Source organism: Amaranthus tricolor, chromosome 11, assembly GCF_026212465.1.
Source record: "Amaranthus tricolor cultivar Red isolate AtriRed21 chromosome 11, ASM2621246v1, whole genome shotgun sequence".
NCBI classification, from domain to species: Eukaryota; Viridiplantae; Streptophyta; class Magnoliopsida; order Caryophyllales; family Amaranthaceae; genus Amaranthus; species Amaranthus tricolor.
The window spans coordinates 26,554,862-26,620,068 of NC_080057.1; the positions used below are offsets into that span (position 1 = coordinate 26,554,862).

Consider the following 65,207-nt stretch of genomic DNA (forward strand, 5'->3'; position numbering starts at 1 on the left):
CTGGCAACATTTATCTGGGAGTATTGAAGGAGCATTGAACATATATCAGTAATATTAGTACATGGGAAGGTCATGTGCGGTTGAAAGACACTTGTTAATTATAGAAGATCATTATAAGTTAGTGGGACATGTGTTAATAGGAGAAGCAAAGAGCGCCTTGAAAAATAAAGGAAAAATCACCAAAGTAAAGTGGAACTTGACACGTCCAAGACAACTACAGTGACATGCAAAAGAATTTTGGGGATTGTTAAAATAACAGAGGAATGTTCTACATGCACGAATATAGACTATAAATACACATCAAGGAGCTCATTAGTAAGGTAATTAATTTTTAAGTAACAACTACTACTAGGAGAGAAACAAAGAACTCCAAGTAATTTATTGTGAAGGAGTTATTACATCTGATTTTCAATAACTCACATTGATTTTTTTTAGAGAAGCATTATAATTGCACAATCATAAATTAAAGAGGGTAATTACTATTGACATAAATAATCTTCAAAAGTACATTTGCCAAATATTAATCACAAAAGACCTCACGTCAAAATAAGTCCTAAGTAATAATCCACCTTGTAGCCACAGGGCTTCTAGAAGGACCTATTAGGCAATCTGTCTCAGACTGTTACTGATTTGGGCGTCGGAGTGGGTCCTTGAAAAACATTCCGGACCCTAGTAACCCCTTGTTGCATTTTACAGGAACAACCATCTTCTCAAACGATCATACTGCATAGCTTGGCAAGATAGCAAAGACAGGCTTCTACTAGCACTTAATTTCTGATTAAATTACAAATCGAGGGATTAAGTTCTTAATTAATTGTCCTACAAAAACATACAAGAACATCTTGACTTGCATATTTTCAACTTGATTAAATTACAAATTAGGGATTAAGTTCTTAATTAAATTTTTCACATAGTCAATTCTCAATTTGATCTCGTTTAATTTGATTCATTCGGATGGTTTCAGAGTCTCAAGTCAACAACATAATTTTTTTACTATTATACGAATCTCAAATCAAGTATTTTTCTTAGGATTGTTTAATCATCGTGCAATATCTAGATGCATGACGCCACTTAAAATGCTTCCTTAATTGAATGATACTTATGTTATTTGAAATTACTAATAATAATAATATTTTACTGATAAAATATTGTTATTATGAATAATAACGTTGTAAATTACAAACAAGCAAGTTTTAAATAATATGGGGATGAATCGATGAAGTACTGAGACATCAAGAAAGACAAAATTTACATAACTCAAGGAAAAGGTCATCAAAAGGGCTTTCACTACATTTTGTATCCCACTCTTTGTCTCCCTCATACTTAATTAATTAGTTGGACATAAAAAAAAGTTTGCTACTAAGAATTTGGAATAGTTTTTCATAATCCCTTGATTGACAATTATATGGAAGTCTACTAAGAAAAGTTGTTCACTAGCAATTTCGCTCCACCTAAAAATAAATAAATAAGTAAACAAAAATTAAGTTTACAACTTAAAATTGGCCTCATCTTTCATGACCTTGCAAGAAAGACGACAAATTTTTACCTTATTAATTATTTTCGACCTTGACCCATGATTAAATTAAATTAAAAAAAGAAAAATGAATGAAATTTGTTAGCTCAGCTTCAAAACCCTAAACATCGAAATCCTAAATAATTATACTGGCTTTACTATTAAGTTTTGATCGAGAACGTTAAGGATAATACCACCAAAATAACCGAGAGCTTCTAGTGCTTAAGGGTTTAGTCCTTTAACCACACACAAAAAGACATTTTCAGTACTTGAATTTGAATTACTTGATTAGCTTCTAGTTAAAATACATTCAACTTTGTAACTTACAAATTCAATAGAGTGAACATTTTATAAGAGTTGTCCAAATCAAAAATTTGTAACATACTACGCTTAAAATTCATAATGGGATATAGAAATAGGACAATACCTTAGACTGATTATGACATCATATTCGCATGTTCTGTGGCAAGCAAGCAACCTATGGAAGAATATTGCTTGTTAGAAGGGAGCCAATAGTGGTATCACTTTCAACATTTTATAATCTTCCAAAAATATTTAATGTAAGCAAAAGATTAAAATTTTTCGGTTGTTAAATGATAGAGCATAAAACATATAACGGTGCTTAAATTATTAGATTTAGGTTTTAATTAAATTGATTTCTTTAGTACATGATATTAGAAAACTAACATGATCGATAACGGATTTGAATCTCATCCACCATTCCACGTGAATTCTCTTTTTTCATTTATTATTATCATCTACAGTCAATATATAAATTAGTTTATTCATTGTTATCTTTATTTTTTTTCTTTCTCTTTTTAAATTCACAAACTTCAACTTTTTATCTTCTATCATCATTTTCCCACAAATGAACAAATCTAACAAATAGTAGCAAATGGCTACCATTAATTAGTTTGGTAGTACTTCAGCATCTAAGGTTAGTCCACATATTGACATATTGTACTACCCCTAAAACCTAATAATGCAAAAAATTTAGAAGCACCCTCTCATAATCTCATGTTCACTTTAATTTGATGTTTTGATAAAAATATATCCATGAAATTAATTAAAGACAAATATAGGATCCAAAAACATTAATACTATCATGTCTTAGCTAATACTTCTATCATGCACTTTAATGGATAACCATTTCACCTAGAAAAATAAGCTATAGGCAAAAATTTAAAAAGTTTAAAATGTGAAAAATTGTTGAAAAATGATGTCATTTTATCCAATAAAGCCTTCAAGTTGACATTTTGTACGGTTTACATATATATATATACAAAAATTTCATGCAATTAATACATGTACACAACAACATTATCTTCGAATAGCTTGTAATATTTGTTAAAATTTATAATATGGTTAAATTTGAGATTGAAAAACATGAAAAGGATTTTTTAAAATAAATATATTTCAATGATAAAATTACTAATTTAATACTCCCTCCTATTCAGCCCAACTGTTCCATTTGACTTTTCACACTTGTCGAGGCAATATTTTAACTCTTAATATCTCAAATTATTCTTAATTAAAAATTATAAAAAGTTGATATTAATAATCCTTGTATTGAGATGAATCAAACAAAATCGCACATGACTATGTTTTAACTTATAGATTATGAGTAAAATACAAATTAAGAGTGATAAGTGAATAGTGCTAAAAAAAGACAATTAGGCTGAATAGAAGATATTACTTAGCAATAAATGGAGCAAAATCAGATTGATGGAAGAGCATATACTTTACACAATTCTTTAGACTTCTAAACTACACTAGTCAATAGTAATTGATCATCCTCCTACTTCTACTTAGATGATGGGACCTTGCTAGTTGTGTGAAATTGAGTTTTAACAAGATGTTTGGTGGGGTGGATTTTTTTTTTTTTTTTTTTTGTATTTTAAAGAAAAAACCCATAAATGGGGGAGGTGATATTTAATTCATATATATGAAAATACCCCACTTAGCCAAATAAGCTTTTCAAATCCATTTTCCCCTTTTCTCTTTGTTCTTCCTTTTACACTAAACAACTCACATTCAAACAAACAAATTCCTTCACTTAACCAACCAAATATCAAAATTAATGTCCCAAATTCTCAATCTCTCTATTAATACTAATCTCATTCTCTCTATATACTTGTTAGAGTCTTAAAAGAAGACTATATACTGATCATAAAAGTTATGATCAGAGTTTTGAAAAAATTAAATAACAACAAATCATATTTTTATCAAAAGAGATAAGAAGTTAACGCCAATAAAAGCTAATGAAGTGGAATACAAAGGTCGAGATGTTGAGCAAGATGGAGAAGCAGGGCACGTGCATTACTAACTCATGCAAAATCTTTTATAAAAATATACACAAATACATAAAATTATGTGTTTAATATATTTGCCGATATAAAATATAGATATAGACATCGAAAAATATATTTCATACGTTAACTTTCTTCTTCATATAGAAGTATCTTTAAGAAATTGGTGAGTTAGTCCTTTCATGTGCCCCTCTTCACCATCATGCCCATCTTGACCTACTAAACAAGTCTTGCTTCCTCAATACCAATCCTTTCTCAATTAGGGTAATTCATTGATACTCTCAAGCTTCATTATTTGATCTTGTTTCAGGTTTTATCCTCCATTTACTTAATTCTAGTTTGGTAAGATTTTTCTCCTTTTATTTATTTTTTTATTGAATGGAGTTAACTAGTTTATTAATTGTTATTATAAATATAAGGAAAATTGATTTAAAAATAAATAATTTAATTTTTTGTCCATCATCTCAAGAAACCCCAATTGTTAACTCGATATAATACATACTAAAATAGTAACTTTTTTAAATATTTATTTTATTAATAAAAAAAACAAGATTATTTTGAGAAGAAAACAAAAATATGCATTATTAATTAAGAGAATGTTACCCTAACGCTAATAGTATGGATTATATTGAGTTATTCAATACTATTATTATTCTAAGATGTTGGAAAAAATTTTGGATTATTATAGATTTTTCATTATATTATTGCTTTTATTATTATTATTATTATTATTATTATTATTATTATTATTATTATTATTATTATTATTATTATTATTATTATTATTATTCTAACCAAATAAATAGAATATGTTAATCCTAGATTTTAGTGAATAAGAGTGGGATTTGATAATAAGTAATTAAGTACAGTGCTATTCATTTTATTTTAACAAAGAGGATACTATTCTTAACACAAATTCTTTTTTATGAGAGTTTTGCTTGTGAAATAATCTCAAATTGTGCTAAATAGCTAATTTAATTAATTAAAATATTAACATTTTTTTATGCTTTGAATACTTTTATGAATTTTGTTTCGAAGAATACTTATTTGATTGTTTAAAATATTTATAATTAAAATGTTAAAATTAACACTTCAAATAATAAAATATTTATTTTTTAAAACTTAATTAGTTCATACAAAAGTTACAATATCTTAAATTAATACTACATTATAGTGAAATCACCTTCAATCCATTATTTGATAGAAATAATATCATTATCCTATTTTTTGACATTTGTGCAATAAACTTTAATACCAAATTTATTAATAGACCATGATGGGCGTGAATAACATTTATTGGTGATTACATATAAATTTTCGAACATGTGAATATTAAAAAAAGCAACATTGCTGGGTCACTTTCTGCTGCAGACATTAAATCTTATTGTTCAAGATTCCTTCTCCCCACCTCCTATATGTTAGAATGCACATCCTGATGACATTCATTTCAATTTTCAGGCAATCAAGTCATGATTTAAATGATTTGTATATCTTATTTTTTTATAGTTGCAGATCATATTTATTATTTAGGATCGTCAATTGAAAATAATCTTGAATATTCTTTTTATATCAGTAACAAGTGTATAATAAGATTAAGGTCGAATACATCCATTCGATGTCTAAGTCATTTAATAACGTTGCGTCAATGAAATATTGTGTATCTTTTTCTATGTTATCGTTTTCTATCTAAGTAACGTCGAGCTTAACTATAATAAATTTGGTAGGTCATTTTATTACTATTAAGGAAAACGATTTAATAGTTATGTATAAGAAGATATAAATAGAAATGTTAAATAATTTTACATCACTTCATATATTATAATTAATGCCTATATATGTGATCCTTGGAGTTACATATATCATAATATTCATTACCACTATGAATACGCATACGTACTTGATTTTGTAATCATCAAATATATATGTTGAAATTAAAAATCAAATATAATTGATTGAAAGATGATGTGTTTGAGCCTTCGGTAGGGCAAGCAATGACTTGAGTTGATGATGTGCATTTTTGAACAAACTATGGCTCACATAATAAGCCAAGGGTTATATGTGAAGAAGAGTGAAAAAGTAAAGAAGCAGTGCTGCTCGATCGAGCCATAAGTTGCTCGATCGATCCAAGTAACATCATGAGGCAAATGGTTTTATGATGTTCTACTCTCGATTGAGCAGGTGGGTTCCTCAGTCAATTAGAACTCTTAGAACCTTGATGTTTATGTTTGCATGTGTAAAGCTTTTGAAGAGCCCTAAGTTGGACTTCTTTGACCTTGTAGGCTTATAAAAAAGGGAGTTACTAAATTTCGCCACCCCTTTTCATTTTATCGTCACCCTCTGAAATTACGTATTTGCCCCTAAAGTTTAAAAAATTACAAAGTTGCCACTGGACTTAAAACTTAATTAATACATGTAAATCACACTTAATAACACTATTAACACTTTAATCTGGAAGATTTGTCTATGTATATCGAATTCTCAGACGCGTATGAAGTACGAATTCAAACACGGTACTATCTCTCTAAAAACTCTTAAACAAGCTGTTACCTGTAATCGGTTAACTATGGCTAACGAAAGCAACTATGAATCGGATGTGGTACGTAAATTTTTCGATTTGAATCGTTGGAAATTAAAAAAAAAGAAAAAATTAAATCGCACAAAATTGTGTGACTGAACCATGGTCCAGTTGGCCAGTTTTGTGCGACTGAACCATGGTTCAATCGCCCAGTTTTGTGCGATTTAATTTTTTTTAATTATTTTTTTATTCATTTACGTAATTTATTATTATTATTATTATTATTATTATTATTGTTGCTGTTGTTGTTGTTGTTGTTGTTGTTGTTATTGTTGTTGTTGTTGTTGTTGTTGTTAATTTTACTTTTCGTAATTTTTTTATTATTCTTATTATTATTATTATTATTATTATTGTTGTTGTTGTCATTATTATTATTATTATTATTATTATTATTATTATTATTATTATTATTATTATTATTTTTATTAATTCTTTTTTTAGTATTAGTATTTTTATTAATTTTTTTTTATAATTATTATTTAAATTTTCGTCATTAATGTAATTAATTTATATTATTTTTATTTCAAATTTGCAGGAGTTTGAAAACTTTGGAGACAACGTAGATTACTCCGGTAGCTTTGTTACGGATAAGAAATTTATTTCCATAGATGAGTTACATAGTTGGGTCGATGCGATAGCAATAACAATTGGTTTTCAATTTACACGTGCTTCTTATAAAAAGAAAGAAGGACGTTCTAGAGTTAGTGTCTATTTAAGATGTCACAGCTATGGTAATGTTAGGGGTGATGTACATAATTTAGATAATACTGCTCGACCTGGTTCTAAAAGTAGAAGTTGCGGGTGTAAATTTTTGATTGTAGGAAGTAGTCGTAAACCAGGAGAAAGACCTTGGACGGTAAGGGTGTGTCCTGGTGAAAAAGGAAAAAACATAACCATACGACAACTTAGTGCAATCGGAATGCAACCGGCCTTTATTATGAATTCTATTAGAGATAATTTTCCTGGTTTTTATGCTAGTATGAATCAGATATATAATATTAGGCAATCAATAAGGAGAGAAGAGATGGAGGGTAGGACCCCCTTCAACACTGTCTTCATATGGCCATAGAACTTAATTACGTGGTCTGGACAGACTTGGATAGCGAAGGGCAATTGAGCAAACTATTAATTGCAAATCCTACCTCTATCCAAATGATGCGTACATGGCCGTATGTTGTGCTGATAGATACAACGTACAAAACGAACAAACAAAAGTGCGGCCACTATGTGAAATGATCGGAATGACGCCAACCAATCACAACTTCTTGGTTGCGTTTTGTTTGATTCGAGATGAGGCGGCTGTGTCGTATTCGTGGGTGTTGCAGGGATTGAGAGATAATTTTGGCACTGCTCAGACTCCTAGCGCCATTGTAACCGATCGAGACGAAGGTTTATCTGCAGCTATTTGTAAACTCTTTCCAGGTAAAAAGTTTTTCTTGATTAATAATGTCGTTGTATCTATTGAATATGTCTTAATTACGTTCAATGTTTTGTTTAATGTAGATGTGCGACATTTGTTATGCATCTGGCATATTGCCAACGACGTTGAGAACATGGTGGACAAGTTGTGTGGCGGGAAAAAAATCAACAAGGCCAAATATTCAGACAGGGTAGATTGGTGATACCAAACTGCCACTCCGCCTAAGAAGGCTCAGCCGGCAGAGAGCCTTCAATAGAAATGCCCAGTATGCGTTGCACGTCGTGCAACATAATCGTCATTTCCCCAATGGCATGTGGAAGGTGTTCGTATTCGGCTGTCACCTCTCCACGAACGCCGATATCAAAGCACAATCGATGTGCTGGTGCATAATGTCCAGTAGTCGGTCGAGGGAAGTGGCAGGTAGAACATCGTTTAGCACATCGGACATATCCCTCAGTCGGATGATGGACTCCACCGGCCTCTTCCTAATACGGAAATCCAGAATCGGAGGCGTACGCTCGGAGCCGTCGAAAATAAGTTTAGTTATGTGCCCGCCATAGCTAGGGATCAGTCGCGTATCTGTCGGCCCTCCGGGCTGGGGTGATGTGACTAACCAGTCCGTGTTAGCGGACTGTGAGGGCCTGCTCTCTCGTGGCGGCTCATTATCGACGAAACTACGTCCTGCGCTCTCAGATGCGGCAGAAGAACTAGGGCCGCCACGTGCGAATCTCCTATCGAGCCCCCGAACAACAGTCCAGTTCAATGGGCGAGAATCAGGAGCTTCGTATTGAACATCATCAGCATCATTATCATCATCACTAGAAACCCCGCAACTACTCTGGATGCTGCTAGACTGGTCATCAAGAGGGGTTCGGATTAGGTCTAGTGCACTCGACCTTTGGGCAATACTGTGTTTGGCAGCCTCTTCCTGCCTAGCCCTCCTAGCAGAACCCGTTACCCCCCTCTCATGCGGGTCCCCTCTGAGTAAGGTAGGCCTAGAACTATTACCTCTCAACAATTGTGTAAAAAATCCTTTTCTTTTCCTTGATTACCAGCCATTTACTACAATTTTTGAAAATTTCATTAAATATTAATAATAAATGAACATAATCAAACATTACGTTACATTAACCACATGAACAAAAAACAATATTAATTTTCTAAATTGACAATAATCATAAAAATAATAACAACATTAACAAAAATAATAACATTAATTATAATCATAACAACAATAACACAAATAATAACAATAATCATAACAGTAATAACAAAAAAATAATTATAAATAAAATTAAAGGATAATATAATAACAATAATAATAATAACAACCACTATAATAATAATATAATAGTAAAAATAATTAGAATAACAGTAATAATAATAATAATAATAATAATAATAATAATAATAATAATAATAATAATAATACAAATAAAAATAATAATAATTATTCTAAAAAACAAAAAATGGAAAAAAAAGAAAAAAAAACCAAACACCAATAATAAAAATAATTTTCTAAGACAACATACAAAGTTTATTAATAATAATAATATTAATTATAATAAACATATTTAAAATAATAAATTAATAATTAAAAGAAAAATAATAATTTAATAATAAAAATAATAAAAATCACAAAAATAATAAAAACAATTAATAATAATAACAGTAATAATAATAATAATAATAATAATAATAATAATAATAATAATAATAATAATAATAACAACAATAATAAAATTAAAAAAAAATAAGAATTATTATCAAAAAGAACAAAAAAAATAAATAAATAAAATGAATCGCCCAGGATCTGGGCTATTCATTTTAATATTTTTTTTAAATTTAAATAATTTACATTTGAAAAAAAACCAACAATAATAAAAATAATAATAAAAATAATATAAAAAAGTTATTAAAAATAAAAATAATAATAATAATTATAACAAACATATTTACATTAATAAATTAAAAATCAAAACATAAATATATATTTAATAATAAAAATAATAACAATCAAAACAATAATGACAATAATAATAAAATTAATAATAATAATAATAATAATAATAATAATAATAATAATATAATTAAAAATTATAATAATTATGCAAAAACAAACGAAAAAAAAAATTTTAATTTAATCGCCCAGATCTAGGCGGTTCAATTTAAATATATTTTTTTTTCATTTGTAAATTTAAATTAATTACATTCGAAAAAAAAATTACCTCGATTAATTGTTTGCGGATTGAACTTAGTTTTTTCTCCAACAATTTGCTTTTGTAAGTTGGTTTTAAAGTGTGGTAAGAAAAATTTTAGTGAGATTGTGGTATATATAGAAAATTTTAAGTTCAATGGCAAAATCGTAATTTTTTAAAAATCCAGGGGCAACATAATTTTTTCAGGGGGTGGCGATAAAATGAAAAGGGTGGCGAAAATTTAAGGATTGGGTATAAAAAAAAAGGTTTAAAAGTCAAAGTAAGTGCGTTAAGTGCAAGCAACCTTGAGACTTGAGAGAGAAGCCGTTTGTATTTTGTGAGGAAAATTCTTTAGGAGTGCAAACCAAACTATAAAAGGTGAGTCAAAGGGAATGTAAACTTGATGTAATCGTTGAATTAGTACTGACTAATATGAATCTTTTGATTAGGGGAATGTACCTTAAAAGTACCCATCAAACACTTATGCTCTTGCTATCTTAGCATAGTTTGTGTGTGTGCTTGTATTGGATATGTTTTCCAATCTTTTTTTTCATCTTCTTTATTTGTGTGCGTCTATATTCACAACAAAACACCATTATTTTATCGTAAAAATACAATTTTTAATACAGATATTGGTAATTAGAGTTTTAAATTATAGTAAAATTAAATAGATGTACAGGTTCAAAAAATCATTATTGGCTAAAAAAAATATCTTTTTACAAATTGATGGGCCTAATACAAATTTATTTGACTATGAATGAAATTAATTTGAAAATTATCAATACACGTATGCTTGCCAATTCAAACTTGTTTATCATATCGTCAAAAAGTGAGACTCAAATTGGTTGAATGACACATGAAAATTACTCAATTGTTTGTATTACATGAATAATGATATGTAATCTATGAATTAAACACAATTGGAACACTCGTCTATAACACTTGTATTTGAGATGACATTTTCACAACGCTTTTTTTTAGTGGAGGAAAGAGAAGAGTTTGGGAAAATGTAGAGATTTGAATTTAGGTTCTTTTAACTCGACTAATAATTTTTAGTTTTTAAGGGGGAAAAGTGATACATACTCTAATTGAGACGATTTAATTTTCTTCGCAATACTTCTTTAAAAAAGTACATATTTACAATGACACTTTTTTAAATATAAATAAATAAGAATTCTCAACCAGAAAGAGAGAGAGGGAAATTGATCAAATCAGTTTAACTAGATCAATAACGTATAAGTTATTTGTAAGGTTCTAGTCGTGATATTTAAAAAAAAACCCCGCATTTTACCTATTATATTAACAATTATTGCACTATGTACTATCCAGAATATAAAAAAAAAATTGGTCTTTCTCTGCAATATAGGTATAGTTAATACATTTTGATAAACCACGTAAAATAATCTCAAATTCTCAATAGAATATATAATAAAACTCTCCAAATTACTAGACACGCACATTGATTTCACGTTTACATTATGTTAAGATAGTAGTGTTACATTGTTTTTTCGGAGACATCTGATAAAATTAAAAGGATTCAGAAGATAGATAGACAGTGAAAAGAATTAATTCTAATATCAAATAATTGCTGTCATGGTTGCCATGAAGAAAGGGAGCAAGAGTATTAATTGATTGTACAAGTATATCGTTACTTAATTTGGTGGTTCCCTCCTCTTGAAGTATCATTGAAAATGATATGTTAACTACCGTTTATGGCTTTTTATAGAAACCCAAAATTGTATATTTATAAATCATCCAAGTGTAGGGGGTTGTATTGGATGTAACTTCAAAGGAAGATTCTTTTTTCTTCTTGGGAATCTTTGCTTTCAAATGCTAAGTTATAGAAGTATGATCATATCAAACAAATATAGTCATTTTTTTTTTTTTTGAATTTGCTTACAAGTGACGTTTCTTCTCATATTTTGTTATTTTTAATGGTTGATTTAAAGGGACAGAAGAATATATATAATTGAAAATATCTTGTAGTAAAGCAGTTTCGTATATATAATTAATGGTCATTATTCATAATGCTCTATTTTAAGGTTTATTGCTTATGCTTACCGTATTTTGCTGATTTTAAGAGTATTTATACATATTGTCAATTTATGACATCATCAAAAGAAATTTAGGTTTATCTCTATGGGCTAGACCCAAAATGCATAAAGATTTCACAACTTGTTAAGATTTTTTATTTTGAAACCGTATCACTAAAAAAGAGACTCTCAAAACAATAATTGTTAAGATTTTGATTTCTAGATGGTTGGAGCTTTATATTGCTCATGGACTTTGCCCAATAGAAAGAGGTTCCTAGGCCCAAAACAATAGTTTATAACTTTTACAACAAGTCTAGTGTAAAATCATCTCACTATGAAATAGACTCAATCAATTAGCTTATTTCTTTTATTGATCACTTTAAGATATTATTTTAAAATTATAAACGATCACTTTAACTAGTCACTTCAAGACTATATATATAAATTTAACCATCCTAATTGGGATCCTTTCAAAATCAAGACTATGAACTAAAATCTCAACTTAAATCAAAACAAAATGACCAAATCAACTAGAAGATAAGCAACAATTTAAAGAAAAGAAGTGTTATATACAAAATAAATTGCCCAAGACTTATTTATAAGTCAAAAATGGACAAAATTTATAGGTAGATCATAATAACATTAATATATAATTGTATATGGCCTAAAGAAGGAACTTTTGATGAGAACCAATCATGAAGAATTATAATGGCAACTAAATGAAAAATAGAAAATTACATTGTGTTTTTCTATCTTCTCATATGAGAAAGACTTATAATGGCATTAACCTTTTGTACCTAAAGAACAATACAAATGCACCAAATATACAGAGACCGATAATGCCCGTAATGTAGAGAACCCATTGGAACGCGTTAGGGTAATTGAAAAACTCGATTTCGAAATTCATGCCAAATATTCCTGCTACCACTCCGAATATGGCAACCACGAAAGTTGCCGTTGTTAGCAGTAGCTCAAACTGAATCAATTGGTTTCGAACGTTATCCTGCATATAAAGTTCCAGTGGTTTAGTTAAACCTTACAGTATATGATCTCTTATCAAGATATGAATTACCGACTGCTGACAATAGACCACAACCATGGCCACCACCACCCCAGGAATACGCATGTACCCGTGTCGAGCCCTCGACACTCGGACATGAATATCACAGTTGGACACTTCAAATTTTAATTCAAAATATTGCAAATTTTTTTTGTAAAATAGCCAATTTGGACACTTTGACACGTATCTAAGTTGGACATGGATATAACACCAAGGTTTGTAAGGGAGTTCACATAAACGTGCCATGAGAAATTTCAAAAAATTTGAAAAATAAAATCACCGTAAAATTTAGACGAGCGAATTTTGTGTGCTTCAAACATAGAGCTCAAATGAGCTCCTCCTCTCGTGTAAAATACTTTCACAATCCGAGCACGATCAGTTGCAAGAAGGTTAACATTAATTAAACATAAGAGCTTTAAACACAAAGGTAGAGCAACTGAGAAAACGAGCTAGGACTCGACGCATTTTAAATCTTCTTTTTGAGAGCTCTAGAGGATCAATCCCATTAATCGCGAAGAGCAGCTCTTAAGGGTTATCCCTAGTGCCGTAAACTTTTCCTTTTACCCTTTTCCCGGCTTCAACTATGTTAAATCTTTAATGAAAATCATAACCAATAACAACACGTACCAGTTGAATATTGATGAAATCTTCGGTGTCCTCGATGTATTCCTTCAGCTGCGATAAAATGAGTAATGAAAAATGTCGGTAAATTTCCTAACATAAGAATTTGAGAGACAAGTTGTGAGTTCAACATACTGAGGTAAGCTTGTTAAGGGTGCTATCAATGACGACAAAGTATGCTTCCAACAACATTTCAAGCTCCTCAATACTCTCCGTCCCACTTTCGGAGCTCCTCATGCTGCCATGCCGGCTTCTGGTGATGCTAAAGCTTTTCTCTAATTTTCTCGAATCAAAGGCAGATGAGATCGGAGAAACTGGAGCAGAGAGGGAAACTCCACCATCATTTGATCTCAACCCCAACAGGGATTGTTCGCCATAAAGTGACATTTCTGTTCGTGCTTTCTTCTCCGTAAGATACATCTCTGCCATATCTCCATCATCATCCATTAGCTGCTCTATCTCGTCCCTAACCTATAAGAACATGCAAAGAATGTCAAATAAAAGGTTAATATCAGGCTTAGAATTCAGGCTTTTTTTACAAGAAAGCATGGTTATTAGAATCTCGATCCTGATCTACGATTTTACAATCCTAAGAATCAAAATAGGCAATTGATCCGGATTATAGGTAGGATCTTAATGTTGGTTGAATCGTGTGATGATCCTACTTAGCTTAAGAATTTAAGTGGTAGGTTCAAAACATGATTCTACGATCTTACGGTCTAAGGATCTGATTCTACAAGGCCAGAAAGTAAGCCAAGTGTCTAGCTTTCAGGGGAGGGAGATACTGCAGCGTTCGCTACATAAACATTTCAATGGTGATCCAGTGAGTTCATTGTCGGAGTGCTCTAAGTTTGATAAACCTAAAGAAAATGTTACCGTTACAGTTCAATATAGTTTTGAGTTTGTATTTTGGTTTAAAACTCTCATGGCCAACAAAAATCAACCCATTTATTATATGTAGTTATTTCGACAACTACCCGATTTGAAAAAAAAAAGTAATCTTTTTGCTTGGCAAGTACATTTGAAACTAATTATGACAATTGCTTTCACAATAGAATTATTCCCACAAATGTACAGTACCTTCTGAACTTTTCGAGTCAATGCGACAAGCCTGCTTTTTAGTCGACGTACCCGTTCCAAGTTCAAAGTACTAATCTTTGATGTCAGTTCATCAAGCAATGGATACGCTTCAATCTCCAATTCCGAAGCCTGGAAAATTCAAAAAATGTCAAAAGTAAAAATCAGGAGTACCCATTGAAAGGAAAACTAAAACAACTAAAGCTTTCCAATCATTACAAACTTCACCCCGAGAAAAAGTTTTACGGCTTCCCTCATCTGAAACCGCAAAACAGAAAACATCAGCCTTGAGTTATTTTCTGCTAAACCAGCATGATTTGGAGATGCCAACATATTGGTATGATTGTGTGAACATTAGATAACCAACCAATATATGGCCAGCAACTTGCAAAGACACAATGACTCAAGACATATTGTAACCATAACCACTCACCTAAACCCCAAAAAATTAGAAGAAAATTATAAATGTGGATACACCTCAATAATGAAAATATTGGTCGAACACATTTCTTAAGGGTCCAACCTATGTTACTCGGATTCTTCATTTTGCTTCACGTACCCGTGTCTGATCCTTGATGCTCGGACATTGGTGTGGCACTTAGACACTTCATTTTAGGCGTAAAACTGAATATTTAGACGTATCCGACACATGGAAACATACTAGTATCCGACATCAGTACCCGAGTCCAAGTAACATAGGATCCAACAAACAATAATACGGGACAACAATGTCTCTCAGACTCTGAATCTCCGAAACCCAAGACTTCGTCTGAGTAGGATTGTTGGAGTAACACAAAAGGATATATAAATCATCAATAGCTTTTCTGAAATGCCTTGAAAGTATCTAAACCATCTCAAAAACCTCCCATACCAAATACTGTTTTCGGCTTTTCGCCAAGGATAAGTTCAACTTAATCCAAGTACTTTAAACGGAATATATATATTTAGCTTGCACAAACCAAAGCAGTGAAATGACTATTGCAGAATCCAACAGCAGACATAAATATATAAATAAACTTGAGCCAGGCTTAGACAACTTCATTGATGGAAAATAGACTTGTTCAAAAAAGAGCAATTGACATCATTATCTAAATGTATTCAATGACTATCTTAATGACATCACTATAAGTAATTCTAAGCCACAAGGCACAACTACTCTTATTGTTATAATGAATAAAAATTTGTACAAAGCAACACAATACAACATTTCTCAAAAAGGTGAAAATATAATGCAGTCCAAAAACCACTATAGAGTCACGGAAAAGCTCTCTCGCATATGCAAGGGGGTCTTAAATGAAAAAAAGTTATGTTATAAATTGGTTTTAGTATCATGTTTCATGCACAAACAAGACAACAACGGCAATCTCAAAGTCTAAATCTCAAAAGATTGAGGACAGCTACATGAACCAATAGATCGCTATCAGTGGTCATCCACATGAATTCTTCTCAACAGTACATTTTAATTTTCTACCATCTCAACCTGTGGCTATAAGTCTAAATCCTTCGTTTTGACCTACACTAAGAAGTTGCTTTTTTAATAAAACTTAGAAAGGGGACATGGAATTGGGAAGGGGAGACTAAATTGTTATGTTTGTTTTTGGGTAATGGGCATTGAGAGGGGAAGAGACTTGGGTATTTTTTGTGAAATGTCCATGAAACATATCTTGAGGGAGGGAGGGAAGGAAGGGAATTGAGAGGAAAACCTGAGAGTCAAGAAATGAGCAGGCAGCCTCCAAAGCAACTTCCAATGCTTTAAACTCGAAGGGCAAATAATCAGGTGATGAACTATCAAAGTTTCGACTGCCTCTCCTTCGGATCATAGCATCTTCCGATTGCCAAGCCTCGCTAACACCAGAGGTCCTTAGTCGTCTTTGAAGCTCTACAACATACTGTAATACATAGCTATCAAGGGAATTCAAAAGAAGAACCTCATCAGCTGTGATTATACATCGAATCTGCTCTAGATTCACAACAATGGCCTTCTCTCTACCGAGGATAGTAGACGGATACACAAACAATGGATCGAGCAATCGTAGATCACGGGCAGGAAGATCACAGCGACGCATCATAGTGAATTTGTCGACTTCTATAACCCCCGAGTTCCCTGAAGTATCAACCCGGATCCATGAACGAATGCTCTGGCCTCGTTTCTTCAAGCCCAAGACATCCATTACTTGAAACGGTGGGCGCCCAGACCCAGATGGAATATTAAAAATCTCTCTAAGGTTTGCAGCTGAGGCAGGTTTCCTTGCAAGCAGGGGTTCTTTTAGCTCCGCCATCAGCAAAAAGCTTCACAGCCTGCCACTTGCAAACAATAAAATATTAACTACGCGAGCCAATGGAGCAGGGTGACCCCTAATTCGCTATATTGTGAACAGAAACATGCAAATTTCGGCAATTTTGGGTTAGTTTAACAAATCTAAGAAGGAAATTGCAAAATCATACAGGAAATCAAGTAGAAAACTAGAAAAAAACTGTTGGTCAAAAAATTATATGCTAAAAAATAATCATCCGAATACAACATTGGAAAAAACGAGGTAATACACCCAAAGCCATTAACGGGCTCCCGGGTATGGAAGGATTAATGATAATCAACATTTACCTTGTAATAACAAAGAGTTAATTTTTGATTGACCCTTAATTGCAAAATTATCTACGACTTTACATAAACATGAAATGCACATGATTAGTATTGTCATATCTCTACACGCTATGGAATGCTGGGAAAATAGCGAAAATAATCATTAACAACATGACATTAGTAAGCAATAACTACTCCAATTATAGTAAAACCCAACAACATAATAGAAATTCAGAACCCTAAAGATAAAATTTTCCAAAAAACTCATTTTATCTAAACTAACTTCCAATTCACAAGTAAAACTAACAATATGTTTACCAATAATAGACAATAATATTACACCCCACTTTCATAGAATATTTCTCCATTAAAACTATAAAATATAATTGAGATATAACAAATATATAATCATAGCAACATCAAAAAAAGCAGAAAATAGGTCATTTAACAAATTGGCAATCTTCCATCCAACTCTTATAAGTTCATGAATAATCAATCATTGGTCATAATGACCTAATAATCACAAAATTTTTGAAAATTGCACTAAAATGTGACAATTAATTACATATCAAGGGAGTAAAAATCCTATAAAACCCATCATCAATATAATTAACATTACAATTACCATAAATATTCCACCTTTAACCACCATTCAATATTCAAATTTCCCACAGAAATAACAAAATTCCCAATCCCTACAAACCCTATTTTCTCTTTCTTAATCATCCCAAAAATATTTGATTGAATAATTGAATTCTAACATATCAAATTTCAGATCAAAAACAACCCATACAAGGAAAAAAAACAAATTGAAACATCCAATAAAACAGAATTGAAAAAAGAAGGATTGAAGAAACAAAATACCTGAGCCAACAGTAGGATCTTACTAGAAATACCCACCAAGAGAAAAGGATGAAAAAAGGGAAAGAAGAGTAATCAGTGCAAGTCGATGAAGAAAAGGCTTTCGAGTTTGTTTGGAGGACAACAAAAGTAGCAAAAGCCAAACTTCCAAAGTCCAATCCTTGATCCTTCAAATAAAAAACAATTTTATTTTATCAAATGTAAATAATAGAGTGTTAGTACGATAAAATAGAATAATTGATTTGAGTATTTAATTTTAGTATATGATATATAGAGCCTAAGAGTTCTATATAAGAAAGAATTGTATTTTAATATTATTTTTACTTTGAAAATATTTTAATTAATTATATTTGGAGTATTAGTTTAGCATTTATTCTTTATTAGGAAGTTAAAATAATTATACAAAATAATAATTATTTTTCATTTTGTAGATTAGATTCTCTTGAAAAATTAAAATTATTAATAAGATTGAATACTCATCAATCTTTATGTGTAAATATTATTACCTTTAATTTTATCAAAGGTTTTGATTATCTTATTTTTTTTAACAAATGTTTTAATAAGACTCTCTCAGTGTGAGATGGTTTTATATGGATTGACGACTGATCCAATTTTTATTTTCTTAAAAATTAATGAAAAAATATTTTTTATTTAGTTATCTGCTATGTAAATATAACTCCTTTGATTTTATTTTAAATATAAATAATTTGTGCTGCGTATATAGGACTATTTTTCGATAGGACAATATCATACAAAACTTGTTATATCTTTTTAAGCCCATTATTAAAAGTATTTTTATCAACTATTGTTAATTCATTACGACAAACTTTTTTTAACCAATTAATTCACCATACACGTAATAATTATACCTAAAGTGATCAATTAAATGATCAATTATAACTTTTAAAAGAAATCAATAAAAAATTTAATTTGACATAAAAGTGATAAATTTTGACATTAAAAGTGATTAATTTCTATTTACAAGTTTAAAACTTTAAATGAATTAGTTTGTTTTAAAGTCTTCAATTATAACATTAAAATGATCAATTCACAACTTAAAGTAATTAATTATACATAAAATAATTAATTAAATAATCATAATAACTTATAAGAAAATCAATTTTAACATTATAAATATCAATTATAACCTTAGATACATCAATTACTTATTACATATTTAAAAAATCGGGGTTATCTATCTTATATTAAAGGTGATCAGTCGCTCGCAAGATTAGCTTGTAGGTCTATTATTATATCAATTTTTTCCCAGGTTTTAACCGTTTTATAATGTAACTTCTTTATATTTTCAATTCAACTATAACTCTCATCTCCTTTCTCTCTCTTCCACTTTTTCACAGCAACAAACAACAAAAATTTGTTGAAGAAAAAGCAGGGAAAGATGTTATCGTCGTTGTCATTAATGTCGCGTCTTCTTCCGTTTCTGCTACAGTTCGTGTTGATAAGGCTACTAGCGAACTTCTTGTTGGTCCTGATTGGAGTTTGAATATCGATATTTGCGATTTATGCGATTCTAATCACTGGTAAAATTTTGTTGTTTTCGTTTTCATTGAATTCTATTTCTCGATTTTTGAATTTAATCGTCTTTTGTGATTATCTAGTTAAATTTTGGTCTAATTGTGAGTGGATTGATTATCGACGTAATATTTAAAGTATTGTCAATGTTTCTGCTAAGGTTCGTTTTGATAAGGCTACTAGTGAGCTTCTTGTTGCTCCAGATTGGAGTATGAATATTGACATTTGCGAATTTTGCGATCTAATCACTGGTTACATTTTGTTGTTTTGTCTTATAGATTGAATTCTGTTTTTCCGAGTTTGACATCTTTTTTTGAATTTGTAAGTCTTTTTTTTTTTTTTTGAATATCTATTCAAATGTTAGTCGAATTTGGAGTTGTTTGATTATTGGAATAATATTAAAATATTGTTTTTTGGATTTGGACGGTTCGTGTAATCGTGTTGATAAGGCTACTAGCGAGCTTCTTGTTGCTCTTGATTGGAGTATGAATATCGATTTCTGTGAATTTTGCGATTCTAATTACTGGTAAAATTTTGCTATTTCTGTGTTTTTTTTGGAGCGGTCTGATAATCCACTTAATTTTTATAATATTGTTATTTCTGCTGCGGCTCGTGTTAATAAGGATACTAGCCAGCTTCTTGTTGGTCCTGATTACAGTATGAATAGTGATATTTGCGATTCTAATCACTGGTAACATATTTTTGCCTTTTTATTTCCTTAATTGAGTTGTTTTTCAAGTTTGTCTTTTCTTTCCAGATTATGATTTTTAAAGTTTTTTTTTTTTAAATTTTTTTTTAATGAGTATCTAGTTAGCTTCAGTATGATTTGTAGCGATTTGATATGGACGTAAATTTTTTTGACGAGTTCTGGTAAATATGCTGTTATATAGAAGTATTTTCTTTGGAAGTGATTGGTGTTATTTTTTAGAATTTTAAATCTAAGTTGAAAATGTGTTGTTAAGATGAAGAAGTGCTGAATAACGGTTGTTATCCATTCTTTTATGATTATGTATGAATTGTTGGAGTTATCTAGTGTGATGAATTAAAAAACTTCTATTATGATAGTTTTAAAATTGGTTTTGGATGATTTTGATAAAATTTTACATTTAGGATTTATAATTCATGAATTTTGTTGTTGAATTGATAGGTTGGCAAAAGATGTGGTGAAAGAAGTAAAAAGAAGGTTGCAACATAAGAATCCTAAAGTTCAATTGCTTTCTTTAACGGTATGCTTTGTTAATTTACATGTGCATGAACTGAGATTTTTCAAATATTATTGAACTGATTTTTTAGTTGCGTTTTGCAGCTTTTAGAGACGATGGTAAAGAATTGTTGTGAATACATTCATTACCATATATCTGAACGCAAAATATTGGATTAAATGATCAAACTTGTTAAGAAAAAGGTAAGTGTTTATGATTCTGCTGAACTTTTCATTTGTGTCATGAAATTCAACTTTGTTTATGTGTGGATAATAAGATGAATATATGTTATTGGTAAATCTAGAGAGAAAATGTGTAGGTTAGTGGCACTTTTGTGTGGTTGCGCCTATTACTGGGAATGTAAGTTGTGCAACATCTAGCTGAGCTTGCTAAAAAACGTGGCTTTTCTTCTTGTAAACTAAGACAAGCTTGCATTTCTGAGTGTTGTGTTTCAGATAAACCCTGCTGATGAAGTTACCTTGTGGAAGGGGAGACATATTCTGACATTTCTTTATTATGACTCCCATTTCTTTGTTTCTCACGGGTAATGTAAGGTAGCAATCTATGAATCCGATTGTCGTGGTTGATTACTAAATCCTGTTGCCTTTGCTTTTTATGGTCAAATTGAGTAATGTGTTGGCTCTAGCATTGTGTGATTTTTATGAAGAGTTGATTGGTTTCTGTTATCAAGTGAATACTTGTTGATTTTTATGCCATGGTAGCTTGTTTACTTTTTCATGTCAATGATGATTGGGGATTATTATTTCAGTGTGCTAGTTTTATTCAGGCATGTAGAGTTATGTGACAAGTTTATCTAGAAAATATTGCTGACACTATATGGAACTTTAGGATTAGTTTCTAATGCTCGGCCTTTTGTATGTAAATTTGTGGAGTACATAACAACTGAATATCATTGTGACTGAAGTGTCAAAAGCAGCAACTTTCGACAGGTGTATGTCTGTATGATAAGTAATGCATTTTCTGTCTCTCCATGATTTGCTTTTAATGGAGTAATTTAGCGATGTACTTTCTTTATTGGCAAACTAATTCCTGTTAAAATCATTTGCTTCATTGCTGACACCTGCACAGTTCTGAATTTTTATATGATCTGTGCATTGAATACTTTCTCTTTCTAATAACTTGAACTTGTGAATTGATTCCAGGCAGACATGCATGTAAAAGAAAAAATTTTGGTACTTCTGGATTCGTGGCAAGAAGCATTTGGTGGTCCTAATGGAAGATATTCGCAATATTTTTGGGCTTGTGATGAACTGAGGGTAAGTACTTGTCTGTTTATTTTTGGAGTGCTATGAACCGTTGACTTTCCTCGGTGTCTGAACTAATTTTACTATTTTTGTATCTTGAGGGTTGTTTGAATACTTTATTGCTCCTATTGACATGGGTGCAAGTGTACTTTTATTATAGGGTGTTATAGGATCCCACTGCTTATCTAATTTGTTGTTAGTTGGCCAGCTTCAAAAATCAAGCTACAATATCATCCATAGACCATACTCATTTACATTGCTGAATTAGTTGCTGGAAATTTTATTTAAGTAAATTGCACCAATAGATGCAAAAAACACTTATTGCGAAGTCCTGATTTTGATTTTGTACCTCGTACTCATTTCGTCTCCGAATTAGTGCAGAATTGTTAAGTGGTACTGCTGTACTGGTGCCCTTCCTGTTTAGTAATATAGTCACATATAAAATTTTGGGTCTTCTGGAAAGGAATCCTTGAATAATATTTCATGTTAACTTTTGATATAGAAAATAAGACTAAGTTGGATTTTAAAACATTCCCTCACTTGAATGGTGGAGAGGTTACAAGGAGACTATCTGGCATATAGCTTATCTTAGTTAAATCATAATGATTCCGTTATCAGGGAGGGGTTTAGATAATGTGACAATCAATTTCCCTCGGAGGGAATATATTTTGGGTACTGATCGCCTTTTATGACATATATGAGCTTCAGCTTCTGGGAGATGTACTGCAACCTGGCTGTGATTGTTGTTATGAACAGTTTGATTTTTCTTGTAAGTTGTTATGTGCTTGATTTTCACAATATGTCTCTCTTGTTTTGCTTGGAACTTTTAACCATATGGTGTGAACGTTCATGTTGTCTATTCATCTAAGTTACAGTAATTACTTCACTGTACTGACCTTGTGTCTCTTACCTTGGCAAGGGATGGGGATGTGAATTTGACATCTTAGTCCATTGGCATCGTATTAGTGTAATTATGGCACACTTGGCTCTTGTGAAGTGAAGATGTTGAATTTAGACAAAGGCTGATAAAGGCTGTGCTGCTACATGTTATCTCAAGGCTCCACCAGCACTTCTCTCTCTCTCTCTCTCTCTCTCTCTCTCTTCCCTGTTTTGTCTTTGATTCTCTTGCTGTCCTCCTTGCTTTTCCTCTTTCTTTCTTTTTTTACTATCTTTTCCTCCTAGCACTTCTCAACCTCTTTGTTGATAACAAGAGTAAGTTTTTGTACATCCGATAAGTGATCAGTGACCATCAATCGAAGTAGAAGCTGAGGAAAATAAATGAATGAAGGCCATGATGAATACCATACATCTTTTACTGTTATGCCTCCTCTCAGGGAAGCTCAGTAGCTGTTCAGCAGCTCATTTAACTCATCATTATTAATTGTTAGATCTGAGTTTAGAAACAGCAATCAACGGTTGCAGAGGAGAAAGGAAAAGGCTAGTCCGTTTGAGTGGGACGGATGTGAATTGTGATACTTAGAGATAGAAATGGAGAGATGGCGAGGTGGGTGATACAGAGACACCGACATATAGAGAGATGGTAGGAACAGGGGTGGCTTAGATATAGAGATAGAGTTAGGATCTAATGTTTTTGGCGGGAAAAGTAATTGTAGTTTTCTTTGAATCTGAATATGACTCTTCTGAAGTTGGGATAGTTTTTATGAATTCAATGACGAAACTAAACAAAGATATTCATGTTAGTTTTTCCAAAATTCAATCATAGATATTCTTTGTCTGGAAGATTTTATGAGTGCACGCTGTCTGAGTGTCTGTAGATCTGGGTATGTTGCAATATGATACCCTAATTGTTAATGATAATTTTGGCAGCGTTATGGTGTCCATTTCCCTCAGCACTCTACACCTTCAGCTCCAGTGATTACACCACCTGCCTCGCATCCATCAAGAGTTTCTCAAGTTGGCTTTGGCATGCCAGCCAATTCTTCTCAGAGGCTGGACGAAGCAATGAGCTCTGAGGTTGAGAACTTGAGATACCGTTTTAAATTTGACAATCTGCTCTTGTTCTCAGTGTATTCATAGATTTCAGTAAGTTATGTAATACTTCTGCCCTAGAATTATCCTGAAGATACTTTTATGCTTTGGCCAGCACTTCTAAATTGGAATCTATGCGAAATGTGTTGGTGCTCCTGGACGACATGCTCCAAGCAGTTGACCCTAATGACCGCATGGTACGGAAGCATCTCTGATTACATGAAAGTGTCGACCAAGTATCTTAGTGTTTGTCTCATGATTCTTTATTTTGATGCAGTCTGTGAAAGAAGTGATTGTTGATCTTGCTGATCGTTGTCGTTCCAATCAGAAAAAGTTGATGCAAATGATCATGACTACCACGTTAGTACAATTAAAATGACCTTTTTGTTTCTGTTATTGATCTTTCATGTTTTGAAAAAACTTGGAAATGGTCAATTTGTTGTTTTCTTCATGTTAGTGGTTGTGCTGTTTTTTGAGGGCTTATTTCGGCTGCTTGGCAGGGATGAGGAGCTTCTTATTCTGGGTCTAGTGATGAATGATTTATTGCAAGGCGTGCTCACAAGGCATGATGGAATGGCCTCTGGTGCCCCTCTACCAAATCTTAAAAAGAATGTTAGTGTCCAACAAACTGAAACACCAGATGCCAATGCTAAAGCTGAGGCAACAGACAGTAGTACTCCTGCCGAGAATGGCATTGGAAAATGTCCCAGCATCTGACCCACCTGTTTCGAAAGCTCTGAATGAAGAGGAAGAAGAGGAAGATGAGTTCGCTTTGCTTGCTCGAAGGTACTCTTCCAGAATAACTTATTTCTGTTTCTTGTTACAATAGGTTTACCTTATGTGTTCATAAATCTAGATACTCTAAGAGGTCACTTGTGCTCAACATGTTTAATAAAGCAGCATTACGGAATTTTGCTGTCTACATAATATACATATGAGCATATCCATGATACTTGTCTGTCACAAGTCATCTAGCTGTTACTCTGTTTCAGTAAATATTAATACAAACAATGGTTCCCCTCCCTCCACCCACACATTTTTTCAGTGCTTCAAATCTATCTGTCTAGTCTGTTTTGCTTAATTTTGATGTGACTATGTAAAACACGGTTATATACTTCTATTGCAGGCACTCAATAACACAACCTGCGCCTTCACAATGTGCTGCAACAGGTTCTACAGAAGATGGAGCCTCTTCCAGTGGAAGCAATAATGCATTAGTTTTGTTTGACGCACCTTCACCTGCAACAACGATGACAACTAATAACACAAAAGAACAAGATATTATTGACCTTTTGAACATTGTTCTCACCACAAATCCAACCCCCTCAGAAACCTCACCTGCTGTGGACTCAGCTTCTGCTAAGAACACATTTGAGGTAACACTGATTTTCGTGGAAAATGTCACAATACTTGTATGCTATGTTACTCAAACGTCCAATTGTTATATTCGGAAATTTTGGTTTACTATAAAACATAAAGTGCCAGTACCCTTGCTGATATCAAATATCTAAAATGGGTATCGGAGATGAAATGAAGAGTCCGAGTGACAGTGTTATGGTAATTTTGTCGAGTGTGGTGATATGCTTTTCTGTCATCATATTTCATGGTACCTTTTCTTTTAGAAAAATCATGATATTTGATTGACCTCTTATCTTCACGGTTTCTTAGACACCTTTCAACAGTTATGTTGTGCCATGGGCTCAACCTCAACCACAGCAAGTGACACAATCTACGCCTCAGCAGCTACAACCACAATACCAGCCAATGCAAACTCAGATGCCAACACAATCTACGCAGGGTTATGCGCAACATTCTACCGCTTACCCACCACCTCCTTGGGGGGCAACCTCCAGCTACGGCATCAATCAAATTCTTCTATGTCAATGCAAGGCGCTTGGCCTTCACAAAATGTATATTCACGATACGGAAATCAGCCAGTGTATTCCACTCAATCTTCTAGTAATTTTTCTTCATTGCAAGGTAACCGTACACTACATCAATCAAATTCCTTCCACAATCCGCCATCTGCAAATGATGACCTTAACTCAATTCCACCAGCCATAACGAATGGTTCATCTTCATCACTGATTAACATGGGCCGAAAGCTCCAACAAGTTAACTCATTTCCCTCAAGGATGGGCAACAGGATAGCCATGAACGGGAGTACAACAGTGTTAAATAATGGCTCTGCCGGTATCCCTTCTTCAGGGCAGAAATCTTATATTCCATCTTACCGACTATTTTGAAGATCTCAATGTCTTGGGTGGCTCCGAAGCCAAGCTCAAGAGTGGTCCATATCTGAGCGCATTGAGGACTCGTATATGGTCATTGGAACGAGGTAAGTTATGTTTACTTTGCAAGTGCCCTTTTATTGGATGACTCTTCCTTACATGTAAATAGATTCGTATACTTTTACACAATGAGTTTTGTAATTATGCATACATCTTGCAGTGTTGTCTTGAACGTGTTGCATTGGTACTTCCAAGTTCCATTTATTGATAATAATAGTATCTAATATCTTATCAGGAATTTTTTTTTTTTCTGTAAGAATTCATGTTTTTTTTGTTTTATTTTATTATCCTTAATAGTAATACAACAATTCAACTTCATTGATTTCTCATAAAATTTGCACTTTCTGTAACTAGAAAAAACAATAAATAAATAGATGTCCTTCTCATAACAGCCTTTACATCCATGAGTTGTATTTCTCTGGCATTTATAATTTACACATGCACCTTTTAAGAGTACATGGGTGGAAAGCTGAAAGCTAATACTCCTTTCTTTTCCTCTTAAATTGAGTGCTAGAACTACAACCATATTTGCCATACATACCTACTCCAATTAAATGATAGGTTGAAGATCGCAACATAATGCATGTGTAAATTGTAATATTGTCAAATTCTTAGAATGTTACCACTATTTCTCTTATTGTGATATTATTACCTTTATTTGATTGATAATTTTAAATAGTTCTTCATTATTGAGTACTTATTTTGTTATTATAAATTTACTACTGATAACAGTATATACTAGAAGAGAAAATAGCATTATTACTAACAAATTTAAAGTTAGAAAAATATTAAAATATTATTGAGTCGAATTGTGAAATTTTTGTAGTGCTATTTCATATAGACATATAGATATGAGACGAAACATGTTTATTACAAATTTTTGTCGATGACAAACCATGGGCCAACTTGATAAGTGAGTTATTTCTTTTACACCCTTTATTAGAGGGGTCTTCATTCTTATGGCCTACAAAAAAATGCATTTCATCTTGTGTAAAGTTTCTCTAGCATACCCCAAATAAATAAATAAGAATTCATTAACCTTTTTTATTACAGTTGTCTTTGGAGAGACCGTCTCTTTGAGAGACGAATTTTAAGTCCAGCCCATTAAAAATTTAATGCTTACTATATTTTTAATGTCTACTTATATTATTTTTGATGCTATTTACGTATCCTTAATACCTATTTTTAATATCTTAAATGTCTACTTACATCATTCTTAATGTATATTTACAATATTTTATAAAAACATATAATGAGCTAATCCAATTAAAAATGGTCTCTCAAAGAGACCGTATCTCACGAGAATTTGTATTTTTAATATAAGACGATAATAAGTCAAACTATAAAAAGACAATCTTTAAAATTAACTTGATTTAATTCAAGTAAATATCTCTCCCTAAAAATACCCTAAACAAGGTAACCATTAACCGCAACGGCGCAACCATTAATATGATGGTGACCTATATATAATTTCGTAAAACCATTTAAAAGTTTTTATTAATAAATTTGATGAAAATGTATGACTCATTGTTTCACGTCACTCACATCAAAACTTATTACCATTATAATATTTATTTCTCAAGTGTGAACGAATATATAAACTATAGGATAAAGAGTCGCCATCTCCCAATAGTCGACACGCAATTCCATTCTACGAGCAATCACAGGTTATTTTATGCATCAGATAAATAATCTCCATTTATTATAAGAATATATACTTTTTATTTAAGGATGTTTTATTGAAAGACTTTTTATTAAAAAATAAAAATTTAAAATTGAAAATTTTAAAGAAACAAGAAAAACTTAACATTAATAAGCGACAAAAATAGAAAAAGATGAAGATTCTTTACTTTTTGAGACGATAGATAATTGAGATGAACAAATATAGAGATTAAAATATTAATACATTGAGTTGACGTAATATTTTAAGATTAAGGCTTTGCACTATTATTATTTAATATTATTCGTAAAGAACATGTATAAAGTTACAAATTGCATTAAATCAGGTAAAAACAGAAATTTACTTACAATGAAAAAAATATTTTTCGATTAGTGCTATTTTCTTCATAGATGCATTTGATTCATCGCACTTCTGACTATCATTTAAAATCGAACCTTAATTTAGTGGTGTTTTCAAACATCTTGGCCAACTAGATCCAATATGGTTGCAAGCTTCTTGCACTCCATCTCCATACTTATTTGACTTGAAATATTTTTGTATTGAATTGGTGGTCAAATGATGGAGACCCAATCCTACTGACATTCCCATGCTTACTTGTTAAGTACTCTTCCATGAAATTGTAGGTAAGGTATCCATGTGTATAAGCCAATGTAAATGATGGTCAGGTTGATTGCATCTTCTTATTACATACCTTTGGGACCATGCAAATAGATTACTAATTAAGGTCAACATCCCCAATAATGTGAACATACATGATCTAAGATACAAGAGTCGGAAAACAATCTTATTTAGATAAAAAAAAAACCGTCTACAATCAAGTGTCCAAGAAGATTTATGACTGTAAGTTTTTAGACGCTTTTTAGACTGGTGAAAAAAATTCTAGACACACATAAGCTTAAAAAAACTATATGATTTTCTATTTAAGAATTATGTGTTTTGTTGTTGGGAATTATTTTGTTATTGTAATAATTTTATTTTTCTCTCTCTCAAAGGTCAACCTATAATGCTTTTATTAAACATTAAAACATGATTTATTTTGTCCTGAATGAGATTGAATTGAATTGAAATAGTTTCAAAAATGTAGGAGTTAAATAGATGTATTAGGGTAAATTTATCTAAATTAGACTATATATAAGTCGAAAAGAATAAACCCTGAATCTACAGTGTATATATTATATGGTACTTTTAATCTATTTGTACAAGGCTAGTCATATCACATGGAATTAAATAAAGCTAGCCCAAATGAACTAATTGCGTACTAGTTACCCTAATGACTAAATTAATACAAACTTCTTAAATTATGCTATTTGTTCTAACAATCATTAATGTCTTTTAACAAGCTTTTGTTATTAATATTACATGATAGGTCGACTGAGATAAGAGGGCTAAGTAAAAAGCGAACTCAGTTTCTAATCTGAAAAAAGTGAAAGTTGCTCTCTAACTGAGACAAAACTTATCTTCATTGTGTTTAAGAAGTTATGTGTTCCATCTAATTAAATGTGTACTCGCAAGTTACTCCCAATAGCTTGGATAGATTAATCATGTAAGATTAGAATAATTCGACCTTACCTAATATGTGGGGAAATATTGTATTTTTCACGAAATTTCTCTCTAGAGAAAAGGTATCCAAGAAGAAGAAATCGGTGAAACTAAGAGATTTAATATAAATTCAATTTTCTATTTTAAGTGCTCCCAAAGCAATAGAATTGAATTTATAAATTTTTTATTTGAAGGTTTAGATGTTTATACTTTTAATACTAAGTACTATTTAATCAATATTATCATACTCGATTTATTTTGGCTCATGTATGAAAGTTAGAGTGAAATTAAATTATGTCATATTATATCCTTATCAAATAAAATAAAAGGTTGTGACCAGATTAACCAGTATTTAATTCATAAATAAATTATTTAATTCAAACTAACTTTGAATCGACTTGATTTAAAATTAACATCACCAGACAATCTACATATTTGGTCTTGAATTTTGTCAAAATAAATCAAACTCAGATCAAAAATTAAAATTAAACTCTAATAACCAAACAAAGACTTCATTCAAATATGATTGTACCCAATTAACTTGTTCAATCCGTAACTCTAGTGATAGATTTACATCTCTTTTCTTTTCTTTGATTTTCTTTCTCAAATATAGTATGAACATAGTAGATTTTTGGTAAAGTTCAATAGGGTTACGTTTGACTTTTGAGTTATTTTAAAACCCATAAAGTCATCTTAGTATACAATAAAAATGCATTGTTTAGTGGTTAAGATCGAAAAATATAAGTTTAAATGACTAGGTTAAAAGTTTAAATTTTTATCCAATTAAAAAAAGTGGATAAGGTAAGAAAAGAAGGTTGAGAAGGGGAGTGAAATTAGGCTAATGGCTTGGATTTCTCTTAAGTTGAGACCATAGACCATAGTCTACAAGACTTAATTGGAGGGGCATTGTCAAATGTGTATCATTGACAACTTTTTGCTACTTGTTCATACGACATCCAAGCTGTACCCAGAAATTCATATACCCCACTTCAAACCTAGCTAGTTGACGATTATTTATTACTTTTAAATGCTTTTTTACCTATTTTATGGGACTATTTTCTTGGGTTTTGTTTTATATAATTGCACCAACTTTTATTATTCTACTTCCTCATTTTAAGTAATTTTAAAGTATAAAATAGAATGAGAGAAAAAAAATATTAAGAACAGTTAAAATCAAATTAATACTCTACTTAGAGGAAATGGTAGGTATATATTCCAACTGAGATAAGATTAGATTCACATATTGTACTATATAGACTGTCAAGAAACCAAATCAACCAAAAGCTTAAGTTGATAATTGAGTTAGTTCCTTGACATGATATCAAAAGTCAATGTGACATAGGAACCACGAGTTCTAATTGCATTTACCCCTTGTTTTCAAGTGGAATATTCAGCAGCATGTAGAGAAAGGATACATCTAAATTTCTAGCTCAAAGAACTCTCGTGTGAGTAGTCGTGATAAAATATGTAGCATATATATCATGGGGCTTCAATCATCAGTTGGTTGAGTTGGTCTTGACATGGCATTAGGTCCAACTCCAACGTGATAAGGAATGACAAGTGTAAATCTCATCCACCCCTCATTTCAAGTAAAACACTAAAAATCAAATGACAAAAAAGTCTGTATTACATTAACACTTATAACTAGCTTAAAAGCTTGAATATTCTTTCAGTTATGTTGATTCCTTAATCTCCCATATCTAACTTGCGTCAAACAAACCCTACTCAAAATTATGTCAAACAACCATATTAAGAAAGAGTAAACAAAAAATAATATGAAACATTACAAAGTCAAAGAATGTTGGGTTCATAATTTTTTAAAAATCTATTTTTGAAAACAAAATTATTAATTGCATAAAGCCTGTCATTTCCCTACCGAAAACCTGCCCCTAAATTAATAGTTGTAATTGTTGCCGTAACAAAATAAATTTTCAAAGGGTCTCCTTTAATTAAAAAGTTCGTTGGGGTAGTTCGTAAGTTGTATCCATTTCTTTCTTCTATTTTCACACGTTAGATTCTGTTGATAGTTGATCAACTATGTGCCTCCTACATACTACTATATATCCTTTTCTCAACTATAAATAAATACATACTTCCTTAATATATCCCACAAATTTAGGCCCTTCTAGCTAGAGCTAATCTCGCTAATTTTACTACATTCTTGTGTTGAAGATGTCTAACCAAACTAGGCAAAACACAGAAGCTAATGGCGCAAGCCATGAGTCGAGTCTTAGCTATAACCTTCCTAACTATATACAATCAGTTCGATTGAAGTATGTGAAATTAGGTTATCATTACTTGATTTCAAATTTTGTGTACCTCATGTTAGTCCCTTTGATGCTTACGATTTTAAGTAGCATACATATTTCGGTACATTCATTTCACGATCTGGTTCAATTGTCACTAGACCTTGTCAAGTACAATTTAGTCACGGTGTTTATGTGTACGGGCTTGTTAGTCTTTCTAGGCACACTCTACTTCATGAGTCGACCTAGAACGGTTTATCTAGTTAACTTCGCTTGTTACAAGCCTGATGAGGCTCGAAAAGTTACTAGAGAAATTTTCATGGATAGAACAATTAAACTCGGGATTTTCTCCCAAGAAAATATGGATTTTCAAAAAAAGATCCTAGAAAGGTCGGGTTTAGGTCAGGAAACGTACTTCCCTGAGGCATTGATTCAGATGCCGCCTAATCCATGCATGGCGGAGGCTCGAAAGGAGGCCGAGTTAGTCATGTTTGGAGCCATAGATGAACTATTGGCTAAGACTAGGGTTAAGGCTAAGGATATAGGTATTTTAGTGGTGAATTGTAGTTTGTTCAACCCTACACCATCTTTATCAGCCATGATTGTTAACCATTATAAGCTTAGGGGCAATATTTTGAGCTACAATCTTGGTGGTATGGGTTGTAGTGCTGGCCTCATTTCCATTGATCTTGCTAAGGAGCTTTTGCAGGTTTGTTTTCATCATTTTATGTTGAATTATTTACACTTATTTCAATTTTATTTTCTTGATTGAGTGTACATAAAGTCATGTATAGCAAGATTTTTATTATTATTATTTTTTGACATCGAGGTGAGGCTTTTCATATGGGAAAATTGAAAAGAAAAAAATTCATCATTTATGTACGCAGGTAATGAGAATTGAAAAATTGTCATAAAGATAGGGTAACAGGGAAAGCCTTTAAAGACTAAGTCAATTTATGATTCTTAAGATTCGTAATAATATTAAACTGTCAATATAAAAAGTTGTTTACTTATTTGTCTTGTGAATATAGCTACAAATACAAAATAATACTATAGGATTATTAAGTTTGTTGGTTAGGTATAGGTAGAAACACACAAATTATTTGAAATGTGTAGATAAGATTAAAAGAGAATTTAAATGTATGTATGAGAATTGATGAAAGGATGTGAGGTCATTTTTAAAAACAAAAAATGTAATTAATTTAATGAAACGAATAAAAATGAAAACTGTTACTATTTATATAGGACGAAAGCTTTTAAGTCGAACTCTCTTGGGTTAAATCTCATAGAATAACTCTAGATGAAAAAATGTACAAACATATCAACAAATTGTTGAACTATTTAATACCAAAGACAAGCAATATTGCATGATAGGTAGGTTAGATGAAGGATATACAACTATCAAGTAACATGAATTCAATTGGAAACACCTTATGAACAATTCAACACACCGTAACATTCCATTACTCCAATATCATTAATCAACTCTCATTTAAAATGGCGTTAAGAGAAGGATTAGATGTACACAATCTACTATTGTTAATTTCTGTTTAGGGGCAAATAGAGGGCGTTAACCTGATTGTCCAGGACAACACTTAAATATTATAAATAAATCACCTATAGAGAACAAGAAAATCAAGTGGAGAAGTTGGCTGGACCTTTACCATATAAACGCCTCTTGAGATTGAGACCTATAGCGTATAAATTAATTAACAAAAATTTTTTATTTCTAGTAACATCACTTGAATTCTTTTTTGAATCGTCTGCCTCTGATTTTTTTTCTTAGTGTTACTATATGCCTATATCATTGATGGTCTAATTGATTGACCACATTACTCTTGCCTTCTCTTTGAATGGGATATATGTATGGATTATCCGTTACCTTTTCTCACCCAAACCATGCTTTTGAGCGGGTATTAGGTTGATGATGATGATTGACGACCTATCTAACTAAATCATCTTATGATATATTTTCAGGTGCATGGCAATACCTATGCTTTAGTAGTAAGCACAGAGAACATAACACAAAACTGGTATTGGGGAAACGATCGATCCATGCTATTATCGAACTGTCTATTTCGTATGGGTGGTGCAGCCATCCTCCTATCGAACAAACGATCTGATCATCGTCGTTCAAAGTATCAGCTAGTCCACACCATAAGAACACACAAAGGAGCAGAGGATAAAAGCTATACATGTGTTTATCAAAAAGAAGATCAAAATCAAACCATTGGTGTTTCCCTTTCCAAAGATCTAATGGCTGTGGCTGGTGAAGCCTTAAAGGCTAACATTACAACATTAGGCCCATTAGTCCTTCCTGTGTCCGAACAACTCTTGTTTTTTCTCACATTAGTGGCACGAAAAGTGCTCAAAATCAAACATATTAAGCCTTATATACCCGATTTTAAGCTTGCGTTCGATCATTTTTGTATTCATGCTGGTGGGCGTGCAGTGTTGGATGAGCTCGAGAAAAATCTCGACCTCACAACATGGCATATGGAACCGTCAAGGATGACTCTTTATAGGTTCGGAAATACTTCTAGTAGTTCGTTGTGGTATGAGTTGGCTTATACCGAGGCTAAAGGGAGGATTAAGAAAGGTCATATGACTTGGCAAATTGCCTTTGGATCTGGATTTAAGTGTAATAGTGCTGTTTGGCAAGCTTTGAGGACTATTAATCCTTCTAAGGAAAACAATCCTTGGATGGATGAGATTCATAAATTCCCTGTTCATGTTCCAAGATTTACACCACTTAACATGTCGTCCTAAGTTTATATCAATGTTTTTTTTGTTATTCGATCAAAGTAAATGATCGAAAGATCAGGATGATGAGTATCTTGCATTCCAGTGTATTTATAAGGCGATATTTTAATTATAATTATTATTGTGTAGTTTAGATTAGGGAAATATATATTGAAATAGGTTATATTTGTTATTCTTTCATATGGGTTCAATTATTAGTATTAATGAAAAAATTAATTTTAAAGCTGGCATAATATTATTTTTGGACAAATTCAATTGTCATCATTGATAGGATTGTATACACATTCAAACTTTGTTAAAACTTAAATATCTAACTAGTATTGTAGCGAGTATTTTGAAGCATGTGTATAAAGGCATTACGTAAAAGAATTGTACTCTCGTCGTCTCAAAAAAGTAGTTTAAGAATAAATTTGGTGAAAATTAAGATAAGTGAATAAAAGTGATAAGATAATATATTTTAATGCGTAAATCAATCAGAATTAGAGTTTGTAGATATATCATAGCTAAAAATAAAAAACGAAAAATTCACTTTAACCGACTAAAAAGGAACAATAAAGATAATTCTTTAAAAACGATTGTATTTAGTTTATATCAAGAGTGACAAAAATATTGATCATGATAGGGACAATACCATTAGATGATTTGCCAAAATAACCACAAAATTAAAGACAAGGCCTAAATAAATTGACCATCACCAAAAATATTGTGAATTTTCAACCTTTCTTTTCCTATTTCTTCTCAATTTGACATTGATGACAAGGTATATAACAATTTGGATATTGATTTTCAAACTTACACATAAATTATCTAAAACACTAATTAAATTTTTTATAAATTAATTTATTTTTTGTATGTAATAAATAAAATCACCCTACCATTTCAAACCTCTAACTGATAATGTCAAATCTAACTATAGGTGTTGCACTGAACACTCAACTTTGCATGTATGTTGAGACAACTTCATTATTATTAGTTACTTTTGTGAGAGGCAGTCTCTTAATAAGACAGCCTTATAACAAGAAGCTCATGGTTCTTCAGTCTGTCTTGTATGAGATCGTTTCACCATGAGATATGTTCATACGAAAGACCCATTAGTAAAAAAAACAATGAAAATTAAATATCCACTTGTACAAGAAGCAATTTTTTTAATAATTTGAGCTGATCCAACTAAGGTCGTGTCACGATGAGACGACCTCAATAGAGAATTAGTTCACCATTTTTTGATTTGTGTTTATTGAGCTATATAGCTCGGTATTAATGAGACTACATCCTAACAAGCATAAATTCCCCCAAGTAATTGCTTTATCTATTTTTTCCATTATACTTCTATATATGTAGAGTTAATTTTGTCAATTAATATATATATTTAGCATAAGTATCAGTATTACTTTCTGGTAAACACAAATTAATTAATTAACACCCCCAATTAGAAACTACTCTCTTTAATTTAATCAAACACATTTTTACAAAATTTCATAATCACAATTTAAGAGAAAAAGATTAGAATACAAATTGACAAGTTGTTCATTCCTTACCTCTCAGTATCATTGAATATTCATAAAAGAAAAATATCAGTAAAATCTCTTGAACAACCAACATGAGAGGGACTTGAGTGAAGTAAACATTGATGATACTCATCAACAATAATACTCATCAACAATTCATCTAGTAACCATTAAAATAATATTTTTATGCAAACAATCGTAAGTCGAGTTTAAAAATCGGGTTTTTATCTAGTAGTCATTAAGAGGCTCCCACCCTCCCATCTGGCTACTACTTAGAAGAGATTTGAGGGTCGGATAGTGATAACACTTGACGTTTTTTATTGACTTTTCCTATAATTTTATATAAATAAGATATGCATGATTTAATTTGCCATACTGAAAATACTCCTGTTACCATCGTAAGGCATCAAGCTAAACTAAAAGCCCTACTCGACCAATTGTGATTGTACTATGAAGAACTTCTGAGATTAATCTGAATCATATTGATCACTGAATTTAATAACTTTTGACAAGCACCTTTCAAAACAAGTATATACAATATTTGTTTCGATATCACTTCTATAGCACAACGAAAAAACCATATAATCCCAAAACATTCGTTAGTAGAACCGAAGGCCTTCTTGGAATTTCCGGCACTCAAAAACTTTGGGTTTTGGATCAACTAAAAAGCTACGAAAATTCCCTCGCTTGATTTAGTAACGAGCCAAAAGATTTAGAGATTCTGGGTGTCTTTCTTCCTCAAGCTTTGAAATATGCATACACAAAATGTAAGAAGGTGGCTCATGATTACTACAAAGTACAATAACAAACCTGACAAAAAATGAGCATCGTCTTTAGAGATGGTCAGCTCAAAGAAAATTCCCGACCCTGCTGAATGTGTTTGACGCCCAACTCATGCTAGAAGCTTTTTCATCCTTCCCGCAATCCTGCGTATACTACAACGTTGTGGAAGTCCTCGATTTGGGTGTCTTCTCGTCCTGAGAAGGATGTGATGGAGATAACGTGGCAGCATGATAGGATGAAGATGCAAGTTGAGCTACAGCTGGAACTGCACCTCCTGGAAAAATGAAGACCCCGCACAAAGTCAAGAAAACCCACCGAAGAATGAAGAACTCGAAGTTTTTTTATATGGATTAGATATTCTCTCAGCCCCAAAATACATATCCAACCACAATAGAAGGCTTCCCAAGAAGAGACTGTGTATTGTCTAACCAGTTTAATACAAAGCTATTGATATATATTCGATGAAGCTGCAAATGTGTGGCAATTCTTGATGTTTCGAACAACCACTCATGCTCATTAAAGAAAAGGAAAAGCATGGAAGACTTGAAAAGTGTGAAGAGATGTTGATGCAAATTAAGACCAATTAGATTAAAAATATTCGAACAGCAGAAATTTGTCATTTCATGTGTATGTGTGAAGTAATTTGATGTGCTTGTTAGTTTGAAAAGAAGAGAGAGCTGACCTGCCAATCCAGCACAAGCAGATGAGAAAACTATGACTGGCGGTGCCTGAAAACAATAGCATACATAATATATTTTAATAACTTTCCATTTAAATCAGTCTGCATTTCAGTTATAACTCACGAATGATTAGCTACAGTTAGACCACTCTTATTAATATATCAAAGGAGAAATCAGCTCAACTGAAGTTTGCCTACTAGTTACATGAGCACAGATTCTCAATCAGCGGTTATTGGCTAATTAAGCTCCTCCAAAATCCAAGAAAAAATAACAGCTAGCACGTGCAGATATTTACACAAATATGCCAGTCCAAGATACAGTATGTTTTATGCATATGCAAGTATGCAACTATGAGAGAAGACTCTTACCAAGTTCACAAGTACTTTTAACCTCCAAAAATATAGACGGTGAAGTAACTATGCTTCTCGGAGGAGTTGAATGGAATATTAGTTTGAGATACCTCAGCCTTGTTATTAAACTATAAAGTGTACCCACCTATGTTAGCACTAAAATAGGGTAGACACTTTCACATGTATTATTCAAGCATCAAGAATGCTCTTCTTGATTGTGAAATGAAGGAAACTGTAATAAGAATTTTCCAAGAGAAAAGAACAAATCATAAACACTACTCGTTCTCCTAAATCAGATTTGCCTATTCCATTTGGAATTAATGCATTCAGAAGCACCCAAACCAACTGTTTCCATCCATTGTGTCTACCATGCGTAATAAGATTAGCATCATAATTATCTCATAATATCAATTATATTTCTCTTCCTCTTGCTGCCACATCAGAATATCAAGGAATAATATTCTGTTAGGTTATTTTGTCTGCTTCCTTAACAACTTTCTTAAGTTCAATGCATGAATGATGAGCTGTAATAAGTTGTTACTAATTCCCTCTATAAAGGGGCAAGTTGTAATCATTCCACAGTACTGAAATCTAATCCCATTCTCTTATTTCTCTAAATTCTCTCTGAAATTCTCTCTGAATCCTCTGCATTGAAATGATTGCATAATCAATCTGATTTATTCATCATGGTATCAGAGCTTTCAATGTAGTGCTGGATTCCTGATATTCTTATCGATTCTTCAATCTCTCCTCTTCTGCTTCGCCCTTCTTCATCTTTGCTTCCTTTCCTCTATATTCTACAATGGCTGGAGGACGTATTTCCTTCCAGGATATGTTAAACCCCCTATTTCTTCATCCTTCTGATAATGCAACATCTGTTCAAGTGGACAAACTTCAAGGATCCACTGATTACAGATCATGGTGTAGATCAATGGAGATTAATCTCTCATCAAAGCGCAAGCTGGGATTTGTACCGGGAACGGTGCTCAAGTCAACTGATGATGAAATCAAGGCTAAGCTCTGGAATACATGCAATGATATGGTAATTGCTTGGATTACTAACAATCTATCTCCTACTATCAAAAAATCTGTTATGTTTATGACATCTGCTAAGGAAATCTGGTTGAATTTGAAAAAAAGATTTTCATTAACTAATGGCTCTAGCAAAAATATAAGCTTAGCAAAGAATTGTTTGAAACAAAACAAGATTCTATGTCTGTGAATGAATACTATACTTGCATGAATGCTATATGGGAAGAGCTAGACTCGATAAACATGCTGCCTATTGTTACTGACCCCATTCCTGAGGTTAGAACTTTGCTAAGTGTTATTGAATCCCAGAGAGAAGAAACTAAACTTTTCCAATTTTTAAATGGTCTTGATGAAATATATAATGCTTAGAGAAGTCACTTGTTACTTCAGACACCTCTTCCCTCTGTAGAAACAGCAGCAGCTGCTCTATAGTAGGAGGAAGCTCAGAGAGAGGTGTTGTGTACCAACAAGTCTAACAATGACATCATGGCTCTCTACAGCAAATCTCACAATTCAGATAGAGTTCCTGTGTGCTCTGCTTGTGGGCTGAAAGGTCACAGAAATGATGTCTGTTGGACTGTAGTTGGTTACCCTTCCTGGCATTCTAAACATGGAAGCACAACCTCTAGAGCACATGCTGGTGCTCAACAAAGGTGGAAACCAGGGGTGAGACATAGTAGATCTCGTGGCTCTAAGATGGCTGCTACAGCTCAGTCAAGTGCTGATGGTGTTGGTTTGCTGTTCACACCTCAGCAACTTGAACAATTAGCCAAATTGATGCCCAAGCTCATACCTCATTCCAATGGTTCTGTGACAGATGAGGAACTGGATCATTTCTCAGGAATGATCTCATGCAATCCGACTGTAAATTCAGAAGAATGGATCATAGACTCCGGGGCTTCAGATCATATGACACCGCATTTATGCTTGCTGGATAAATCCAGTAGAGTTCTAACAAATGAGAAAATCAATCTTCCTACGGGTGAGAAAGCTGCAATTTCTCATACAGGAACAGTATCTCTTGATCTTGGTCTCAAACTGAAAAATGTATTGTGTGTACCAACTTTCAAACATAATTTGCTGTCTGTTCAAAAGCTGATTTCCAATAATCAGTGCCAAGTACAATTCTTCCCTACACACTGTGTAATTGTTGACACTAACACTCAAAGTGTTAAAGGTCGGGGAGAGATGAGAAATGGTCTATACTATCTTGTCAATACTTTGACAAGTTCTGAAAATCAAAACACTGCCTCGGAGCTTGAAGTGAGTGCCATGAAATCTGTAAAACAGGATGAAAACTCTCTTTCTCTATGGCACAACAGACTGGGACATGCTTCTATTACTAGATTGAAGAACATTCCTTGTGTTAAACCTTACACATCTCAGAATCTTCAAGTGTGTATTTCATGTCCCATGGCAAAGTTTACCAAACCCCCTTACACTCTGAGTGATTCTCATGCTGCATCTCCCTTTGACCTGATTCATATGGATATATGCGGTCCATATAAGGTCAGCACTAAGGGAAAATACAGATACTTCTTGACAATTGTTGATGATCATAGCAGGAATACATGGGTCTATTTGCTTCAGTTCAAGTCTGAATCTCTGAGTACATTTGAATCATTCTATAATTATGCTCATACTCACTTTGGGAAATCTATCAAGGTCATAAGGTCTGATAATGCTCTAGAATTTCATGATGGACCCTGTCAGAAATTTTTTGCTAAAATGGGTATTATTCACCAGACAACCTGTGTACAGAGACCTCAACAGAATGCTAGAGTTGAGAGAAAACACAGAAATGTTCTTGAAATGTCAAGAGCTCTAAGGTTTCATGCAGGCCTGCCTTTGTCATATTGGGGCGAGTGCGTATTGACAGCTGTTCATCTCACCAACAGGATTCCAACACCCATTCTTGGTAATAAAACACCATATGAGTGTTTGCATCTCAAATTGCCTGAGTACAGTCACTTAAAGGTGTTTGGTTGTCTGGCATTTGCTTATAATCCAGACCATATTAGTGACAAGTTTGACCCTAGAGGTGTCCCATGCGTATTCCTAGGGTATCCTGCTACTCAAAAGGGATACAGGCTGCAAAATTTGATCACAAAACAATACTTTGTGTCTAGAGATGTCCTGTTCCATGAGCATATCTTCCCTTTCCACAAAAATTCCCAAAATTCATATATGCAGCCTATACCCACACCTTCGTTAACCAATGCTATTGATGATCTTCCTGTAACTGAGAACACCTCAGATGATGAAATTTCACCACCATCATCTCTCTCTACAGCTCATTCACCCAGCTCTAGTGACTCTCATCATATCAGTTCCACAAATGCCAACCCTTCTCCTATCCCATCTCTCCAGCTTCCTGATTCTATCCAACATAACCATGTTCCCTCTCCACCACCTTTAAGAAAATCTTCTAGACCTCACATTACTCCTGCCTGGCACAAGGATTATGTGATGCCTGTCAAAACAACACACATCTCTAATTTTGCAGAAACCATTGTCAAGTCTGAATTTCACTGTTTTATGTCTATTCTGACTAAAGAAAGTGATCCTGTTCATTTTAAGCATGCTGTGAAACATTCTCACTGGGTCACAGCAATGAACAAAGAGCTAGATGCCTTAGAACAAAATGATACTTGGGCAATAACTCAGCTCCCTCCTGGTAAAACAGCAATTGGCTATAAATGGTTGTACAAAACCAAGTATAACCCAGATGGCTCCATTGAGAGACACAAATCCAGGCTAGTCATACTTGGCTGTAGACAACAATTTGGTGTAGACTATTCTGAAACTTTTGCTCCAGTCGCCAAAATGACAACTGTAAGAACCTTACTTGCAGTGGCTGCAAAGGAACAATGGCATGCAATTCAAATGGATGTGACAAATGCATTTCTCCATGGTGATCTCATGGAAAATGTCTTCATGAAACTTCTTCAGGGTTATACTGGTTTGGGATGCAAAATTCAGCAAACTGAAGATCCCAATCTGATTCCAGTTGCAGACTCTAACCTAGTTTGCAAACTCAAGAAAGCTTTATATGGCCTTAAACAGGCACCAAGACAGTGGTTTCACAAACTGTCTTGCACTCTTCTGCAGTCGAGCTTCACTCAATCCAAATCAGATTACAGCTTGTTCTATAGAATCAATACCACTTCCATTACTCTAATTCTTATTTATGTTGATGATTTACTGATTTGTGGCAACAACCTTGCTGATATTGACAGTCTTAAAACCATGTTGTCCTCTGTTTTTCACATGAAGGATTTGGGGCCAGTAAGATATTTTCTAGGCATTGAAATAGACAGAACCAGTGCTGGATTCTTTCTATCTCAGAAGAAATATACCAGTGACATACTCAAAGAGTTTGGTATGTCTCACTCCAAACCTTTGCAGTTACCTATGGACAGTCATACTAAATTAACTCCAGACAAGGGTGCTCCTCTTACAGATCCTAGGTCTTATCAAAAATTAGTTGGGAAACTAATTTATCTCACTATCACAAGGCCTGATATTGCCTATTCTGTGCACATTTTGACTCAATTTATGCAGCACCCTACAACAGTTCATATGCAAGCTGCAAGAAGATTGTTGAGGTATCTTGTGGGTACCATCTCTCGTGGCATCCTTCTTGCTACAGATTCTGCTGCTACTCTGACTGCCTACTGTGACAGTGATTGGGCTGGCTGTCCATTCTCTAGAAAGTCTACTACTGGTTACTGCATTTTCTTTGGTACTTCTCCAATCTCTTGGAAGGTTAAGAAACAAGCTGTTACTGCAAGATCCTCTTCTGAGGCTGAATACAGGGCTATGGCCTCAACAACTAGTGAGGTTACTTGGCTGATTGCTTTGCTCAAGGACCTAGGTCTTACCAGGCTACCTCCTACACTTCTGAAGTATGATAATCAAGCTGCTCTGGCAATTGCTGCTAACCCAATTCTTCATGAACGTACAAAACATGTTGAAATTGATAGCCACTTTGTGCGTGATCATGTTAAAAATGGAAAAATCAAACCAGTGCAGGTGTCTTCCTCTGATCAAATTGCTGATATTTTCACCAAGGTGCTTTCAGTCAAGCTCCATAACTCTCATGTATCCAAGCTGGGAGCTTCTCTTAATCACTCACCAGCTTGAGGGGAAGTAATAAGATTAGCATCATAATTATCTCATAATATCAATTATATTTCTCTTCCTCTTGCTGCCACATCAGAATATCAAGGAATAATATTCTGTTAGGCTATTTTGTCTGCTTCCTTAACAACTTTCTTAAGTTCAATGCATGAATGATGAGCTGTAATAAGTTGTTACTAATTCCCTCTATAAAGGGGCAAGTTGTAATCATTCCACAGTACTGAAATCTAATCTCATTCTCTTATTTCTCTAAATTCTCTCTGAAATTCTCTCTGAATCCTCTACATTGAAATGATTGCATAATCAATCTGATTTATTCATCAATGCGGCTAGATGTGAAACCAAAAAGAGCTGATGTGATCATGTGACGTGTAAATTTTTTTTAATAGTCATTGCCTTTGAAGTTTCCTTTTCTTAGGCTCCCTAAGTTGCTATTGTAGCCTAGCATGTTATTTGGCTTCCTCGAAGATTTGTTTGCCTATATGTGATCATCGAGCCTAAAGCTTTAAAACATATGGACTAGGCAATATATTATCCATCGGTGCTCATAGGTCCCAATTACGCTCGGTACAATAAATTTAAATGAGATCCCACCCAAAAAATGATTCACACGAAATTGTACTCCAAAAAAAATGCTTATACTAACCAGTCACCACAATAAAATTAAGTGAGATTGACTTTTTAGAGCTCCAAAAAAATCAATGAAGTAAAATTTGGCTTGCAGTCATCATTCTTACAGAGTCAGCAGAGAAACCCAAGTATAAGAGCAAAAGGAGAAAGAGTGCAAAGAGGCCAGAGAACAAGAATACTTACTCCTATAAGGAAATGTAACCACATCGGCCCTTTCACCCACTTACGAACAGTTGGCATTACTGCACAGGATGAACACATGAAAGTCATTTCAGAACATATTACACCACTATTGGGGAACCAGAATGTATAATATGTCAGCCAACTTATAGCGAGTAGCAGAACATTCCTAAAGAAAAAATGAAGATGCAAAAAAACACCCCGTAGTGCAATTGCAGCCAGCAATAACCCATCAAATAATACATTTTTAGTACTGGATGAAGAAAGTACAAGGTCATAAAATTGAAGTAGAATTTTCTGGTTACTTATCTTTTGAAAATTTTCAGCAAGTAAATAGACTACTCAATAGTCATTCCAACAAACTTTTCATGACATGTAAACAGGTTTAAAAGCCCTAATTAATACCAGCATTTGGTAGCTTAAAGATTCTTAAAGAGTGGTTGAAATTTTGAGTTTCTATGCATAAAATCCATGTTCAAAATGAAAAATTTGTCTAGTAAGCTTTAAAAAACAACAGTTCGTAGCAACGTTACACGAAATAGAACTCATTTCACTACAAGAAAAGAGACAAGAAATGAGAAACGCAAATTTAATGTTTCAAAAACTTGGAAAACCAAATTGATCACAAGTAGAAAATATAATCATAACACTAATCATAAATCAAGAGACTTATATAACAAGAAACGTTAATTTAGTATTTCAAATCTACCATTTTGGTACAAAGGGTTTCGCATTTCAATGGTTTATATAAACAAAATGTAACACAACATAAGATTACGCAACAAAAAGGACATTTAGTTTACCATAATTAAATGCGTAGAATGCACTTGTTGTACCACCAACAGCGGAACCAATCTGAAACCATTCGCAAAATTCAGGCAACTAATAATGAAACCAACCAACAACAAGAAACAAAAAAGTATTAACATAATTTAGAATAAATTAAGATAAAATGAATAAAAGTACCATAGAAAAGCTGTCTCTAATTAGCGGTGGCACAGTCCAACGACTAGTTTCCTATATTTCAGCAACAAAAAGAGCACTTAATCAAAAGCAAAAAAATACTTCAAAAGAATCAAACTTTAAGTGTTTTTACCATCTCTTTTGAAAGAGGACCAGCGCAGTGTGGACAAGTAAGATCAGTCATAATCTTTGAATGTGAGGAGTTCTTCGCCATCTCTTTTGCAGAAAACCTAAATGTTGAAAAAAGACGTAAATGAGGGTTTTGCACGGTGATTTTTCTTTTTAAAGGAACCAGTTAGAGGTGTACAGAGAAATGTGTGTGTGACGGTCGCCTTAATCCTAGTAAAAAGTGATATGGTTCAAAACACGACTACAAGAGTATTGATGGAAAAAAGCTACACACATATGCTATTCGAGTTTGTTGTGAATGGGCTATGGCAATTGTGAAGAAACAATAACAAAAAAAATGCAAAAGGAAACACCAAAAACATAGCACAACAATGGAAGAAGCAAAACACAAGATGTATGAGGTATCTAAGGATACCTCTCCCTCAAAATAAGTATATTATCATTAATATACTCAACAACACATTAATGATTCACCTTACAAGCTTCAAAAACAACCTCTCAAAGCAAAGATTAAACTTTTAATGTCAATCTCTCTCAAATGCCCTAATACAAGTGGCGTAAACTCTCTTGGCTAAAACCCTAGTTAACTTTTAGTATTAGGCTCTCACATAAACCCTAATAAACTCCTAAGAATCCTTATATAGTCCCATGACATATTTGGGAGCCTTAAGACAAACCCACAAAATCGTATACTAAACAGAATGTTTTTGTTTTCGTGGCTTGTTGCTTGCTCGGGTGGTCGAGCGAGTGCCTTCCTGCACCTACTGACTTCGTGCGTTGCTGCAGGTTTGATCCTCTTTGTGTGCCTCGTTCAAGGCACGACTTAGGTGCTTCATTGAGCTTCCCTTCGCCTTGTTCAAGCCACCTCAAATCATCATCCCAACACTCACTTCATCAAGTGATCCAAAACGAATCACTCCATGCTTCAATTCATGCTCATCATCCTTCTCAATAGTGCAAGCCATTGAGTACGCTACGAGGTGATCAAACTCACCTCCATCAAGGTGAGATTTGGAGTTTGACTCAACAATCTCCCCCTCAAACCCAAATCTCTCATCATCATCAAATGTCACCATCTTGGGTGACTTGCAATCATCCATGTGGCCTAGGAAACCACCATCAACTTGCAACACATGCAAGTTTCTCTCACCCCTTCTTCCTCTCATGAGCACGATGCTCCCCTTAATGACTTTCAACAACCCACTACTAGCTTTGAATGTGCATCCCTTGGACTCCGACCTACCAAGTGATATGAGGTTCCTCTCAAGCTTAGGAACGTACCTCACACCACCTAGCCTTCTCTTGACACCATCATATGTTGGAATCATAACCTCACCAATACCTTCCACCTTCACCCTCTCATCATTAGACAAGGCGACAAGGCCTCCATCACAATAGCTAAGCTTAGCAAACCTTTCCTTCTCATAACAAATATGGAATGAGCAACCAGAGTCAATCACCCATTCCTTACTACGAGTCACTCCCCTATCAACAAGAAGCGCACCATCATAGTCATCATCATCCACAAAGCCCAGAGCGGCACTCCCACTACTTTCACCATCTCTTCTTCCAACCTTCAAGTTTTTCATCAGTCTTCCTTCATCTCTTTGCACATCATTTGAATGTGCCTCTTCTTCTTACAATAGTAACACTCCTTGTTACTATAGTCATTCCTCCCTTGAGACTTCCCCCTTGCTTGATAACCCTTATCTTTTGCTCTCCCTCTAGAACTCTTAGCAAATAGTGCCTCACTACTCCCCTTCTAATCTTCCCTATCATGTCTCTTCATAAACCTATCATTCTCCCTCAACGCCGCCAAAGCTTGATCAAGTGTGATAGATTCCCTCCCAAGGAGCAAAGTTTGAACTATATTCTTATAGCTCTTAGGAAGTGAAGCCAAGTGTAGTAGGGCTTTCTCTCATCGGAAAGCTTCTCATCGGCATTCAACAATTGGCACACCAATTGATATAATGTGTTGATATGATGTTGCATACTTGTATCATCCTCCTTCATGAGTTGATACAACTCCCATCTCAAGCATAACTTGTTAGTAAGAGACTTCGAAGCATACACCTTTTGAAGTTTCTTCAACAACACACCGGGGTCAGTCTCCATCAAGTAGTTGTACTTGATTTCGGGTGCAATGACAAGCCTAATAGTGCTCACCGCCTTCTTCTTCATGGCCACTCACTTCCCTTCATCCATTGTTGTGAGCTTGCTTTCTCAACAGCATCATCAATCCCTTGTTGCACCAACAAGTCCTCTACGGTGCTCCTCCACACCGAAAAATTCATTTTTCCATCAAACAATGGAATATGAAACTTTGCACCATCACCCATCCTGTTTCTGCACCAAAGACTCGAACATTCACCCACAAAACAACTTACAAATCTAACCTAAAGCTCTAATACCAATTGTTGTGAATGGACTATAGCAATGGTGAAGAAAAAATAACAAAACAAATGCAAAAGGAAACACCAAAAACAGAGCACGACAATGGAAGAAGCAAAACACAAGATGTATGAAGTATCTAAGGATACCTCCCCCTTAAAACAAGTATCTTATCATTAATATACTCAATAATACATTAATGACTCATTTTAAAAGCTTCAAGAACAACCTCTCAAAGCAAAGATTGAACCTTTGGTGTCAATCTCTCTCAAATGCCTAATACAAGTAGAGTAAACTCTCTTGGATAAAACCCTAGTTAACTCTTAGTATTAGGCTCTCACATAAATCCTAATAAACTCCTAAGACCCCTTATATAGTCTCATAACATATTTGGGAGCCTTAGGACAAACCCACCAAAGAGCCCACAAACCGTATACTAAACAGAATGTTTCTGTTTTCGTGGCCTATTGCTCGCTCAATCGAGCTAGCTATAACACCCCTGAATTTCTAACCCCTTATACAAAACCAAGACCGCAAAAGATGGGAGGAAATTCGGGTGTTGCATTGAAATAAAATAATAAGATATTTAAAAGAAATTATGAGTAGAAATTTTGGCAGCATCTCTCCTAAAAATCAAACATGTGGTAGAGCAATTAGCACAATAAAAACATTAAACTAATCTAAGGCATCATTGCCTTTAAAATCTCACACCACAGTGGAATGATTCGTCGTCGGCTTCTCAAATCAACATGCCAAGCATGGATCGTGGTTCCAGAGTCAACGCTTGCGTTTAAAATGACTTAACTCTTTAAAAACCATACAAAGTTAAAAACTACGCAGCAGAAAGACAAATATACAAAGGAGTACACAAGGCCTCATAACAAAACGTATACAACTAAAGTTTACAAAAGATAAACAAGAGCTACAAAATCGAAAGATAAGGGTATGAAACGGGTTATACTTCGCCCTCATCACTCTCCCCCAATGTAATGCAATGCAAAAGAACCTCCAATACCTACCACACCTGTCTATGATCTTCCTGCTGCTCAACATCAGACCAAAGGCCAATGTGTCATAGCAGGACAATCATAGAAAGTCATCAAACAATCATAAACACAAACACAAACACGTCAGTAACTAGCATCAAATATAATAAGGCCAACTACTAGGTGACATTATGTTATACAACAACATAAGATGATTTCATAAGACACAAGCACAGATAGTAATAGAGCTTGTCTATCTTAAGGTAAGTGTGATCATAGTCTATCTTTGGGATTGGTAATACCCTCGAGGTAACTTAACCTAGGCACACTTCTCACTAGCATAAACTATTCTATCAATGAGTAAATTTTCTATCAATGATTAAATTTTCGGTCAAGGGGCGGTATCGGCCACCTGGCACCCAATGACAAAAGTATGCTCATACCCCCCATACGGTGATCCCGTCGGATCTCACCTAGGGGACTATTAAATCAACCGAACATAATCCAGTTGAGTCACGCCAGCTAATTATAATCTAATACTTTATCAAATGGGAATAACTCCGGCTTTCAACTATTAATGAGCGCCCTGGGATAGCAGAACACCGAAACCCACTGAATCACTCAAACAAAATATGAAATTCACCTATAAAGAAGTCATTCTAACTCCAAATAAGGCATAATCCAATTCTTAAATAAATAAGGGGGTGGTCCCCGCCTTCTACTAACACTCTCATTCTCTAAACTATTCTAAGCGCAAGGATTTCATAGTCAATAGCTCTTCATATAAAGCGTATTCACTAGTACCTCATAGTTTCGAGACAATGCATATTATCACAATAAACAATAAATAATAATCTCTTAAAGGAAAATTGTTAATTACTTCGTGTACGTACCTGCAAGCGTCACTGCACGACCAAAAGTTACAAAAGTCACCCAACTAAGGTTCTACTTTCCTCTTATGAGCTGGGAACCTATACAAGTTAGGAATAGAACTAATAAGTTCCCTTAACTACTTTATCATACCAACTAAATGCCCAAATAACCACTATCACCCATTCAACATGAGTTTTCGATTACTCTAGAACGCACACAACTCATTCAATACAAGTCAAAATCATTAACTCAACACAACCTAAGTCTTTTCACCAATTTAAAAGTAAAAGTATATGTGAATCGTTCCTTTTCATCAACTAATTTTGAATATATCGGTTCGCGTTACCCAAAAATAACTAATCACAACTAACCCTTATAATTTTAATATAATACTTATATAACAATAAGGCAAATCTTAGAGTTATCGAATCGCGATACCATTAGTTACATTCTCCAAAGCTAGAAAGAATTACAATCAAAACAACACAAGTAACTTTAGCAAACATCGACAATAAGTTGACATGATGCTCTTGGCTTTACTAAGATTATGCATTTATAACTTCAATGACGACCTACTAAGAGCATTTGTAATTCACAACAATCAAGTCATTACAATTAACAACTATTATTCCCAATTAACAACCAAAACCATTTCTACAGTCAACTATAATAAAAATCATTACCAACTAAATATTTCATAATCACAAATAACACAACTAAACCCTAAAACAACTTATGAAATTATCAAATCAATCATGGCACCACCAACATAAAACATAAGAACACACACTATTAAAATTTCATCCCTAAATTAAACCCTAATCAATTCATTGTTCAAAGATAACATCTTTAATTACTACCCATACTAAGATTCAAAGAAACTAATACACAATCAACATACAACCCATAATTTCTAACCACACTTCAACCCTAAATCATTAATATGTTCAATTCATCCATCAAACTCTTATCCACAAAAAGATTCAATGAAATTAACACAAAAACAACATTAAACTCAATACACTTAATCAAACTCCAATTAAAAACTAGAAAATTAGTTAGAGAGAAGAGGAGATGGCTCACAATGGGGAAATAAGAAAAGAGGGGTGAGAAGACAAGTGTTTAATGTAGTGGTGGTGGCACAGGAGGGACAAGGCATTGCAGTGGGCCTTGGTGGCGGTGCAGGCAGCCGTAGCTGCTGGTGGGGGTGCACGAAAATACAGCAGCAGCAGCTGTTTTGGGCGAGTGAGTTGCAGGGCTGCTGCTTTGAGCGTGGGTGGAGCGGCTTCCGGTGCTGGTGGAGCAGGGAGGAGCTGCGGCTGGGCTTGGGTGGAGGAGCAGGCAGTCGTGAGTGAGAGGAAGAGTAAGGGACTGCTTGCTTTTGTTCGAAAATGAAGGAGTCTCAACCTAAAACCCGAAGTCCTCTTTTTTATTCTATGTATATATATTTATTTATTTGTTTACTTATTTATTTATTTATTTTTGATTAATCTCTTTGTAAGGCCCAACTAAAAGACCCAACTTAAATATGCTCACAAAATAAATAAAGTAATAATTTTTATTCGAACCATCCTTATTTTTATAATCGCAACTCTATTTTTTTATATTAGCATATTGACATTTAAATTGGTGTATGAAAGTAATATACTAAAATTCGCTAAAAATAGTTTAATGTAATTATAAAATCTCTAAAAGTTATTACAATATTAATTAATTACGTCATTAAAATCTCGAGGTGTTACACTAACTTGCTCGGGTGGTCGAGCAGCACCTTCCTACACCTGCTGACTTCATGTGTTGCTGCCTTGCTCGAGCAGCTTTGATCCTCTTTGTGTGCCTCGTTCAAGGCACGACTTAGGGCCTTCATTGAGCTTTCATTTGCCTTGTTCAAGCCATCTCAAATCATCCCAATACTCACTTTATCAAGTGATTCAAAACAAATCACTCCATGCTTCAATTCATGTTATCATCATTTTCAATAGTGCAAGCCATTGAGTACGCTAGGAAATGATCGAACTCACCTCTATCAAGGTGAATTTTAGAGCTTGACTCAACAAAGTTTCTACTCAACTCGACTCGATAAACTCTTGCTGTTGGAGTTTCAGCTAAGGTTTCAACGAATCAATCAAGCAACATAGTAAAGAAAGCCACTAATTCACATCACTCTAGCTCTTGAATACTAATTTTACGAATAAACTTTCAAAAACATATGTTAAACAAAACCAAGTCTTAAGAATAATTATGTATTTTTACTCCAATTTAGTCTATAACAAAAAAAATCCTTGTACACTTTTTCTCATATTCATAAAAAATTATTGGATTTACAAAGCTCAAATGGGTGTTTGGTTTTGAGGAAAATATTTCCCGAAAAACTAATTTCTCCATTTTCATTATTAGATTTACAATGAAAAATTATGGTTGAAAATAGTTTTCCATTCAATTATAGACATTTACCTCATTATATAATTACCAACATCTCCATTTCTCCCATTCTAGCATGATCAATTTGCATCAAACCAAACAATAGAAAATTAATTTCGCCCAAAGATTGGAAAATCAGACACAACCTAAACTTGTTACCAACAATCTTCATCAAATATTATCCATTCAAAAAAGTTTTGAGTTCTTGTTCCCATAACTGAAAACTAAAATTGCAGAGATGAGACAAATCGAATCTGAATATAAATTAACAGAAATTAGTAATCAAATACAGAATACCAAAGAGAGTAAAACGAATAAATTTACACAAAAAAACTCATAATCAAACAACCAATTATCAACCAAATTGGAAAATGCACTTTATTGTGGGTTTTGTAGTCTTTTGTACGTTGTTATCTTAGCTGAAACAAAGAATTATGTTTCATAATATTATTACTTATGTAAAGTTTCGAGTTTGATTTTTAACTAACCCTCTTATTTCTAATGCCTAAATAATAATAATAATAATAACAATATTAAATAAAAATAAGGTAAAATTATAAGAAACTACTTAATCTATACGTCCTTTTTAAAAAAACTACCTTATGTAAATTTTTTTGCAAAAAACTACTTAATATAATACAAATGTTTGCAAATAACTACCTGTTAACGATTATTGTTTGTTGACTGTTACCTTTATTCTTTGACCAGCACGTGAGTGTCACGTGACTAATTAAAACACTCTCCTCTTTATTTCTTCTCTTTTAACGATCTAACTTATACTGGTACGTACTACTTCTTAATTATGGTTTTCTAGTTCATTCTTATATTTTAGGGTTAATCTGCATTTTTTTTTCATTTTAGCATTTTCAATCCAATTGCTACGTTTTATTTTTAAATTTGTTGTTTTTTATTTTGCAATTTGTGAATTGATTGTTGTTATGTCTGAATAATTTGTTAGGTTTCATAAAATTAGTTGGATCAATAAGATGAGAAATTGAAGGTCAAACTTTTCCTCGATCGCAGAAATTCTAGATGTATATGCATGTGAAAAAATGCGTTTGATTATTATAATGGAGAAATTCAGGAAGAAAGCTCAACAGAAAATCGATCGAATTCAAAGCAACATTAATGCTTAAAATGCAGAATTTGCTTATTCTTAATGAAATAAAGTTGCTGAGTACTATTGATGGCTTTAATGGAGATACATACAATCAAGTTTGTGAGATGCGGAAAGATAAGCGAGTTTGAAGCACAGATAGCAAAAAATGAGCTGCTGCTGTACCAAGCATCTAACTATGGTCAATGGTCATGCATTCAAGGCACTATTTCTACCACACTTTCTCTCATCTGATTATCTGGAATCAATAGTGTTGAAACAACAATGGTTATTGAAGATGAAAAAGGAGTGTTTTAATTAGTTACGTGACACTCACGTGCTGCTCAAAGGGTTAAGATAGCAGTCAACAATCGATAATCGTTAATAGGTAGTTATTTGCAAACATTTGTATTATATTAGGTAGTTTTTTGCAAAAAAAAATAAAATTAAGTAAGGTAGTTTTTAAAAAAAGACATATAGATTAGGTAGTTTCTTATAATTTTGTCATAAAATAATTATAATGGAAGAATAAAATACGTACTCGTGTTTTAATGTTTTACTAAATAGGTTTTCGTGTCAAACACGATTTATTAATTATTTAAATAAAAAATTATTAATCTTATATATGTAATTAAGTTATTATATGATTTTTAAATGATTGTTTTATAGCAATGGTACAATTACCGGTGATATAAAAAATAAAATATAAAAAACATTCTAATCAAAATAAGTTGTAGAATTGGAAGAGAAAATTTTTCTTGTTGCAGTGACACGTGTTCAAATCTTCTATTGCTTTAAAATATAGTATGATTATATGACTCTTAAATCATTGTTTTATAGCAATGGTACAATGCTCGGTAATATAAAAAATAAAAAAATAAAAAAAATTATTATCGAAATAAATAGATAAAATAAATAACAAAATCATCAATAAAACTTATTTAGTTAACAAGAGAATATTTGACTTCTAATCGCTATTAGCGTATGAATATCCCATCTGAAATTTAATAAACTAAAATAATCTATCTTGTTACAGTGACATGTGTCAAAATTTTCTTTGCTTTAGTATATAGTATGATGTGATGTATAGATAGATAGATACATGATGAATTAATAAAATTAAAGATAGAAAATTACCTACAATAAAATTTAAGTAGTAGAATTAGGAGGGAAAACTTTTATTGTTTCGGTGGCACGTTTCCAAGTCTTTTATTGTTTTAGCATATAGTATGATTTGATTGTCCAAGGCGGTTATTGATATGTTTAAAAATTATAGAAAGTTGATACTGGTAAATTCGAATCATATAGGCACATAGTTTAGCTAATTTATTATTTATTATCACAAAGTTTATTACGAGTTATAATCACTAAAAATCGAAAAATGTATCTATTGTAACCATGTTACCGAAATCTGATGGTCTAGCATGGCGGAGTTTGCTAACCGTTGCATTGGACCACAGTTATGTCATGTTCAAGATTTTTTTGAAAAGGACATTGAGTGATACGTGACCGCATACATGATTCACTAAGTTTTGTAGGAAAATTTAGATGGTAAAATAGTGAATGGATTTATTTAGAGAGGAAGATGAGTGAATATGTAGAATGGATATTGTTCTTCATTGCACAAAAAATTGATTACATCAATGGGTATTTATAGTGCAAGTTTAATAAAATATCTTAGATATTTTTAATTTTTTAATTACTTTTCTAGGATCTTCCATTATATTATCTTAGATATTTTTATTTTTTAATTCTTTAGTTTAGATATTTTTATATTTAATTAAAATCCTAGATTTTTCTAGATTATTTTAACACTCCCCCTAATCTGAAAAATCTTGAACTTTAAGTCGTCTTCTGAAATCGATAAATCTATCAGTTGATATGGGTTTTGTGAAAATGTCTGCGAGCTGCTCCCCCGTCTTGCAGAATTGTAGTTCGATCTCTTTCTTATCTACTAACTCACGAATGTAGTGATGTCGTATCTCGATGTTGATCTGCTATGAAACACTGGATTCTTCGTCATTGCTATTGTTGACATGTTGTCGCAGAACATTGTAGTTGGTGTCTCTTGCTTATGTTGTAGATCGATTAATATCCTTCTTAGCCAGACTGCTTCACATGCTGCACTTGTTGCTGCAATGTACTCTGCTTCTGCTGATGATAAAGCTATTGTCGCCTGTTTTTTTGATGACCATGAGACCACCTTGTTTCCAAGCTGAAATACGTACCCGCTTGTACTTTTTCTATCATCCACGCTTCCAGCCCAATCGCTATCGGTGTATCCTGTGAGCTTGAAATCTTTTTCAGTTTCGTACATGATCCCATAGCTTTTTGTTCCCTTAATGTATCTGAGAATCCTCTTTGCTGCTGTTAGATGATCCTTGCTCAGTTCACTCATGAATCTGGATACGATGCTGACAGCGTTGACTATATCTGGTCTTGTATGTGTGAGATAGATAAGAGAGCCGACCAAGCTTCGATACATTGCTCCGTCGACTTTTGGTTTGCCATCGTACTTTGATAACTTCTCATTGATTGCCATTGGTGTAGCCAGCGGTTTACATTCACCCATGTTGAATTTCTTGAGAAGATCTTCTGCATATTTCTCTTGTGATAGAAATATTCTTCCTGGGCTTTGTTTGATTTGTATGCCAAGGAAGTATTTCATTGTACCAAGGTCTGTCATCTCGTACTCCTTCATCATAGCCTTTTTAAATTCTTCGATCATCGTTGGGTGTGTGCCTGTATAGATTAGATCATCCACGTACAAGCATAAAATGAGAAAGTTGTTACCTTGTGTCTTGATGTATAGTGAAGGTTCACTCGGACTCTTGATGAAACCATGCTGGAAAAGATAATTGTCGATGTTGCTGTTCCACGCTCTGGGTGTTTGTTTGAGTCCGTACAGAGCTTTTCGAAGGCGATATACTTTGTCTTCTTGGCCTTTGATGACTTATCCCTGCGGTTGCTCAACGTACACTTCTTCTTCGAGTTCTCCATTTAGAAATGATGATTTGACATCGAGTTGAAAGACTAGTAGCTGATGCTGTGCTGCTAATGCCAGGACTGTTCTGATTGTCTCCATGCGGACAACTGGTGCATATGTTTCGTTGAAGTCGATTCCTGGTTTTTGCGCATATCCCTTTGCTACGAGCCTTGCTTTGTACTTGTTGATGGAGCCATCATCATTATGTTTCACCTTGTAGACCCACTTGAGTCCGATGACTTCCTTGTCTTGTGGTTTGTCTACAAGTTTCCATGTGTGATTCTTCTCAATCATTTTGATTTCTTCGTTCATAGCCTCAATCCATGTTTCTTCTTGTGCTGCTTAATGAAATGTTTGTGGCTCACTAGAGAAGAGAGCCATCATTGCTTGGTCACAATGGTAATCTTGTAACCATAATGGCGGATGCCGATCTCGTGTTGATCTTCGGGCTTCTTGATGTTGAGGAGTTGAACGTGATGTTTGGCTTCTTAAGCTTGGGAATGATCTTGTACTTTCAGGTGTACTTGGACTCGGAGATGATGGGTTTGTTGGTTGGTCTGCTCCGTCTTCTTCACTTGGATCTCTTAGGAGAGTATCTCCTTCGCGAGCTTCAGTTTCTTTTTCTTTCCACGTCCATTCGGCTGCTTCGTCGAAAATTACGTCTCTAGAGATGATTAATTGTTTAGATTCAGGCTTGTAAAGGCGATATCCTTTTGTTTCGTGACTGTATCCAATGAATATGCATTTTTCTTCCTTCTCATCGAGCTTTTCCCGATTCTCCTTCGAGATGTGGGCATAAGCTACGCATCCGAACACTTTGAGGTGTTCTACTCTTGGCTTGCTCTGATACCAAATGTAGGAAAATTTAGATGGTAAAATAGTGAATGGATTTATTTGGAGAGGAAGATGAGTGAATATGTAGAATGGATATGTTCTTCATTGCACAAAAAATTGATTACATCAATGGGTATTTATAGTGCAAGTTTACTAAAATATCTTAGATATCAATGGGTATTTATAGTGCAAGTTTACTAAAATATCTTAGATATTTTTAATTTTTTTTCTAGGATCTTCCATTATATTATCTTAGATATTTTTATTTTTTAATTCTTTAGTTTAGATATTTTTATATTTAATTAAAATCCTAGATTTTTCTAGATTATTTTAACAAGTTTGTCATTTTAAAACTAAATTTGGATTAACTGTAAAAAAAAACAAGTGTGTTGGCTTATGGAACAATACGACACACGTGCTCTAACATGAGTAATAAAGATGAGTTTCTTGTCCTAATAACTGACCCTTTTTAACGAATATTCCCGAGGGCCTCCTTGTCAGAAAGTAGGTGCATAGTTGTTTGCGAAACCTTTAGTTGTGAATATCGTACAACTATAGTTATTACCATTAGCAATGTAAATTAATATTATTATGTATAAGAGTTGCATTCCTACACCATTAAATGATAAATTGTAATATTTTCTCTGTTTTAAAATACTTAATACATTATGATTATTGACATTATTCATCACTTAAACTGGTGAAGTTTTGCTTGTGGTTAGAAGCAAATGAGGAGGCAAAAGAGGACGAAACACTTTGGGTTTCTAGAGACCATGTCAGACTTGGTTAGTGTTTTCAAATTGATGCATGTTGCTTAAGACACATTGGTGAGTACCTGCCAAATAATTGATTATGCTGATGAACTTGAACTCATCTTGAATAAATTAGGAAATGGTGAAGATTGGCGATAGCTGAGATTCGAGAACTGTTCTGAATATGGACATTTCTGGATTAAAACAACTGTGGTGGTTGGCTATTGCCACAATTGTAGATGTTATGAATGGTGTGACTTGAGTGCACATATGATGGGTGCATTCATGTGGTGACTCTTGGGATGGAATCCCATAAGTATGTCATGAATGGGTGTATTAAGATGAGTCTTGATGATTGTGGTTTATGATGATGATTAAAGTATAGATTAATGAGGTAATAAAGTATGAGTTATTCATGCGAGTTATGGACCTAATGAAGAAGTTCAAAGGTTTAAGATGCTCTACTATGCAAGTTGAGCAATACTGTCAGAAGCCTTCTGAAGTGCCGCTCGACCAGCTCGCTCGACCGAGCGAGCTCTAGAATGGGTCGAGCAAGCAGACAGAATGTAACCAGAAACTTCCTGTAGTCCGCTCGACCGAGCGAGCCTCTGCTTTGGTCGAGCGATGTCTCTGATACTCTTAGGATGCTGTTTTTGACTCTTCAAGTTCTTGGGGATATTTCATTATCATTTATTCATAGCTTTAATGTACTTAATGTTACTTAGTGTGATCTCTCCTATAAATAGAGAGCTCTCATTCACATTGTAATCATCCACAAAATACACCCCAAGCCAAACACTAGCCTATATCTCTTCTCTATTGTAATTCTCCATATTTGAGAGTTCTTTGAACTCCTTTGATAATATAAGAGATACTATACACCGGAGGACGTAGCCTAAGTTGGGTGAACCTCGTTAAATTTTTGTGTCGTTTTATTGTTTTACATTCTCCTACAAACATCAATATCATTTATAGCGTAATTTGTTTGTCACAAAACCTCATACACTCGATCTTGGCAATATTGGAGTTTGAAACACATTGTTCGAACTCTAATACATCGTCGTTTTCAGTAGAATCCCCAATCTAATCATGTGTTGTAACTTTCCTATCTTCATATTGTTAGTGCATCTCAGGCTGGTGATATTCAGTTCCTACCGCACAATTAATTCCCACAGGGGTTCACTTACCGCCTTAGCTGTTCATCGACATGCTCTTATCATAGCCAGTCTTCAATCTAGATGGTGAACAACTAGGCTTCATTTGGTACCATCCAACATTCATGGCTCATAAGATTGGACCTGTGAGCTGTCTCGCCTTCCATCCCAATCAGATGCTGCTTGCAGCTGGTGCTGTCGTGATGCGTGTTCAAGGGTGGGAATTGCTGGGTGTATTGCAAGGATGAAGATAAGACAATTATCTTGATTAAGGGAACACTCAAACACGCAGAAATCCAATGAACACACACACTGACTCACACAAACAACCAAGAAAGAGTTTCTTGTTTTTCTGATGAGGGGAAACAAACACCGTGAAACGTGAACTATGAGCGAACTAGGATAGAAACAATGCAAGGATGATGAAACCTTGATTGCTGGGTGCCTTTGAGAACTCAAACCACTCCGTGATAAGACTTCCCTCCGGCCAAAAGGCTGCTCCGCAACCCCTTGAAGAAGTTTGTAAACAAACTTCAAACTTCAGAAAAATCCTTTTTCTGAAAATAATACCTCAAGTGTATTAAACTCAAATCAATGTACAAGCGTGTGTTATTACAGAGAGAGCCCATGTATTTATAGGCTTTGCATCCTAAACTAGCCGTTACAATTAACTAACAAAATACACGTGGCTAAGACTCAAACAGAAACAAACAGAAAGGCTTCAACACTTAGCCAAAATTCTGACTTTTACAAATCGATGACCAGGCTTCCTTTAGCTTGCTCTACTGTCTTCCTGGTGCACTATTAGTAAGACCCTTGGCCCTTGGTGGCTTGGCCCATGTAGAGAGATACCATTCCAGCCCTCCTTCCGGTCTAAGTGATCCCGGTCTGAACTCAGGTGGTTCACCAAGGTCAGTTGTTCGCTAGGTAGCTCTGTAGCTCTGTTCTTGTAGTCTGTCTGTCCTGTTGGGGCTTGGTTGCTGTTCCTTGTGATGTTCTTGGCTTCCTTGGCCTTGCTAGTTGTTTTTAGGCCCATAACTGATTGTTGAGGCGTATCCAAGGGGGTCTCTTGTGTTCCATGTGCATTTGGCGTAGATGAAAAGTCCAAAGCACTGTCTTGTTCCTTCAGGCCCTTGGTGCTGTTCCCAGTCTTTGATACCATATTTGTATCAACTCCTCCCTCTTGGGAGAGAATTGTTCTCAATTCTTGTGCAGGTTCATGTAGAGTCAAATCTCCGATGTTGAATGTGTGGGAGATATTGTACTCTGCTGGGATCTGAACTTCAAATGCATTCTCCCCATACTTCTTCTTTACTGGATAGGGGCCTATGGCTCTGGGCATCAATTTGTTCCTCCTGAGCTGGAGGAATCTTTCTTTCCTCAGGTACACCCATACAAGATCTCCTTCTTTGATGGCTTGTTTGATTCTCATGTGCTTGTCTGCTTTCTTTTTGTACTTTGCACTTGTGCTTTCCAGGTTATCATGCACTTGCTTGTGGACTGCTTCCATTTGCTTGATCATCTCCTCAGCTCCTATTCCTTTGCTGTCACACATAGGTAAATTAATGAGAGATACAGGAAGTAAAGGGTTGATGCCATAAACACATTCAAATGGTGAGAATTTGGTAGCCTGACTGGGTGCTCTGTTATATGCAAATTCAGCATGACAAAGCTTTAAGTCCCATTCCCTAATGTTGTCCTTTACCAAAATTCTGAGCAGAGTACCTAGAGTCCTATTAGTGACTTCTGTTTGGCCATCCGTTTGTGGGTGGTAAGCGGTGCTAAACAATAGTTTAGTGCCCAACATCTTCCACAAACTCCTCCAAAAATGGCTTAGGAACTTACTGTCTCTATCTGAAACAATAGTTTTGGGTATGCCATGCAATCTCACAATTTCAGCAAAGAACAATTTTGCAATATGTTGTGCATCATCTATCTTAGTGCATGCAATAAAATGAGACATCTTAGAAAATCTGTCAACAACCACCAAGATAGCATCCTTTCCTCTTTTAGTTTTAGGAAGAGCCATCACAAAATCCATACTGAGGTGTTCCCAGGGTCTTTGTGCAATGGGCAAGGGCATATACTCCCCTTTGTGGAAAGTTACCTTAGCCTTAAGGCAAGGTTCACATCTTAGCACATGTTTGCCTACTGTGCCCAGCATCTTAGGCCAATAAAAATGTTTAGCAAGCATGTCCAATGTTTTTTGGATTCCAAAATGGCCTGCAATGCTACCCTCATGTACTTCCTTCACCAAGATAGTTCTTAGGGGAAGTTTGGGTATACACAACCTATTCCCTTTAAAAAGGAAACCCTGGTGAATACTGAATAAGCCCTGAGGCTTCTCTTTGCATAGCTGATATATTTCAGAAAAGTCAGAACAAGCAGAGTAGTGATCCTTGATGAACTCAAAGCCTAATATTCTGGATCCTACTATCCCAAGCAATTGATACTTTCTACTGAGGGCATCAGCTATAATGTTGGTTTTCCCTGCCTTATACTTAGCTGAAAAATCAAATGTCTGCATGAACTCCACCCATCTAGCATGCCTACTGTTCAGTTTGTGTTGACTATTGATATGCTTTAAGGATTCATGGTCTGTGTGCAAGACAAATGGTTGTATCCTCAAGTAATGGGACCAATGCTCAAAAGCCCTAACAATTGCATAGAACTCCTTATCATAAGTGGAATAGTTCAGCCTACTGTGGTTTAACTTTTCACTAAAGAAAGCAATAGGTCTCCCTTCTTGAACAAGCACAGCTCCAATCCCTACCCCACTGGCATCACACTCCAACTCAAATGGTTTGGTAAAGTCAGGCAGCTTCAGGATGGGGGCTTTGCACATCATTTCTTTGAGGGTTTCAAAGGCCCTTTGAGCAGCAGGAGTCCATTCAAACCTCCCCTGTTTGGTACACTCTGTTACAGGTGCTAAAACAGAGCTAAAATTCTTTATAAACCTTCTGTAGAAAGAGGCTAAGCCATGAAAAGATCTTACTTGTGTCAAGGTAGTGGGTGTAGGCCATTCCTGTATAGCCTGTACCTTGGCAGGGTCAACTCTCACTCCCTTCTTCCCTACAATGTACCCTAAGAAACTCACTTCAGGTAGGAGGAAACTACACTTCTCAAGCTTAGCATAAAGCCTCTGTTTTCTCAAAACTTCAAATAATTTGTGGAGGTGTTCTATGTGTTCTGTGACTCCCCTACTGTAAACAAGAATGTCATCCAAATAAACTACAATGAACTTTCCCAAGAAGGGTCTAAGCACCTCATTCATCAGCCTCATGAAGGTGCTAGGGGCTCCAGTCAAGCCAAAGGGCATCACCCGCCATTCATAAAGCCCATACTTGGTTTTGAATGCAGTTTTCCATTCATCCCCCTGTTTCATTCGTATCTGATGGTAGCCACTCCTTAGGTCTATTTTGCTAAACCACTCTGAACCTCCCAACTCATCTAGAATGTCATCAATCCTTGGTATAGGAAACCTATACTTAATGGTTATATTGTTCATGCTGCGACTGTCAATGCACATCCTCCATGTACCATCTTTCTTTGGTACTAACAAGGTGGGTACAGCACATGGGCTTAGACTTTCCCTAACATAGCCTCTTTGTATTAGCTCATTGACCTGTCTTTGTAATTCCTCAGTTTCCTTGGGGTTGGATCTGTAGGCAGGCTTATTAGGTAGGCTAGCTCCTGGAATAAGGTCAATCTGGTGCTCTATGCCTCTCACAGGGGGTAGACCAGGTGGTAGGTCACTTGGGAAAACATCCTCAAATTGCTTAAGCAGACTCTGTAGCTCAGGGGGTATAGAGGGCTGATTTTGTATTTCTTTCATGATCAACAGGTATAGCTCCTTTCTGCTTTCAATCTCCTTCTCACATTCCTTTCTAGTCATCAGATGTATAGGTGCCTTAGCTGGTTTAGGGGGAACAGCCCTGTGTGGGGGCAGGGGAATCAACTCCTTCTTTTTCCCATCATGTTTGAGGGTGTAAGTGTTGGTGTAGCCATTGTGGGTAGTCTTTTTGTCATATTGCCAAGGTCTCCCAAGCAATAAATGGCAAGCATCCATGTCTAAGACATCACACATCACTTCATCAACATAAGTCCCTAAGGTTAAGCTCACTAAGCACTGCAAGCTCACTAAGCACTGCTTGCTCACTGACCCACTTGCTTTGTTGTCAAGCCACTTCATCTTATAAGGGTGAGGGTGAGGCTTGGTATCCAGATTCAGCTCGGTCACTAATTGCCTGCTCACACAGTTGGACTCACTCCCACTGTCAATAATAAGATCACACACTTTCCCCTGTATTTTGCACTTGGTTTGGAATATATTTTCCCTCTGGTCTGATCTCTTGGCTAAGGGTGTGGTGTGAAAGCTCCTCCTAATAACTAGGCTAAGATGTTCTTCCTCAGGCATCACTCTTTCTAGGTCCTCATCTTCCTCCTCCTCTTCTGTGTCTCCTTCAAACCTGTGCCATTTCCCCTCCTTATCTTCTATGTATGTGCCATCATCATCACTCAAATTTGGAGGGTACATCTCCTCTTCCTGCCCATTCTTGGCCACTAAAATTTTCTTTGGTTTGGTGTCCTGCCTAATTTCATTCCATTCCCTCATGGTGAAGGCTCTTGCATTAGGGCAGTCTCTTTTGTAATGGCCCCTTCCATTACATTTGAAACAGACCACATCTTTAGGGTTGGTAGGGGAATCTCCTCTGGTAGTACTAGCCTTTAACCCACTGTTCTGTGTGTCCCTCTTAGGTGCAGGGATGGTGCTTGCATTCCTTGGGGTGTAGGTCCTTGTGCCTCTGGTTTGGGAGTGAGTTGCCCTGTTGATTTGTCTCTCAATCTCAACAGCCTGCAAACTGGCTATGTGCACTGTGAGGTCAGGTGTAGTCATAAGTCTATCCCTGATTTCCTCCCTTAGCCCAGCTATGAACCTTCCCACTCTCATCTCTTCAGTCTCATGGGGGTCACAAAGCACATACAACCTTTCCCACTCATTTCTATACTCATCCACAGATTTTGTTCCCTGTTTCATGGCATTTAGTTGGATGTATTGCTGTTGTTTGTATGAAGTAGGGACATATTTCCTTTTCATGTGTTTCTTGAGCTTGGTCCAAGAGTTAATCCTACCCCTCTCTTCCCTAATCCTACGTTTTTGGAGTCCTTCTAACCATATAGCAGCCGATTTGATCAATTTGATCTTGGCTAGCTTGTACTGTTGGTCTGGGGTGTGTTCTTGAATTCAAAGTAATTGTCCATTCGATCTTCCCATTCAAGATATTTCCCAGGGTCATAGGAATGCCCATCGAATTCAGGAATATCAATCTTAACCGTTCTATCCTCGTAGGGTCGCAAATTAGGGTTTGGTGTTCTGTCCTGTTGACTGTCGATCCTTAATTGATTTAGGGTTTGCATGACTAATCTCATATTCTCCTCCAATATCCCAAATCTTTCCTCCATGGTCATATCCACTCGACCAGAGACAGCTAATTTAACCAGCAATGCACGAAAATGATGATTATGAAATGTATGCGAAAATCGAAAATGCAAGAATCCCAAATTCAGAAATTTATTAAATGTTCTGTGTATGACAATACGAATTAATGAAAAACAAATGAATGACAATGAAAATGAAATAGGAAGATCACTCCCTGAATGTCGTGAATTCAATGATTGATTGAAAAATTCCACGATGCCTCAAAATCGCCCAATCCTGCTGCCTTTGAAATGCCCAGAAATAATGAAACCTCTTTCCTCAGAAACTCAATATGTGCTATCTTTGCCCAATTCGTGGCTGGGCTCTGATACCAAGTTGATGCGTGTTCAAGGGTGGGAATTGCTGGGTGTATTGCAAGGATGAAGATAAGACAATTATCTTGATTAAGGGAACACTCAAACACGCAGAAATCCAATGAACACACACACTGACTCACACAAACAACCAAGAAAGAGTTTCTTGTTTTTCTGATGAGGGGAAACAAACACCGTGAAACGTGAACTATGAGCGAACTAGGATAGAAACAATGCAAGGATGATGAAACCTTGATTGCTGGGTGCCTTTGAGAACTCAAACCACTCCATGATAAGACTTCCCTCCGGCCAAAAGGCTGCTCCGCAACCCCTTGAAGAAGTTTGTAAACAAACTTCAAACTTCAGAAAAATCCTTTTTCTGAAAATAATACCTCAAGTGTATTAAACTCAAATCAATGTACAAGCGTGTGTTATTACAGAGAGAGCCCATGTATTTATAGGCTTTGCATCCTAAACTAGCCGTTACAATTAACTAACAAAATACACGTGGCTAAGACTCAAACAGAAACAAACAGAAAAGCTTCAACACTTAGCCAAAATTCTGACTTTTACAAATCGATGACCAGGCTTCCTTTAGCTTGCTCTACTGTCTTCCTGGTGCACTATTAGTAAGACCCTTGGCCCTTGGTGGCTTGGCCCATGTAGAGAGATACCATTCCAGCCCTCCTTCCGGTCTAAGTGATCCCGGTCTGAACTCAAGTGGTTCACCAAGGTCAGTTGTTCGCTAGGTAGCTCTGTAGCTCTGTTC

The 65,207-nt window shown here is 34.3% G+C and overlaps 3 protein-coding genes and 1 pseudogene across 3 annotated transcripts; 2 read left to right on the plus strand and 2 right to left on the minus strand.

Moving 5' to 3' along the window:
* Positions 1-12,584: 12,584 nt before the first annotated feature.
* Positions 12,585-18,487, minus strand: LOC130827814 (magnesium transporter MRS2-1). The gene is made up of 6 exons (XM_057693672.1): positions 18,252-18,487; positions 16,510-17,104; positions 14,810-14,938; positions 13,865-14,200; positions 13,736-13,783; positions 12,585-13,051 (listed from the first exon to the last, which is right to left on the minus strand). The coding sequence occupies exons 2-6, from the start codon at positions 17,083-17,085 to the stop codon at positions 12,821-12,823; spliced, it is 1,320 nt and encodes a 439-aa protein (XP_057549655.1). The 5' UTR covers positions 17,086-17,104; positions 18,252-18,487; the 3' UTR covers positions 12,585-12,820.
* Positions 18,488-19,535: 1,048 nt separating this feature from the next.
* LOC130827815 (TOM1-like protein 6) lies at positions 19,536-26,766 on the plus strand (annotated as a pseudogene).
* A 4,930-nt stretch (positions 26,767-31,696) lies between these two features.
* On the plus strand, positions 31,697-34,987 carry LOC130827816 (3-ketoacyl-CoA synthase 11-like). Its single transcript, XM_057693673.1, has 2 exons — positions 31,697-32,703; positions 33,972-34,987. The coding sequence occupies exons 1-2, from the start codon at positions 31,921-31,923 to the stop codon at positions 34,761-34,763; spliced, it is 1,575 nt and encodes a 524-aa protein (XP_057549656.1). The 5' UTR covers positions 31,697-31,920; the 3' UTR covers positions 34,764-34,987.
* Positions 34,988-35,133: 146 nt separating this feature from the next.
* Positions 35,134-50,837, minus strand: LOC130827817 (uncharacterized). Its single transcript, XM_057693675.1, has 7 exons — positions 50,486-50,837; positions 45,157-45,253; positions 45,027-45,077; positions 44,864-44,915; positions 44,064-44,122; positions 37,728-37,773; positions 35,134-37,319 (listed from the first exon to the last, which is right to left on the minus strand). The coding sequence occupies exons 2-7, from the start codon at positions 45,235-45,237 to the stop codon at positions 37,198-37,200; spliced, it is 411 nt and encodes a 136-aa protein (XP_057549658.1). The 5' UTR covers positions 45,238-45,253; positions 50,486-50,837; the 3' UTR covers positions 35,134-37,197.
* Between the last annotated feature and the right edge of the window lie 14,370 nt (positions 50,838-65,207).

What these genes read in the sequence shown, in the direction of transcription:
- LOC130827816 (XM_057693673.1), top strand. Translation starts at nt 31,921, where the DNA reads ATGTCTAACCAAACTAGGCAAAACACAGAAGCTAATGGCGCAAGCCAT. An exon ending in TTGCTAAGGAGCTTTTGCAG is followed by an intron (nt 32,704 to 33,971) that starts GTTTGTTTTCAT and finishes ATATATTTTCAG; the next exon opens with GTGCATGGCAATACCTATGC.
- LOC130827817 (XM_057693675.1), bottom strand. Translation starts at nt 45,237, where the DNA reads ATGGCGAAGAACTCCTCACATTCAAAGATTATGACTGATCTTACTTGT. An exon ending in ATTCTACGCATTTAATTATG is followed by an intron (nt 44,123 to 44,863) that starts GTAAACTAAATG and finishes CATCCTGTGCAG; the next exon opens with TAATGCCAACTGTTCGTAAG. An exon ending in GGTTACATTTCCTTATAGGA is followed by an intron (nt 37,774 to 44,063) that starts GTAAGTATTCTT and finishes TATTGTTTTCAG; the next exon opens with GCACCGCCAGTCATAGTTTT.
- LOC130827814 (XM_057693672.1), bottom strand. Translation starts at nt 17,085, where the DNA reads ATGGCGGAGCTAAAAGAACCCCTGCTTGCAAGGAAACCTGCCTCAGCT. An exon ending in CCCTTAACAAGCTTACCTCA is followed by an intron (nt 13,784 to 13,864) that starts GTATGTTGAACT and finishes ATTTTATCGCAG; the next exon opens with CTGAAGGAATACATCGAGGA. An exon ending in ATTTCATCAATATTCAACTG is followed by an intron (nt 13,052 to 13,735) that starts GTACGTGTTGTT and finishes CTTTATATGCAG; the next exon opens with GATAACGTTCGAAACCAATT.